The 72,089-nt window shown below is 36.1% G+C and overlaps 2 protein-coding genes and 1 non-coding gene across 3 annotated transcripts; 2 read left to right on the top strand and 1 right to left on the bottom strand.

Annotated features, from left to right (window-relative positions):
- The first annotated feature begins 24,318 nt into the window (after positions 1-24,318).
- On the top strand, positions 24,319-26,848 carry LOC107891216 (microfibrillar-associated protein 1). The gene is made up of 3 exons (XM_016815944.2): positions 24,319-24,455; positions 24,555-25,790; positions 26,570-26,848. The coding sequence occupies exons 2-3, from the start codon at positions 24,604-24,606 to the stop codon at positions 26,682-26,684; spliced, it is 1,302 nt and encodes a 433-aa protein (XP_016671433.2). The 5' UTR covers positions 24,319-24,455; positions 24,555-24,603; the 3' UTR covers positions 26,685-26,848.
- An 18,597-nt stretch (positions 26,849-45,445) lies between these two features.
- Positions 45,446-45,518, bottom strand: TRNAT-UGU (transfer RNA threonine (anticodon UGU)). Its single transcript has one exon. It is a non-coding gene; the product is annotated as a tRNA-Thr (tRNA).
- Positions 45,519-70,243: 24,725 nt separating this feature from the next.
- Positions 70,244-71,991, top strand: LOC107891229 (uncharacterized). Its single transcript, XM_016815961.2, has 4 exons — positions 70,244-70,394; positions 70,685-70,919; positions 71,021-71,076; positions 71,664-71,991. Exons 1-4 carry the CDS (start codon positions 70,353-70,355, stop codon positions 71,832-71,834), a joined length of 504 nt encoding a protein of 167 aa, XP_016671450.1. The 5' UTR covers positions 70,244-70,352; the 3' UTR covers positions 71,835-71,991.
- The last annotated feature ends 98 nt before the right edge of the window (positions 71,992-72,089 follow it).

The raw sequence follows: 72,089 nt of genomic DNA on the forward strand, positions 1-72,089 counted from the left end.
CAGATGCAAGAACAATTGGCCAAAATTCAACAAGACATGAGGGAACAAATGCAAGAATGCCAAAATAGTATGATAAGCCAATTGGCGCAGTTGTTGGCTATAGAACGTGAAAAAGGGAAGAGCATTGTGTTTAACTCAGGGAACAATAATGAAGACCCCATCTATCCCCCAAGTTTTACCTTAATAAGCACCTAGGCCTAACTAGATGCGCATCCAAAAGGGGCGCCCGTTACTATTAGACCTCAACAATATCAGACTTCGTACTAATGAACTACCTAACAAGCTCAGGTTCTAATTCGGGGGACAATCCAACTAATCCTGTAGTTCTTGATCTAGACGAAATGGTAGAAATAGAAAAAGCAAGGGTGGAACTACCACAACTCGAAGATCGGTAGGTGATTAGAAGAAAAACTCAAAGCAATGGAGAATTCTGATTACCATTGCGGGGTTGACACCAAGGATCTGAGTTTGGTCCTAGATCTAGTACCCCCGCCGTAATTCAAGACTCCAAAATTTGAAAAGTATAATGGGACTAGTTGTCCTGAAGCTCACATTACGATGTTCTGCCGAAGAATAACAGGATATGTTAAATAATGATCAACTGTTAATTCATTGCTTCCAAGATGGTCTGATTGGGGCGGCTGCCAAATGGTACAACCAACTGAGCCGTGCCAAAATCAATTCATGGAAAGACTTGGCACAGGCTTTTATGAAGTAATATAGTCATGTGACAGACATGACACCCAACAGAATCACATTGTAGAATATGGAAAAGAAACCAAGTCAGAGCTTCAGGCAATATGCCCAAAGATGGAGAGAGGTGGCAACGCAAGTCCAACCACATCTTCTAGAAAAAGAAACAATAATGCTTTTCATCAACACTCTAAAAGCCCCGTTCATTAATCATATATTGGGAAGTGCTACCATGAGCTTCTCATATATAGTAATGTCCAACGAGATAATTAAAAATGCAGTGAGAAGTGGGAAGATAGATATGGGGGGAAGCGCCAAAAGATCAACTCTGAAGAACAGGGAAAATGAAGTGAATAACATGAGCATGTACAATAAAGGGTATTCCAAATTGGTCACTATAGGCCAGTCGAGGGTCGTAACTACTAGCTATCAAGGCCTCTTCAGGCAAGAATCCAACTCGAGGCCAAACACAGAAAGACTCCAGTTCACACCTATACTGATGACATATAAAGAGCTGTACCAGGATCTGTTTAATACGAATGTGGTATCTCCGTTCTATTCAGAACCTGTGCAACCTCCATTCCCAAAATGGTATGATGCGAATGCTCAATGCGAGTATCATGCAGGAATAATGGGACACTCAATTGAGAATTACACCACTTTTAAAAAATTAATCGAAAGGTTCATCAAGATGGGTATCGTGAAATTCGACAATCCATTAGGACTTAATATGGCATGAAATCTGTTACCCAGTCATTCAGACCTAAGGGTAAACGCGATAATTGAGAGTGGAGGAAAGAGAATCAAAACCAATGTCACAGAAGTAAAGACCCCACTGAAATGGGTTTTGAAACAAATGATAGACATGGGATTAATCATTCAGAATTCGAAGAAGAGATCAAAAGGGATAAGGAGCTACTGTGAGTTCCACGTTGAAGAAGGTCATGAAATCCAAAAGTGCGCTGAATTCAAAGCTTTGGTACAGAGTCTAATGGATAATAAAGAGTTGGAATTCCTAGAAGAAGCCAAGGGCTCAGAACGAATATTGAGGAATCTGAACATTAACACCATGTCCAAAGAGGGAACAGGGGAAAAAAATTTTTCAAGTATTTACCCTTGCATACCTGAAAGTGTTTTAAACAATGAGACTGTGGAAGAGATCCCTATATTTTTTAGAGCTAATTTAGAGTAATGTTCAAAACACGCTTATTACTCTAAGCCTAGGAGCAATAAAAATCCTTTTGTGAAATAAGCTTATGTCCAACATCTTTATTTCAAATAAAATGCATCTTTTTGCCTCATTCTGAGCAAATTTTTTATTATTATTCATTTCATTCATAATTGTACCATATAAATAATTATTCTTAGACTCTTTTGTTCTTTAGATTTTCCTTCATCCCTATAACAGGGCTCTAAATATCAATGATATGAGCGACACTACTATTGACTCAAAACCTCCTTTTGAGCAAGATATGTGTCCAGAGAAACCTCAGGACTTTGAAGATGACCGGGACTGTAGCTCATCTCCTGGTTCATTAAGGATGGTAGAACAATATGAGAAACAGATCCTACCTTACAAAGAGTTAGTGGAATCTATGGTCTTCCTCTATGTAGGGCATGGATGTCATTGGGTCGATCTTGCCAAAAGCTTCTAGCGGGCATTGATTCATCTATGTAGTTGTCCATTACTTCACTAAGTAGGTGGAAGCTGCTTCATACGCTAATGTCATAAAGTCGGCATTCACAAAAAAATAATCATATGTCGATATGGAATGCCAGAAAAGATTGCATCTGACAATGTGCTGAACTTAAACCATAATACGATATCAAAAGTTTATAGTCAGTTCAAGATCAAACACCACAACTCGTCACTATATCACCCAAAAGTGAGCGGTGTAGTTGAGACAACCAATAAAAACATTAAGAAGACCGTGGGGAAAATGACTGAGACCTACAAAGATTGGCATGAGAAGTCGAATATCAGTTAAAACCTCTACCGAGGCAATGCTTTTCTCTTTGGTTTATAGAATTTTTTCCCATGGAACTTGAGATTCCTTTTCTCTGAGTTTTTGGATGAAGCAGAATGGATCCAACCCCATTTGAAGAGAAAGGTCAAAAGCTATCCGTCATGGTCAAATGTACCAAAAAAAAAACAAATGATGCGAGCTTACCAAAAAGGTTCACCCTAGAGAATTCCATGTTAGGGACCTAATCCTTCCCATACAAAAGGACTTCAAAAGAAAGTGGATGCCAAATTGGGAAGGATTTTGTGTGGTAAAGAAGGCTTTATATGGAAAAACATTGATTATTGACCAGGAAGGATAACAAGGACTTGCCTAATCCTATGAGTTCAAATCAAGAAATATTTCGTTAAAAAATATAAATTAAAAAAAGAGAAAAAAGAAGAAAAAGAAAAGGAGAGGTCAAGGCGAAAACCCGTAAAAGGGCGCCTTGTGACCAAAGGAGTTTTGAGTTGAAAACCTAGGAATGGGCAATTCAAGTTTTGATAAAAAAAATGGGGCATAAGGTAGCCTTGTCTTTTTTGAATTAACAAGAAGGAGGGATGCTACATCTTGGGGCATCAACGAAGTACTCTAGGGCACCTATTTTCATTTTATTCATTTAATATCTTAGCAAAATTTTCTATCTTGATTACTTTATTCATTTCAAGCTTTGCTCTCAGTAAAATTCCATCTTGTCCATTGTGATAATCTTTTCAAGCATTTTTCATTGAAACAACGATTATTGGATTGATAATATTGAAACAAAAGGAGTTCTGCATATTGCTTTGAAGAGTTTCTAAATAGTATGAGGACCTAAAATGGGACCACTAGTCAGAACTAACCAAATTCAAGGGTTGGAAACATTGGGGAAATAACCAAATTGTGATTATTCTTCGAGTTTTCTGTCAAAGATACCAGCTGAACAAGAAGGCAGGGTAATACGTCAGTGATAGAACCTTGATAAACAACGAGCAATGAAAACCCAAACATTAAAAAAGGATTATTCTCATGACATTCTGCATTCATCATACATATACATCTAGTTAGGAGCATTTGATCCATTTTGATCATAACATCCTAATCATTTGCCACAAAGATAGGCCCATAAAATGAATTTTACAGGTCATGTTACCCATAGAATGGTGTAATAGATTAATGAAGATACAAATCCCATACCCCTAAAGATGCAGTGGATGGATTGAAATCTAACATAGTGGATTTTATCTCCCTGAAGTTGTAGTGGAGCAGATCGAAGCCACTAACCTTATCTCCCTGAAGTTGCAGTGGAGCAGACTGAAGATGGCAAATCTTATTTCCCTAAAGTTGTAGTGGAACAGATTACAAATCTTATCTCCCTGAAGTTGCAGTGGAATAGGTCAGAGATAGCAAATCTTATCTCTCTGAAGTTGCAGTAGAGTAGATTAAAGCTATAAACCTTATCTCCCTAAAGTTACAGTGGAGCAGGTTGAAGTTACAACAAGTCTTATCTCCCTGAAGTTACAGTGGAGCAGACTAAAGATAGCGAATCTTATTTCCCTGAAGTTGCAGTGGAATAGATTAAAGCTACAAATTACAAATCTTATTTCCCTGAAGTTGCAGTGGAACAGATTAAGGCTACAAATTACAAATCTCATCTCTTTGAAGTTGCAGTGGAGCAGATTGAAGAAAGCAAGTCTTATCTTCCTGAAGTTGCAGTGGAGCAGACTAAAGATAGCAAATCTTATTTCCCTAAAGTTGCAGTGGATCAAATTAAGGTTACAAATTACAAATCTCATCTCCGTGAAGTTGCAGTGGAGCAGATTGAAGAAAGCAAGTCTTATCTCCCTGAAGTTGCAGTGGAACAAGTTGAAATTACAAGTCTTATTTTCCTGAAGTTGCAGTGGAACAGATTAGGGCTAAAAATTACAAATCTCATATCCCTGAGGTTGCAGTGGAGCAAGTTGAAATTACCAATTCTTATCTCCCTGAAGTTTTAGTGGAGTGGATTGAAACACTAATTCCTATACCCCTGAAGATGCAACGGGATGGAATCAGGCTATTAGAACAAAAAAAGCACCAAAAAGTCAAGATTCAGCATGACCAGGCAAAATTGTCCCTTTATGAAGTCTTTGCTCCATTCACGTTACAAGTCAACGAGCAAAGAGGGACAACTGTAATAGGCTAATTTTGGCCTGGGATAGAGATAAAATAAAACCTAAAATAAACATAATAAAATGTCCAACAAACAACAGTCCAATTTACACAGCCCAATTAAAACCCAATTACAAGCCAAAAAATTAAAACCCTAAAAGCCCAATTAGCCCAACACCTAAACAAAACACAAAAAAACCCTAGCCCCCTTTTGACTTCAACTGCCGCTCTACCCCACGCGCGTTGCACGTTAACAAGGCCTCCTCGCACGCCACCATCGCAGCATGCTTCTGATGTTCTCTGTCACCTGCAAAGCAAGGAGAACACGCAAGCAAAAGAGGACAAACAAAGAAAAACAAATAGCAATAGCAAACAATGAAGAAAAGAACAAAAAAAACAATGATAACGGCTTCAATTCGGCTATAAAAAAGCCACAATATCTCTTTGTATTTTTTTACGCACACTAGTAAATCAAAAGCAGAATAGAAGTTTCTAAAAGGTGTTGTTTTGATCTTTTTTTTTGTTTCTTTTCGTTTTCTTGTTTCTTTTTATTATATTTTTTTTACAAATCTATTTTAAATAAAAAAGAATAAAAAGAAAAAGGGAATAAAAGGCTCACCTGAATGCCCCGTGACCACATCGTCGGAGATTCTTTCTTCATCGCCGAAGTTGGGTTTAAAAAGGGGCAAGGGACCTTTTTTCGATCTTTTGGGTTGAAAAGGCTTGGCCTTACAACTCTTCTTAAAACGGGGGCTAGAAATGTTTTTTGTGCAATGCTGGCCACTAGCCTCGGCGGCAGTGCGACAGACGCCGGGGAAACCCATAGGCCAGACATTAGGGAGAGAAAATGAGAGAGTTGAGAGGTTTTTCAGATGTTTATTTAGGGTGAGGGCTGAAATATAAAAAATCAAAAAAAATTGGGCTTAAATAAGAGGCATGAAACAGTGCCGTTTCATTTGGCCCCTTGATGCCAAAATGGCGTTATTTTGAGGGAATTCGACCCGACCCGTTTCAGGGAGGGGGATCCACGTGTTCCCATTTTCTGGGTTATTTACGCGCATGGTCCCTCCGCTTTTGCGGCGTGCTTCAGTTTGGTCCTTTTTTTTAAAATTTTTTAAAATTTGACCACTGAATGTTTTTGCAAGTTTCAATTTGGTCCCTTGCTCACTGATCCTCTGGGGAAGGGACGCATGTCCAGGGATGGGTTTTTTTGCCCATTTGGTCCTCTGCCTTTTTGCACCCTTTCATGTTGGTCTTTCTTTGTTTATTTTATTATAATTTTTACTTCTAATTTCATTTTTGTCCTAATTTAGTCCGAAATCTGTTTGATTTCAATTTATTTTCGCAAATTTGTTATTTATTCATTTTGAACCTTTTTTTTCTCATATGTTATATATTTTAAATTGTCTCATTATTATTTATTTTAAGTTTTACACTTATTACGAATTTTAAACTATTATCCATTTTAAATTTTATATATTATTTATTTTAAACTATTATATATTATTTATTTTGAATTATATTTTTATATATATATGTCTTTTGTTTTTAAACCTTTTTGTATATTATTTATTTTAAATTTCTTTTTACATATTATTTATCTTGAACTCTTTTATATGCTATTTTAAAGTGTCTTATATATTATTTACTTTAAATTGCTTTGTATATTATTTATTTTAATTTGTTTTACATATTAATTATTTTAAATTGTTTTATATTATTTACTTTAAATTGTTTTATATATTATTTTGTTTCGTTTTCTTTGATCGTTAATATTGATATTAAAGTGACATGTGTTGTGTGATCATAGCCATTACGTGTATTACCATTCGTTAATTCGTATTTTCATTTTATTGTTATTCATTTGTGTAACATTTTATTCATAAATAATTCTTCCATGTTCTATATTACCATTCCATCATATTTCATTAAAATCACTTCAAAAGTCATGTTTAATTTTTTTTTAACAATGGATCATCTTATTTTATTTCAACAAAAATAAATGCACATCGATTAAGTTTTGTAATCGCTATTATTCAAAAAAGAAGATTTTAAAAATAAGGCAATGTTTCGTTTTTGGAAATTTGAGAAGTTGTACCCTAACTTGCGGGGTTTCTATCTTCTCATTAAATCTAAACAACTGAACATCCTTTTAATTCTAAAATACCTAAGTTTTAAATAAAAATTAAAGGCAAACTTGTCCTCGAGGGTTCAAGTGTCGCATCCTAACTTACGGGATGTGGCATATTGTTATCGCGGGACAAGTAGGCCTTTGATGCTCATTTCAATCTAATTCAAGCATTTTTTTTAAAAGTTAACGTTAACAAAAAAGGATCATATTTCTAATTCTTTCTGAATTTTCAATATTCGACATTAAGACATTAATTAATCAATTAGATACCAACTTTGGACGTTACGAGGGTACTAATCCTCCCTCGTACGTAACTGACTCCCGAACTCATTTTTCTCTAATTTCGTAGACCAAAATCGCTGTTTTAGTAGATCAAAATATTTTATTAAAACGACCAAATTACTAAGTGATTCGATCACACCTCAAAAAAATCGGTGGCGACTCCCATTTTCATTTTAAATAAAAAGTCGACCCCCTTTTCAAAAAAATGGTTTTGACTGTGTTGGCTTGTAATGGTAATTGATTCATTTTGTAAATAGTCATTTGGTATTGTCTAATATTGGTTAAGTGTATATACATATGATGATGCCTTTCATGGATGTGGTTATTGCTTGATTTGTGATGATAAATATGAGATGTTGTAGATGATAGAAAATAGCATGTAATTAATGTGTGGATGTTTTGGTTGTGGCTGAATTGGTTATGTGTGTATATACTTGGATTGGTAAGGTTTGATGTTGTGTAGGTTATTGCAAGTAAGGGTGGACAAAAAGCTTGGTAAATAGTCTTATTTTTGTCCACATGGGAAGACACACGAGCGTGTGTCTAGGCCATTTATGTCACATGGCTTGCCCTATGAGTTTGTGATTTGGTCGTGTGTCCCATGTTTTGTAAATTTTAGCCTCGAATTAGCCACACGTGCAAAGACACGGCCATGTGTTTCAGCCGTGTGAAAGACACGGCCCAGGGCGTGTGAAGTCTACATCTATTTTAGGAAAAATTATGAAAAATTAAATCACCCACACGGCTTAGCACATGGGCATGTGCCTTGGCCGTGTGACCCTATTTTGTTGATGATGTCATAAATAGAGAGTTACACAGGCTGAGGACATGGGCGTATCCCAAGCCACATGGGCGTGTGTCACCACATGGCCTACCCACACTAGCGTGTAACCCTCCAAAGCATGAAAATTATCTAGATGTTGTAAAAAATTTCAAAAGTTCTCAGTTTAGTCCCGAACCACTCCCAATGAATGTTTTGAGCCTCGTAGGCCTGTATAAGAGACAATATGGATATATATGAATGGTTTTAAATTGAGCGCATTTTTATGTCCCGATTTTGTATGATTGCTCATGTTTAAGTCAGGTAATGTGTTGTACCCTATTTCGACATTAAATACGGGTAAGGGGTGTTACATTTAGTGGTATCAGAGCTACAATTTAGTCGATTCTCAGACTAGCATAGCACGTGTAAGAGTCTAGCTATACATGCCATATATATTGTGATAGTGTGACGACTCCTGACAATTTTAAAAATGTGTTTTCATATAGTAAATGGATCCCGACCGAGCCATGGCAGATGATGTAAATAGTAATGTGCCAGCTCCTATTCAAGAGGCAGTGTTAATTGAAAGTAGACCCGTAAGTGTGAGTTAGGGAGGAGGAGAAGGGGATAGGGAAGTTTTTCTCCATATGATGAATGCATGGTATACGGAGTTCGTTCGAATGAACCCAAACGCTTAAGCCCCTCCACCCCCACCTAATCTTCAACTTGTCCCTATAGCCCCCAAGTTGTGGAAATGGTAAGAATGAATAAGCCTCTAGTTGATAGAATTCGTAAACAAGGAGTCGAAGAATTCCAAGCTAATATAAATGATGATCCGAAAAGAGCAGAGTTCTGGCTTGAGAACACCATCAGGGTATTCGATGAGTTGCCTTGCACACCTGAGGAATGTATGAAATGTGTTGTGTAACTTCTAAGAGACTCAGCTTATCAATGGTGGAACATCCTTGTGTCAGTTGTACCAAGGGAGAGAGTTAATTGGAAGTTTTTCCAATAAGAGTTCCGTAAGAAGTACATTAGCCAGAGGTTTATCGATCAAAAAAGAAAAGAATTTCTTGAGTTAAAACAGGGTCGAATGACAGTAACGGAGTACGAGCGTGAATTTGTGAAACTGAGCAAATACGCTCGAGAATGTGTTTTGACTGAAGCCATCATTTGTAAGAGATTTGAAGATGGGTTGAACCAAGACATTTGATTATTGGTTGGCATTCTTGAACTGAAAGAATTCGTTGTGCATGTAGAGAGAGCTTGTAAGGCAGATGAGTTGGCTAAGGAGAAAATAACGACCGAGATCGAAGCTAGAGACTCAAAGAATAGACCTATAAGTAAGTCGTTTTAGTCTCCATCAAAGAAGTCGAGGGATTTCTATTCTCATTTCAATGCTTCTGTTGGACTCTCAAACAGAAATTGGAATAAGCAGTATTTGGGTTTGAAAGCTCAAACCACTTCGATTGCCAGTGTTGGCAATGCTCGACCAAGTAGATCAAAATGTCCACATTGTGGTAGACGTCACCCCGGTGAGTGCTGGATGAATAACCGGGCATGTCTCAAGTGCGGTTCACATGATTACTTTATCAAAGATTGCCCTGATATGGTTGAGAAAGAAAAACTTCAGAGTGTGAAATTTGGTAATACTGCTGCTAGAGGGAGGCCATAGGGAAATCCAGAAAATGGAGCAAGTAGCATGAGTGCACCTAGAGATTCGAATGTGAGACCCGAGGGTAGAGCACCTGCGAGGATTTATGCCATTAGCGCTCGCGAAGAAGCTTCACTTCTGATGTGATTACGGGTATTTTTTCTTTCTATGATACTCATATTATTGCTTTGATTGATCCGGGATCAACCCATTCGTATGTTTGTATAAAATTGGCATCTAGTATGAATAAGTTTGTTAAGTTTATAGAATTTGTGATAAAAGTGTCGAACCCTCTAGGCAAACATGTGTTAGTTGACAAAGTATGTAAAAATTGTCCTTTGACGATTAGAGGTTACTATTTGCCAGCTAATCTTATGCTTTTTTCATTTCATGAATTTGATGTAATTCTTGGTATGGATTGGTTGACCATTCATGATGTGGTAGTAAATTGTGGAAGAACAATTATTGAATTAAAATGTGAAAGTGGTGATATTCTTCGAGTTGAATCAGAGGAATCAGATAGATTATCAGTTGTGATCTCTTCTATGACAGCTCAAAGGTACATGAGAAAAGGGTGTAATCTTATCTTGTCTTTGTGTTGAATACCAAAGTGTCTGAGTTAAAGATTGAGTCAGTCCCAGTAGTATGTGAGTATTCGGATGTGTTTCCGGAAGAGTTGTTCGTATTGCCTCCAGTTAAAGAAGTTGAATTTGGTATTGAGTTAGTTCCTAGCACTGCACCTATTTCGATTGCTCCGTACAGGATGGCTCTAACAGAATTAAAAGAGTTGAAAGTTCAGTTGCAAGAGTTGACGGATAAAAGTTTTGTGAGACCTAGTTTTTCTCTGTGGGGGGCATCAATATTATTTGTGAAAAAGAAATATGGTTCTATGAGACTTTGCATTGATTATCGACAACTCAATAAAGTGACCATAAATAATAAGTATCATTTTTTGAGAATAGATCATTTGTTCGACCAATTGAAAGGGGCCACATGGTTTTCAAAGATAGACTTGAGGTCCGGTTACTATCAGTTGAGAGTTAAAGACTCATATGTGCCGAGAACTGCATTTCGGACGAGGTATGGTCACTATGAATTTTTGGTTATGCCTTTTGGTTTAACGAATGCTTTTACTATTTTTAAAAACTTGATGAACCGAGTTTTCTGACCATATTTGGATAAGTTTGTAGTTGTTTTTATTGATGACATACTGATTTATTCCCAAGATGTCCGAACATACCGAGCACTTGAGAACTATTTTGCAAACTTTGAAAGACAAACAACTTTATGCTAAGTTTAGTAAAAGTGAGTTTTGGGTTAAAGAGGTCGAATTTTTAGGGCATATTGTTTTGGATGACAGTATTTGAGTTGACCCAAGTAAGATTTATTCTATTGTTGAATGGAAACCGTCGAGAAATGTATCCGAGGTTAGAAGCTTTTTGGGCTTAGCTGGTTACTTCTGACAGTTTGTTAAAGGATTTTCCATGATTGCTACTCTGATGACAAAGTTGCTACAAAAAGATATCAAGTTCGAATGGTCAAAAAGGTGTCAATAGAGTTTTAAGAAGTTGAAGGCATTGTTGATTGAGACACCGGTTTTAGTACAACCTGAGCCGAAAAAAGAATTTGTGATCTATAGTGATGCATCCTTGAATGGATTGGGTTGTGTGCTTATGCAAGAAGGTAAAGTGATAGCTTATGCCTCGAGGCAATTGAAACCGCATGAGAAAAATTATCCAACACATGATTTAGAGCTATCCGCCAGTGTGTTTGCATTGAAGATTTGGAGACATCATTTGTATGGTGAGAAATGTCATGTCTATACCGATCATGAAAGTTTAAAGTACTTAATGACTTAAAAGGATTTGAATTTACGGCAAAGGAGATGGTTGGAGTTGTTAAAAGAATATGAGTTAGTGATTGACTACCATTCGGGAAAGGCAAATGTGGTCATCGATGCTTTAAGTAGAAATTCGTTGTTTGCTTTGAAGGCTATGAACATCCAGTTGACTTTAACCGATGACAATTCAATTCTAGCTGAGTTGAGGCTAGACCGACATTTCTTCAGTAGATTTGTGAAGCTTAGAAATGTGACAATGATTTACAAGCTAAATGAGTCTAGTGTGAATTGGGTATTGAATCAGATTTCCTGATTGGTTCCGATGAGTGTTTGATGTTCCGAGATAGGATTTGCGTTCCCAAAGATACCGGGTTGATTCGGAAGATTTTGCATGAGGCACACAGTGGTTATTTGTTAGTTCACCTCGATAGTACGAAAATGTATAACGACTTGAAGAAATTGTATTGGTGGCCAGGTATGAACAGAGATATTTTTGAGTTTGTTTCGAGATGTCTAATTTGCCAGCAAGTAAAAGTTGAACACCAAGTACCTTCGGGTTTACTTCAGTCTGTGATGGTTCCCGAGTGGAAATGGGATAGAATCACTATGGAATTTGTGACGGGCTTGCCCTTGACACCGAAAAAGAAAGATACCATTTGGGTTGTGGTTGACAAGCTAACGAAGTCAGATCATTTTATTCCAGTACGTCTGATTACTCACTTGATAAGTTAGCTGGTTTATACATTGGTGAAATTGTTAGATTGCATGGAGTGTCTATCTCGATTATATCAGATAGAGATTTGAGCTTCATTTCGTGGTTTTGGAAAAAGTTGTAAGAAGCTTTGGGTACAAAGTTAAACTTTAGTACCGCTTACACCAGCAAACTAATGGTTAGTTTGAGCGAGTAATTCAAATTCTTGAGGATATGCTCCGATGTTCTGTTCTTGAATTCGAGGCTAGTTGGGAAAAATATCTACCTTTGGTAACATTTGCTTACAATAATAGTTTTCAGTCGAGTTTGAAAATGGCACCTTATGAGGCATTGTACAGTCTTAAGTGTCAGACATCGTTGTATTGGACTGAACTCAGAGAGAATCAGATCCATGGGGTCGATCTAGTCAGAAAAAGTGAAGAAAAAGTGAAGAAAATTCTTGATTGTTTGAAAGCAATTTCGAATAGACAGAAATCCTACGCAAATTTGAAACATAAAGAGATTGAGTTTTAGGTCGGTGATAAGGTATTCCTAAGAGTGTCTCTGTGGAAAAAAGTTCTTAGATTTGGCTGGAAGGGCAAGTTAAGTCCGCGTTTATTGGACCGTATGAGATTACTGAAAGGATAAGGCCGGTAGCATATCGGCTAGCTTTGCCATCTGAGTTGGAAAGGATTCATGATATGTTCCATGTGTCTCTGTTGCGCTGATACCGATCAGACCCTTCAAATGTGATTTCACCGATAGAGGTTGAGATTTGACCAGATATGACTTATGGCGAAGAGCTAGTTAAGTTTAGCTCAGGAAGTCAAACAATTGAGAAATAAAAGTATCGACCTTGTGAAAATTTTGTGGCAAATACATGGGGTTGAAGAGGCTACATGGGAACCTGAAGAGGCCATGAGAAAATAGTACCCAAACCTTTTTATCGATAAGATTTTCGGGGACAAAAATCCCTAAGGGGGGAGAGTTGTAACATCCTGATTTTAGGCCTAGTCAGAATAGTAGTTTCGAGACCACAAATCTGAAGTAGAAATAGTTATTTTATGAATGTGTTGAGGTCTATGAATTGTAAAATCCCTAAGGGGGCCATGAGAGTTGTAACATCCCGATTATGATCATATTTTTAATGCATTAATGTTATATGAATTGTATAATTGATTCAATGAAAACATTCGACAAGTTTCAATAAAAGAGAAAATCTCGTTTGAACCTTAGGAATAGAATAGGATACGAGTAACATGTCACTAGGATCCCATGTGATGTATATGATTATATGATCCGGGTGCTAGTCATGTACGTCCTACTGGTGGCTTGGTAGTTTGACATGTGTTGCGGATACCTGACAGCTTGTGTGAGCAGCCTGTGTAGCTACGTCTTGACCTTCAGCTTGTGTGAGCAGACCCGTGATTAGCTTGAGAGCGAGCCTTTATGTGATATGAAATATGAGGTAGCTTTGGCTACATATGTGGAACTTGTGTGCAAAGACCTTCTGTGTATCCGTTTAGTATTCTAAGTGTTCAACGGGTATGTCAAGAACAAGAAAGAGTATGTTAAGTCACGAGTTGGTACAGGTATGTTCAACGGGTATGTTAAGAACAAGAAAGAGTATGTTAAGTCACGAGTTGGTACATGTATGTACGAAAAACTCATAAGAATATGCTTGTAAGTGATGAGCTTTTGGTAAGATTAAAAATGATAAAGTTATGCTTATGAAACCATGATAATAAACATGTGATTTTGTTAAGTTGAATTGTATGATATTCATGCTAAATGTTGCTTAATATTGTTTATTATTGCATGTGAACTTACTAAGCTTTATGCTTACTCCCCTTCCTTTCCATTTTCTGATAGTATAGCCAAGCTAGCTCGGGAATCGAAGGATGTCGGAGTTCGATTCACACTATCATATTAATCCTTTGGGTATTTATGATTTCACATTTTGAGTATGGCATGTATAGGGTACTTGGTCTTTTTATTTACATGTCATATCAATGATTTGGCCAAATGTGTTGGCTTGTAATGGTAATTAATTTATTTTGTAAATGGCCATTTGGTATTGGCTAATATTGGTTAAGTATATATACATATGATGATGCCTTTGATGGATGTGGTTATTGCATGATTTGTGATGATAAGTATGAGATGTTGTAGATGATAGAAAATAGCATGTAATTGATGTGTGGATGTTTTGGTTGTGGCTGAATTGGTTATGTGTGTATATACTTGGATTGGTGAGGTTTGATGTTGTGTAAGTTGGTGCAAGTAAGGGTGGTAAAAAGGCTTGGTAAATAGCCTTATTTTTTTCCACACAGGTAGACACAAGGGCATTTGTCTAGGCCGTGTGTGACACACGGCTTGCCCTACGGGTGTGTGATCTGGCTGTATGTCCTCTGTTTTTTAAATTTTAGCTTTGAATTGGCCACACAAGTAGAGACACGGCCATGTATCTCATCCGTGTGAAAGACCTGACCTAGGGACATGGGTGTGTGCCCAAGGCGTGTAAAGTCTACACCTATTTTAGGAAAAATTATGAAAAATTAAATTGCACACACGGCCTAGCACACGGGCATGTGCATTGGCCGTGTGACCCTATTTTTTTGATGACATCATAAACAAATAGTTACACGGGCTGAGGACACGGGCGTATCCCAAGCCACACTGGCATGTGTGACCACACGGCCTACCTACATGGGTATGTAACCCTCCAAAGCATGAAAATTATCTAGATGTTGTAAAAAATTTCAAAAGTTCTCGGTTTAGTCCCGAACCACTCCCAATGAATGTTTTGGGCCTCATAGGCCCGTATAATGGATGATATGCATATATATGAATGGTTTTAAATTGAGCACATTTTCATGTCTCGATTTTGTATGATTGCTCGTGTTTAAGTCAGGTAATGCCTCGTACCCTGTTCTAGCATTGAATACGAGTAAAGGGTGTTACACAACAAACCAGCTTTCGATTCCTTATCTATTTGAACTCATACTTTTATTTACATCAAAGTCACTATAGCAAATGAAGCTTTTAAAGGCATTTTTAGTGGCGTTTGGATCAAAAACGCCTTAAAGGTTATACCATTACTGGCGCTAACCAAAAAACGCCGCAATAAGAAAAGCAATAACAATGTTTATGAGAAAAAAGTAGTAAAAGGAAAAGCAGTAGTGACGTTTTTGTTATAAAAGCTGCAAAAGGTAAAGCAATAGTAGCGTTTATGAAAAAACACCGTTAAAGGTAAAGTAATAGAGACGTTTTGCCCATAACCAACCCTGTTTTTGATAGCCTTAGTTTTATCCCCAAATTAGTTTCTCGAAATCCATTATTTTTTCCCCAAATAATTTTCCCCAAATCCCTTAGTTTTTCCCCAAACGTCTGTTGTATCGCTGTCGACAGTCCTCTGCTGCATTGCTATCGATAGTCATTTGCTGCATCACTGTGTAAGTTTTTTATGTTTTTCATTTTGTTTGTTTGTTAATTTATTTTCTCATCTTTCAAATCCTAACCCATTTCTTTTCTGTATAAACACTTCACCAGAAATATCTCTTCTGTATAAACACTTAACCAGAAACAGCAATGTAGAAAAAAAAAAGAGAGACAGGTGAGACAAACAACTCTACAAGGAGGGGAAAAAAAAGAAGAGAAAGCAGTAATATGGTAATTTTTCATTTCATTCTATATTTTTTTATATCTTTTTTTTTAAATTTCGTATAATGTTCTTAATTTGGTTGAATTTTATGAGTTGGGACTGTAATTTTTTAGGGTTCTTTTTGAAGTATAATTGATTATAAGAAGCTGAAATCTCTTTATTCTTTTATTATTTTGTTGATTTCTTTTTACAGAATTTCAATCATGCTCTTATCTTTGCACTCTTTTTTCTTTTCTTTTCTTTTCTTCTATCTTTTTAGAATTTAAATCTTTTAATTTGTTCATGCCTTGGTATATGACTGTTAGATAGAGGAACGAATTTGGTATATGGATTAATTTGTAGTAAACTATCATAGGAAGAGTTTAGTTTCTGTTTGTTTTATATAATCAATTGAAAAGTATATTGTTTTATACAACTTATTGTTTGTTTCATACAATCAATTGAAAAGCTTATTCATAGGAATGAATTATTGGCTAATTAGCAAAATAAATGCATACCTACCTATTTATGCATGGTTTTTGTCATTCTTTTTGCAAAGAACACAATATATGATTGGCCATGGTTTCTGTTTTTGACAGAAAAGTGTTGAAGTTTATAACCATACATGTACTATTAAAGGTTAGGCCTTTAAAAAGAGAAAGATTATATACATATACAGCATGAATTAATGTCAAAAGAAAAAAATGGTTGAAGTTGAGTAGGTGTAGACAATATTTCATTCTTTATTCATCTATCTTTCTTGCTCTCTAGTCCCCTTCTGTTTTTTATTATATACATATACATATACAACATGATATTTCTACTATGGCCTTATCGTTCAATGGTGATTTGATAACCTTCTTTTAGTTTTTTATTTAATTTTTATAGTTGTATTCATTTAAGAAGTGTTCATATTTAAGAGCCGTGAATTGAGCATGAAATCATTGTTTGTAGGTTAAAAATTTGTTATTAGTTCTGTGTAAGTTGTGAAATTAGTTCTTCTATTTTAATTTTATCAATTTTATTTATTACTCTTTTCAAATTGGTTAATTTTAGTTTTGTGTAGCAGATAAATTTTTAAACTTTCGAATTGGTTAAATTCTATTGATTCTTTTCTAAGTTTGCTAAAACTGAAATCCCTATATGACTCTTATTCTGATTTTTGAATGTCATGTTCTTTGATCTTTAGGTGCACTATCTATTGAAAGAACTTGTAAGCAAGTCGATTACTGAAACACAGGTAGATGATTCTTGCTGCAGTATTTTTTGTTTTGTACTGTCAGTGTTAAAGAACTTAATCCCACTGTCATTTATATATTTTTTGTCATATAATTTGAAGTCATAGCAAGCTGTTGAATTTACAAGAGATCTTGCATCTCGTTCACTTCATATTATAGCGGATTAGTGTAGGGTTATCATCCTAGGTTAAACAAAACATTTTATCTTAATGAACCCACAAGTAATTCTTCTAATTATGACATTTTTCTTGAGTTGAAAGAAATGAAGAGTATTATGGAATTCTTACGAACATTATTGAGTTGGATTACTATGGCAAACAGAAGGTTGTCTTATTTCAATGTGATTGGGCTGATGTTGATACTGCTCGCGGAATTTAAACAAAAAATCAATTTGATTTTTACAATGGTGAACTTCTCTCGATTAATAAAACAATTGATAGATGAGTCATATGTATTTTCTTCTCAAGTCAAATAATTTTTTTATTCGAAAGATCCAACTGATGAGTGTTGGTACGTTGTACTCCGTAACACCCCTAGAGGCTTATTTTACATGGGCAATGGAAGTAGAGATGACATCGACGCAAGATCAGAAACTTTGCTTTTTCCAGAACAAACCTTAAATGAAACTATCCTTAGTACTAGTACACAATTTCAATGGGTTCGTCAAGATGTGGATGAAGATATTTATGAATCATGATGTAGTAAGATTTTACGATTTTTAATTATATGTAATATTATAATTTAAATCTTGAACTTGTTAAATATTTCAAATATTTTATATGTACTATTATTGTTGTAATTAGTTACTAATATTTCAACTATTTTATGTGTATTGCAGATAATATGCCTAGAAGAAGATTACGAGATCTAACTATTATTCAAAATTCTCCAAATTTAGATTAAACAAATACTGATCAATAGACTGCTATTGGATCTTCGAATGTTCTGAATACAATTGACGAACCTGTATAAATTCAAAGTAATGTTAACTTTAATTTACATGCATGTTGACTTTTATTATTGATTTTTGTTTCAAATTCTTATATTATCATATACCATTTTTTAGCTGAAAGTAGTGGGAAGCGCAAAACTTGAGAATGTACGCTATTAAATGATTTATACAATCTAAATTCTGTGGAGCATGTCAAAGTATTTAGAAACAGTCATGGTCAGCCTATTGGTTCAGAAGCTCAACTTTTAGCAGGATATTTGGGCATGTAACGCCCCAATTTTCGGGAATCCTATGAATGTTGGCATAGGTTTAATTATGTTAGTGGGCCTCTAGAAAGCCTAAACTTAAGATAGAACCCGACAATTTTAGTTAATTTTTGTTCCATAACAAAAAGGGGGTGAAATTATGAAATAGAACCTATGTGAAAATGTTTGAAAATGCTATAGGCTAAATTGAAGTGGCCAAATAAATAGGAGTGCAAGATAGGAGGATTTGCATGACAAACCTCCCATTTTACATGAAGTGGCCAGCCATCATGTTGTTGTAGACAAAATGTACACTTGATATCCATAATTTATGGTACAAATTGATAATAGGTTAGGTAAATGTTCAATGATAATAGGTTAGGTAAATGTTCCAAGATAATGGGCTAGGTAAATGTTTCATGATAATGGGTTAGGTAAATGTTTCATGATAAGAATTTCATGTCTTTTGTATTAAAGAATTAAATGGATGAAATATGAAGTTTTATTAAAAGAAAAAGGGGTGAAAAGAACAAAGTTTTGTCCATCTTTGTTCATCATAGCTGAAAGTTAGAGAAGAGAAAGGAGAGGAGAAAGCTCTTGAGTATTCGGTCATTAGGAGGAGGAAAATTGAAGGTAAGTTCTTGGTTCCTTGCTTCTATTTTGAGGTTCATGAGTTCTTCTTGATTCTACCTTAACTCTTGAAGCATATTTTGGTTTTTAGTTGTGTTGTGAGCATTTAGTTATGAATTAAAATGAAGGAAATGGTTGTTGTTTCATGTTCTTTTGATGAAAAAAATGGAAGATAGGTGAAGTTGAGCCAAACAAATGAGCATGCATGTGCCTTAGATGTTAAAGGGAAAAATCAGCTAACATGTTGTGCTTTAAAATGATGAAATGGAGATTATTCTTAAGTAAAATCATAGATATGTGATGATTGATTGGTGATATACATGTTTAAATAACATGCATGCAAGGTATGTGTAAAAGAGTGATTTGGTAATAAATCTGCTTGGGACAGCAGCAGTAACGTGACTTTGGAAAATCACCATAAATTGTGGGAGATGAATTATAAGCTGAATAAATTATGTAATTAAATCTTATTGAGTCTAGTTTCTAATGAAATAAACAAGAACATATTTTGAATTCTGTACAATGAGAAATTTGATTCGTAATGAAGAGTGGTCAGATTAGTCAAACAGTGAAACATGGGAAACTTTAAGAAAAATCTGGTATTGATTGGCCATACCAAAAATTCTTAAAATTTTATGGATAAAAGATATATGAGTCTATTTTCAGGGAAAATTAACGGCACTTGATTTGGAGTTTCGTAGCTCCAGTTATAAATAATTTAGTGACTATTGCTCAGGAAGACAGCTTACAGTGAAATTATGATTTTGTGGTAAACATTGACAAAAATTTGTTAATGAGTTGCTTATTGATTTCTTATAAGCTTACTATGATCTGTAGGTGTGGTTGGCCGAATATTGTAAGGGGTTAATACGTAGTTTGTATTTGAATAGTTAGATTAACGTGTTAGTAATCCAATTGTAGGCGGTTCGTGTGTGGATCTCGTCAGCATATCGTCGCAAACAGGTGTGTAACTGACACCCTCTCATAGACTAGATTGGCAAAAGCCGAAAAGCCGAAATGCCGAAAAGTCAGTATTTTGGGAATTTGCGAGTGTGCGAATGCTCGTAAGATAGTTGGGTTTGTATATTTGGTAATCTAAAGTAATAAACCGCAGTACGCGCGATTTCATACATTTTGATAATTTGGGCTTAATGGGCCAAAGATCGGGTTCATGGGCCAACGGGCCCATTTCGGTAAGTATGCGCGGTAAGTGTTCTGATAGTACGTAAATAGTTAGGATATGCATGAAAACCCTAAAAGTAGCTAAATTACTATAATACCCCTATGTATGGAAAATTACTATTATACCCCTAGGTGCAAAATTACCGTTATACCCCTAGGGTTAATTTTGACTAAAAAGCATGACGATCTGATTCTGTATGATGTATGCCATGATTATATATCTGTTGCATGGGGACATGGGTTATATTATGGAGGAAGCGTTCTGGTGGCTATGCCACAAATATCTGATCTGGTGGCTCTGCCACAAATATTTGATCTGGTGGCTCTGCCACATATATCTGTTTTGGTGGCTTTGCCACGATTATCTGTATCTGGTGACTCTGTCACATTATCTGTTCTGGCAGCCATGCTGCAAATTCTGTGGTGTGTAGCGGTTGGGTAGGTCGAGTTGTCTCCCCACACGGTGTAAGGTTGGTACGGGGGTGTATACGGTTGGATATGGTTGGATTTCTGCATAAACATGTAATATCTGTTCTGTTCTGTTATGGGCCTATGGGCTTTATTTTGAATTCTGTTCTGGGCTAAGGCCAACTTATTCTATTTCTGTGGTTTAAGCTGATATAGGCTATGGTTGGGTTAATTTACACACTGAGTTTCCCCAAACTCACCCCTTTTATTTTCATCCACGCAGGAAATCCCCAACCATAGTGGGCTTGGAGCTGTGAGGGAATTCGGAGTGGCCACCTGTTCTGAAAGTTTGATTTACTTCTGGTGAACTGGACATCCTTTTATTTACGTTTGAAGTATTGGGTTTTTAAATGTAATAAGGCCGCTTATTTATTTTTGATGGTTTTTTTATATGTATTACTAAGATAGGTAATACTTATTTTAACTGTTGAAATTGGATAGCTTTAGGGTGCGTTTTCAAAAACAACAGTTGATTTCAAAATAACACGACAACAAGCAAAGCTTCCGCAATGAAAGTATTTTCCAAAATTAATCACTTTTCCTAAAAATGACTTAATCAAATCGGTTTCCTAGAAATATCCATGACGTTAAAGTGTGGCAATGGCGGTATGCATGTCTAGGATTGGATCCGAAGGGAGCTTGGTACTTAAGCAGTCCGATGGACTCACCACCTCTTTTCCGGTTTCCTACCTGGTGCACAGCTTCCATTCACTTTAACCTATAATGAAATCATCTTTTAAAACACTCAGTAAGTTTTCTTTCTGGATCGGAAATGTTTTGAATGCTTCGATGTGGCTTTTTTTTTACGTTTTTGATGTGGCATGCCGGATCCGGCCATAACTTCTGGGCCGGGTTTGGGGTGCTACAGGGCATTATAGCACGGAATGTCAATCTGTTGCCAATTAACTAAAAGTCATGGCATCATATGTCTAATAGTTACAAAAATCAAGTTCTTGATAATATTAAGGTAATAACATGAATGTAATTTATAATACTTTGGTTTAAGTTTCATTTATATTTACTTTCTAAACTTGTGTTATTTGCAGGAGAGATTTGCTTTAGAGGTCTCGGATAATTATGTGAAGGAAGCATTAGAAAAGAAATGGAGAGACCATAAAATTACTTTAAAGGAGGAATATTTTAAGAAAAATATAAGCCTCAAAGAGAAATTGCGAAATGTCCCGCTGCGAATGTTGAGGTACCAATGAAAAGATACAGTTAGATTTTGGAATTCAAAGAAAGGAGAGGTATTACGTACTTCCAAACTCTTATAATTATTTTGGTTTATACTATTTACTATATACGTAATAATAATTTCATAATGTAGGATCGTGAGCAAGTTGGAACTACAAGTACGTAAAAACAAAAATTCACACATACAGCTGGGTCAAAAAGTTTTGCTTGTGTAGCTGATGACAAGGTATTTTGAATTTATTAATTGTGCCAAATATTAGTTTCTTTCTACTAAATAATATTTTTCCTACTATATTGTAGGAACTGTCGTCTGATCACAAAGTAAGACGCTTTCAGTTTTTTGATATTACACATAGAAAGAAAGATAGATCTCCTATGACTACTAAAACTACAAAAATTATGGTATATTTACTTAAAAAAAATTGAATTATTCTAAATATTTATCATGTGTAATTATAATGGTTTAATTCGTCATTTGTAATGCAAATAATGCCAAGTTATGTTGCATTTGTTTGATTATATATTTCGTTTCTAACTTCTTGATTGATTTATTAGGAGAAACTAAAAGATAAAAAGGCGGAGTATGAAGCGATCGCTTCAAGTGATAGTTCTGTTAATCTAGACGACATTGATAACCAAATTATTACTAAAGTTTTGGGTCCTGAAAGGTATGGTCGGGTTCGATTTTAAGGATCTTGTGTTAACCCAACCCAATATTTTGGATCCAGCTCATAACAATACATACCTTCGGTGAATTAGGCTCAAGCTAAAGTTCAGAGGTTAAGAGACCAGATGGCTCAGATGCAAGCAAGTACAGTTGAGCAAATTGCTCAACTTAAAGCGAAGGCAGTATCGAGAGAAGCAGATCAAAGAAAATATGATGAACTCCAGCTACAACTTAAAGTGGAGGAAGCAGCGAGGGAAGCAGAGGCAATAAGAAAATATGACGAACTCCAACTACAGCTTCAAAATATGATGAAGATGTTTTAGTAGAATCAATCAAAGAATCCGCCATCTTAGGCTTTTGTTTTCTTATTGTGAGAATATCTTAACAATATAACTTTTGAATATAATATATTTTGTTACTTCATTTATTAATTTAGATCATATACATATTTCTTTCATGATAGTATCATTTAGATTTGAAGTTTTTGGTTGGATTTGATGTACATGTAAAAATGTTGAAAATTCTGGTTCTATATGAAATAAAATGGGTTGGTACAATCTACTAAAGCTAGTGATGTTTTCTCACAAACGCTGCCATAGAACATGATTTTTAGCCCTTTTTATATGAGAAATTCCGCTAAATACCATGTTCCATAGCGGCGTTTTCCCACATAAACACCGCAAGATTTAACGACGTTATCTATGGCGGCTAACTATTTTAGCAGTGTTTATAAGCGCCGCTATAGGGCCAAGAAAACGTCACTAAAAACCTATTTTGTTGTAGTGGGTATACGAGTATGCATATACAGTCTACCATCCACTCAAGATTAAGGTATGTCATGCTATGAAAGTCATAAGTGAATAGATCCATAAACAAATTCAGGATCTATTTTACTTGGTTCTTATCCGATGTACTGTTAGTCCAATTAGTCACATCTATGTCTCTATCTTCTGGAAGTAATCCGATTCGACGCTTAAGACAAAGTATCTCCCCAACTGGACTTGATAGATGACATATTAGTTTTTCAATCAGTTTGCTCATTTTCAATTAGACTAAGGAAATGTCTAGGTTCATCTACTAATACAAGCTATCTTTTCGTATTACGATCTGACCACGTAATACGACTTAGTATTAGTTAAACGTTAGATAACCATTGAGCTAATATTTGCTTTCATTTTACTTTGCATGCAAAAACCATTAAAGACAATGTACAAATGGTATTAATGTGATTCATAGATAATTTTATTAAACCAATTTGTTAGAAAAAATACAAGTATACGAACAAATATATTACACTTAGGGCACAAAATCAAACACATTTAATATCAACTCAAAGGATTGTAACTTCTTCATGAGTTGTTTAAGTGCAGTTTCTTGTTTCTAATTTCTAAGGTTATATGCAACCCTAAAGCTTGCAAAGTCTTTGGGCAAGCTTTTGAACACCACACCATTTCAATTTGTAGGTTCTAGTTCAGATTGGTCTCGTTATCCACGGTCTCGACAAAGTAGCCCATAAGAGTAATCATATGATCTTTGACAAGAGTTTTGAGTTTCTGACGGGCTTTCATCGAAATTTTATTTAGAAAGGAAAAGAAAAAAATATTAATTTTTGGAGGGGCAAAATTTAAATAAAAATAAATTGCATTATTAATTTTTTTGGAATGGTCAAAAATGAAAAAAAAATATTTAATTAAGAACTAAAAGGCTTAAATATGATTATTTAATGTTTCTAAAGGGCTCGAGGGTTAAAATTTTTGTAATTAGATAACCAAAATTGAAATGCTTTAAACGTTAGAGGCTTAAATAGAATTATTTAATTTTTTAAAAGGGCTTGAAGTTTAAAATTTTCTGCAATTGGATAACCAAAATTGAAATACTCTAAAAGTTAGAGGACCATTGGTGTAGTTTAGCCTAAAATCTCACTCTTTTTTGTTCTCCCAATCCTTATAGACTCTCGTCTCTGTAAAACTTACATATTATTTATAGCCAATAAAATTTCCCTTCTTTAACCATTTTTTTGCATTTCTTCTCCAGAAAAGCTCGCTTCAGGTATTTTGGTTTTAGGGTTTCAAATTTCAATAATTAGTTTGTGTCATAATTTCTTATTTTTTCTATTTCTTTTGTTTAATTACTTATTTTCATCTGTAGTTGTTGTTTATTCACTAAGAAAACGTAGGAAAACCAGAAAGGGGAAAAAATGTCGGTCACGGCAGGTGTTAGTGATACAGTAATAGCAATTCGGGATAAACTTAGAGGCAAAATTGGGCAAACTAAAGTTAAAAGATATTGGCCTGGGAAAGCTCCTGAGTGGGCTGATGATGCCGATGAAGATGGCGATATTAGGATGGCTAGGGCCGTTGCTTTAGAAAAAGCTTTTCCTACTCACGAAGATTCAGGTATTGTTATAAAAGATGATCCTAGGTTACGTCGTTTGGCTGAGAGTAGGGTTGACAATAGAGATGAAATTAGGGCTGATCATAGGCGTATAAGGCAAGCTGAGATTGTGTCGACAGAAGAGGAGGGAAACCGGAGGAATGAAGGGGCTGATGCCGAGGAAGAAGATGAGGATGCCTTGGAAGAGAGGAGGAGAAGGATTAGGGAGAAGATGCTTCAGAGAAAACAAGAGGAAACTCTACTCTTGGAAGAGGAAGAGGAGGAGGAAGTGGAGGAAGAAGAGGAGGAAGAGTCGGAGTATGAGACAGATTCGGAAGAGGAACATATGGGAATTGCAATGGCCAAGGCAGTTTTTGTGCCGAAATCCGAGAGAGAGACAATAGCTGAGCGTAAGCGATTGGAGGAGGAAGAACGGGCTATGGAGGAGGCTGTGAAGAGGAAGTTGGAACATAGGAAAATTGAGACAAGGCAAATTGTTGTCGAGAAGATTAGAGAGGATACTGAGATTCAGAAAAATATGGAATTGGAGGCAAACATAGAAGATGTGGATACTGATGACGAGCTTAATGAGGCTGAGGAATACGAAGCTTGGAAGGCAAGAGAGATTGCTAGAATTAAGAGAGATAGGGAGGAAAGGGAAGCAATGATTAAGGAGAGGGAGGAGATCGAGAAGGTTAGGAATATGACAGAGGAAGAGAGACGGGAATGGGAGAGGAAGAATCCGAAACCTGCTCCACCGCCTAAACAGAAATGGAGGTTTATGCAGAAATACTATCACAAGGGTGCTTTCTTCCAGACAGATGCTGATGATCCTGCTGCAACTGCTGGAGCCCAAAATATTTATCACCGCGATTTCTCTGCCCCGACGGGTGACGACAAGATGGACAAGACAATATTGCCCAAGGTCATGCAAGTCAAGCATTTTGGTCGTAGTGGCAGAACCAAATGGACTCATCTTGTCAACGAGGATACAACTGATTGGAACAATCCGTACGTTCTCTATAAGCTCATCTCTCTGAAATATGTTTTAGCTCTTAGATTTTAAGTTTGGAATTAGTTACCTTCTCTCTTTCTATATATCTATTGGATTTGCATAAGCATTTTATATCAACTAAGAAAACACTTAGCGTGAACAATGTCAATAAATATGACTTTTGACTTGAAGGGTGATGTGTTAAATTTTATCATCTAGAGCTTGTTTCTAATGAGGCAAAGCTGGGAAATTTTATGTGGAATTGGTTTGCATTTGCTGGTGTAGTCGATTCTAATTATTAATAACTGATACGGAGTTGTTTTGGGATTTATTGAGTGGAAGTGTAACAGAATATCCTGAGGCATATCTTGTTTTCAGTTGCATTAGTATAAGGATATTATTGTTTGATTTTTTCATACTTCATATTAATGGAACTTGCCTTAAATTGCACCATTCCATTTAATGATGGTGAGAACATGCTTGGAGTAAATTATCATAGTTTCTGTAATGGATCATCTGAATTGAAATTGAGCATGCTTTAAGTTGAATAATATAAATGAACAATTTTCAGATGCAGGTACTAGGTAGGTGATGAATGCGCTTTATTTTTCCGATTAGATCTTTTATTTGAAGAACATAATCTCTAAAATGGCCTTTTAAATTGTAGTTTAATTGGATGTATGGGATTTGAACCCTAAAGATAAGATCTCTGAATGTTTCTCTTTTGTATAACCACTAAATATAAAACACAAATAAGTTCCTGACCTTGAATTGTTGTTATTTGGGTTCTGTGCAGATGGACATACAACGATCCCCTTCGGGCAAAATACAATGCAAAAATGGCTGCTGTGAATGTACCGATAGCGAAACCTAAAGGAAGCAAGAAGTTGAAGGATTGGGAAATGAAATGAATACTGGTTTCAATCCATGATTTGATTGGAGAGGTTGGTGTATTTTGTTTTTTTTACTGATGACTGGCATGTTTCATTGCAAATGGTACTAGGGGTGATGCTTATGATGTAGGAGTTTAATGAATTATAAAAACTTTGATGAAATAGACATGTAAAATTAATTTCCTGAGAGAGCCCTGCCCTAGTGTTCCGCATTTACAAAAGGGGATTACTATAAATAGAATTATTGATGATGTCTACATTTACAAAAGGGGATTACTATAAAATAAATAGGTGTGATAATAATGGTAGAGGTGATTAAGATTAAGGGGCTCAATTTTTGGTTGCGCCATCCTATATGTTAAGAAACAGGTTTTCAGCTTTATGTATCACGGGGGCTTTAGCTTTTTGCTTTGCTCGTCTTTATTGGATTCATTCGCACTTGAAATACTGAACCTGGAATTGTTTAATGATAAATTTAGTCACTACATTTTGTTAAAATGACCCTAATTGTATTTTTAATTTTTTTTTTGTTGTCATTAACCTTTGTTTTTCTTTTTCAATTTGTTTTTTTTAATAAATTTAATGAAAGTGTGTTTTTCTTTATCAATTTGTTTTTTCTAATAAATTTAATGAAAGTATGGTTAAAAAAGTTAACGGGGATAATGTGGAATATTTTTATTGAGATACAATTTATTACTTAGATAGTTTAATAAAATAATTGCATGTGGAAAATAATAAAATAATTAATACATTAAATTAAAAAAATTCTTAATTTAAAGAAAATAAACGTAATTATATAAAAAATGAACTCAATAGAAAAATTTATTAGTAAACAAAAGATTGAAATCTTTTTAAAGAAAAGAAAATTTGAAACATGGAATTTATAAAATAGTTTGAAAAAAATAACAAAGGTTGATGGTAAAAGAATGTTAAAAAATATATTTATGTTATAAAATAAGGAGAGATGGGGAGAATAAATAACAAAAAAAATATGAAAGTAATATAGAATGTGCTTTATTGGTTAGAAAGGGTGATTTATAATACTTCATCAAAGTTTTTGTTTATAGGCATAAGAAGTATAAAAGAAGTAGAGATCTAATTTTAATTACTATTAGAATTTAAAGTACATTAAAACTTTATCTTGATTATGATGGATATCTACTTAATAAGATATTCATAACACTCTCCTTTAAATGTTCATTGGTAGATAACGTGCCTCGTTAAAACCTTATTAGGAAAAACCTTGTTGGATAAAAACTTAATAAAGAAAAGAATACACGATCTATAATATGCATAATTTGCTGCCTCATTAAAAACCTTACCAAGAAAATCCAATTAGACAAAACCTCGGTTAAGGGAAAAAGAGTACAACGCGTATTAACGCCCCCTCATGAAAACATCACATACTTTCTCATATTTTACGTATTCAATCTTGAATACTAATTTTTCAAATGACTATTTGAATGTATTGCTAACCATATATATCACCATTCTTTTAAAAGTCATGAGGGAAATTCGGGGAAATATATTTTTATCCCTTCAGGAGATCCAACAATAATCATAACAAACTTTAATAATGGTTCTTTTATAAAAACACAAATAGGTATTTTGGATAATTTTATAATCCTCCTTCAACTACTTTTTACTAAGTCAAATTTACCATATACATTCAAATTATTTCAATTCATATAAATTAACAATTCCTTGAGAATTTCAATATGGTTCTAGCATCCTAAATCCTTCAAGGATTTTAATATATTATATAGTGATTCATAAAAAGTTGTAATAATAATCATTAGACGCAAGTTAGATATGTTATGAATTGTCAATTTAATAATATATCTAAAGGTTATGCATCCACTACAAAAGAATATTATATTTTTTCATAATCAATGGCAATACTTAGTGAAATACTTCATATTTTTATTCCGCTTTTGCAAAACTATTTCAATTGCACCCTTACTGACTTTATACCTTTAGATATTTGGACTACTGATCTAAAAACTCCACGAATTTAATTGTACTTGAGTTGCGTCTTTCTATTTTGATCAATGTATTCTATATCTATATTTCTCAATAGATTTATTCAGGATCCTCCTTTTGTATCATTATTTCAATAATAATATTGCATGCAAAATCATTGTCAACCACTTTTATTATTCGGTTCCACATTTTCTCAAATTGACATAATTTATTGAGATATTTTATTTTTATTATTTTAAAATTTAGTTTTAGGTATCTGAATCTCTTCTGGAACTTTATTTATTAGTTATGTCTCGGGTCTCTTCTGGAGCAGCCGCCTCCACTATATGATCATCTAGAAGAATTTTTCATCTTTGAAATCAATCAATCTATATAACACTTGATTATTCTTATTAAAGTTGTAAATACATTTAATAGTTAACTTGTAATGAGTTATCCTTATTGAACTTCTAGTTCAAACTACTCTCCCTTAACTCATTAGAAGTTATTATTTCTCTTCCCCTAATGTCGGGAAAACTATCGAATCAAAATTGTAATAAGAAATAATGTCATAATTGAATCTCCAACGAATTCAAAACATCTAACAATGCAAAAAAAAATTGTAATTAATATATATTTTTAACTTTCTTTGAGGATTCACTCATCTTTATGTATTGTGGTGGAGCAATTTGAACATATACACACATACAAAAACTTAAAGATGAGAAATATTTAGTTCTCACAATTAATAATTTAACTATTAGTTGGAGGCATTTGATAAACAATTCAGCTAAATCATTTTGTGTGTGAACATGAGCTATAAGATGTTCAACTTTTATCCCAATTGACATGCAATAATCATTGAAAACTTGAGATGTAAACTCAACAACATTAGCAAGATAAATTGTTTTAATTGCATAATCTAAAATTAATCATTTAAACAAGCAATCTTGCAAACGGCAGGTTGCAAATTGATAACACATGTGATTATTTTGTAGATGCATATACCAAAATCATATAATATCAAAATTATCCACATGGTGGATGAATGGACCCATATTTGTTTCAGAAATGCAAGACATTAAATCTCAACTTTAGCTAGTGAGTTTCTAATAATAAATTTTCATTGAGAACATGCAACATACGAGAATTCTTTTAAATTAAAGAATCTTCATGTTCTTTAATGGATGTCCATATGAATTCTCAATTAATTTTCGCATCATATACTGTCCAGGATGATCTAACCGGTCACGCTAAGTAGTAAACGCATTTGTATGAGTAAACTTCTGGTTTATTTTAACATGTGTTTTAATTGTACTAAATTGCAACAAATTGATAATTTTATTATCATTCATTTTAATTTGTATCGACATATAATTACTATTGTGACATTTACTACTGGAAATGTGTAAATCAATGTGAAGTCTATAATACCACCAAGTTAATAAATATAATTTTCAAATAATTGTATGCAATATTCGCTTTAGGGAATATGATAAAATCTTCAAATGCAGAAAAATCTATATATAGCAAACTTTGAGAATGGATCTTATTTTCGAGGTGTACAACAGGTACATAACCAATGACTTTTCATACATAAGTTTTCTCTCTTATAAGTTCTCATCAGTAATATTTTACCATGTAATTTTAATTGAGAATTTATTCTAAATACTGTAGAGTTATACTCACAATTTTTTTTTAAACTTTAGATAGAATTATCATATTCTATTGCTCATAAGTAGATCTTTCACAGTCAAATATTTTACTTTCAACCCTTTAATAGGGATGATGACAAAAGAATATCACAAAAATTATAAAATAAATATAAATTAATAACTCAATCCCATTTTTTATTCATATGAATAATATTTTTCTCATTCACAATTTCAAAATGAGATCCATTACAAATAACTTTTAAAAGTAATGTATACAAATAACTTTTAAAAGTAATGTATTAACCATCACAAATTTTGTATTTTTTAGATAGTGATATATTAGCTCTTCTGGAGTTTTCGACTAATTTTATACTATCAAATATTGTAATAATATTTGTTTGTTTTAGTACCAAATATGATAAATATTTTCTATTTGTAATGACAGAATTCATTACTACATTTTCATATCTTCCTCAAAGAATATTAACAGAAATAAAATATTTGGGCATACGTCACATATGTGGCTAATAATCTTTTCATATCACATTGATAACAAAAGTTATATTTAACCTTTGAAAAGTTATCTTAAGAGCTCTCATTATTCTCTAATTTATTACTATGTTCTCACTTTTAGTGGTTCATGAGTATTTCTTTTATTTTCTTTATGTTTACATTTACGTTGGGAATGCAATAGATTTATTAGGACAAACTTATAAACATCCCAGTAGATTCTTTATTTCACAATCACCATTGCAAACATGTGTGGATTTTAAATCAAAATTTGAAGATTTTTAACATCCAATGTCATCACTAAATGGTATGAGATCGTTTGAAAATATTCTTGATTTTATATAGATAACGGTATCAAATCTTTCACCATCCTTAAAAACAAAAAGTAAAATAAGTTAATCAAAATAATGATAACATATAATGAAAGAAAAATGAAAAATAATAATCAGATATGAAATATTAAATAAAAGAAACTTTCTGTAAAAACTTTGCATCTTGCTGTCAAAGAAATTGAAAATCATAGAGGATAAATTTGATCGTCGATAAAAAGAACTATTACTTTAAGCAAGATCGTGCTGATAACGTATTATAAAATAAATAGAGATGGAGAGAATAAATAACAAAGAAAATATTAAAGCAATAGATAATATACTTTATTGATAAAAAAGAGTGATTTACAATACTTTATCAGAGTCTCTATTTATAGACATAAGAAGTATAAAAGAAGTAGAGATCTAATTCTAATAATTATTAGAATTTAAAGTAAATTAAAACTTTATCTTGATAATGATGAACATCCACTTAATAAAATATTCATAACAAATTAGAGTTATTTTGATAAAATATGCAAATGTTAGAAATTTATCATTAAATTAATTAGAAATTCATGGAAAGTTTTGGACCATGGATTCTATTCAACAATAAGAACTTTAAAATTAAAATAGAAATAAATTTTATTTAGACGAAATTTTCTTTTCGTCAAAGTTTTAAAATTGATTTTTTTTCTAATCACAAACTTCGAAATTTATATGGACCTTCAAAAATAAATTTAAACAACAAATACTTTTCATTCAAATTCCACTTTTCTATTTTTCAAAAAAAAATTCCACTTTCTATCGTAGCTTTTGAATTGATTTTGGAATATAATTTTGTCATGCGTGATTCTTATTACAAAAAAGTTATAAATATGGTGATGTGATTCCTGACCCATTTACGTAAAAAGCCTCATTTCCAAATAAAATTATGAAAATGGGCCAATTATTTACGAAAAAAGGCCCGTTTTGACAAAATGCACTTACGTGGCCGTGTTTTAGGGGAAAAAATCCAGCAAAGCGCGCCTTTAGGGGAGCGCTTTGCTGGCAGAAACGACTGTTTCTTTTTGAATTTTTTTTACTGTTGGGGGGTTCCAATGGTAAAAAAAAAACTATAAAACCTCCCTTCTTATATTTCACACTTAATTTCTTCAAAATTTAGCCAAAAATCTCTAAAAATTCTCTTTAAAGCTCTCAAATTTCTCATTAAATTTCTCAAAGCTCTTTATAATTAGTTATTTACTTTATTTTTTAAAATTAATATTATTTTTTTATAATTTCAAAAATATTTGATCGTGTTAGCAATGGCCGGGGAATTAATTCGTCTCGATCATAAACATATCTCCGTCGAACAAATGAAAATGGTAACGATTTATTTTAAATGCTGAATATTATTTAATATTTTTTTTTTCATTTATGTAATTTTAATTAATTTTAATTTTTGAATATTATTTAATATTTTTTTCATTTATGTAATTTTAATTAATTTGTATTTTATAATTTTTTATAACAATCTGTAGATAGGGTGTTACAATGTTATATTCATAATATGTCTAGTCCACCATCACCAACGATAGAAAATTACTTGAGGGAAGCGGGTTTTTGGCACGCGGCCACTATAGGCCGAGGGTGCAAGTTGGACCCGAAATTCATCATCGCGTTAATAGAGAGGTGGAGACTCGAGACACACACATTCCATCTTCCATGTGGAGAGTGTACTATCACTTTGGAGGACGTCCAGTTACAATTAGGATTGCCGGTGGATGGGTCCACACTTACTGGGTTCGTTCAATCTGCTGATTGGGGAGCCATATGTTACGATCTTTTGGGTGCGATTTCAGATAATATTTACGGAGGTCGGATTGAGATAGGTTGGTTACGAGATACATTCCCAGAGCCGAGGAATGGTTCGACTGAAGTTGAAAGAATACGATATGCTCGAGCACACATCCTTGAGATGATTGGAGATTATCTGATGCTGAACTTGTCACGAAACCTTGTACATTTAAGGTGGCTGCTGAAACTAGTTGATTTTAGAGAAGTTGGCGAACTTAGTTCGGAGTCTACCATGTTGGCAACATTGTATCGGGAGATGTGCGGGCGACGCGACCAAATAAAGCCAAAATCGGAGGTTGTCTATCACTACTACAATCATGGGCACGGTTTCGCTTTCCATTTTTATGTCGAATGAACCACCCATATACATTCCCACTCATAATGAGGTAAAATTTTCATTTGATGTTACAATTATTTCATAGATTTAAAATAAAATTGTATGCTGAAAATTTATTTAATTAGGTGGAACCATCCGGCGAGTTATATTGGAATACTTACTGCTCTTGAAGATATACGACTTTTATTAGACCAAAAGTCGAAAGTGCAAGTAAGTATTAAATAAAATATATATATACATAAAATAGTCGTTTCATATTTAGTACTTAGTATTTAATATTATGTATATAACTAATATTTTTATCCTATTCATATAGTTTCAATGGACACCATACGAGGATTCGGCAATACGGCAATAATTCCGAAAAAAATTCTTTCAAAATCCTAACATTTGGCATGTTAAGGTCTCATTGGTAAACTATTCTATTGTCGAGATGCACCAGACGGATAGAGTGTTGCGACAATTTGGATTCCGACAACCGATTCCTGAGGAACCTGAGGTGCTCGATGAGCAGTACAAAATCAACTTATGGCTAGCGAATACAAATTGGCCGTTATTGTGGTCGAAATTTGGGAAAACCGGTACGATCATATACCTGATCGCAAACCGATCATTGTCCCAGAGTTAGCGTGCACCCCGGATTACATACCATGATTTAGGATCCATGGCAAGCCATATTTGCTATCAGAAGAGCAGAGGTGTCGGCAAATCCGTGTGGAAAGTGAATGGCGGGGCCCTTTAAATCCAAGGAGTAGGGATGATGAGACGGGCCCCTCAACAGCACCCACACAATCACCGGGCCCATCAACAGTACCCATAGTATCACCGAGCCCAATGCCTCAATCAACGACACCCACATCACAGCCCCTTTAGATTATGCCAGGTGCATATTCTAGTCCTTATATGTATCCTAACTCTTATATGTTTCCTTTTCCCAGTCCTATGGTAGGTTGGAATGCATGGCCCAGTGCATCTCCTTTCCCGACTATTCTAACGACTCAACCGATGATATATAGGCCATCGTCGCCTGAGAGATCGCACGAGGCACGGTCGACGAACTCATCTCATTACCATTCCCTATCACCTTATGGGGTTAAAACACTTCTGCCGTGGGTGATGCAAACAACTCCATGTTCTTTATTCTACCAAAGTGGGTCATCCTCTTAACACCCACAACCTGAGCAACCACAACCCTCGCCGGAGCAACCAAGGAGGAATCTAGCACGTAACCATTGTCCACCCCCATGTAGCACTGATTCCGACCGACATATACATTGATTTTTTAATATATTTGTAGACGCTGTTTTTATATTGTTTCATTTAATAAAAAAGAATTTTTTAATATTTTAATTGTAAATTAATTTTTTATATTTTTAATAAAATATAAATTCTTTTGAATAAGGCGGAATAAAAATAATGCAACATCATTTCATTACAGTAATTATCAACTATTTCGGTTTGGACATGATCGAATTGTATGACCTGGGTTCCTACACCATCCACACAAATTTTGTTGGTTCATTCTTTCCCCGATATCCATATTATTACGTATTCTACTCGAACAAGGTCGACCTTTTGGTTTGCGATGTAATTCTCTACCTGGTAATAGCTTAAATGGAGCAAGCGATACAGACGACCACTTACGTTCAACTGGGACCGATGGGAATATGTAACACCCCTTACCTAAGTCCGAGGCCAGGACTGAGCACGAGGCATTACCTGACTTAAACGCATGCATACAATCATTTCTGAGTTATAAAAACTAGCTCAAATTTAAAACTTTTCACTATTAATCTAGAAATTTTTAATATGGGCCTGCAAGGTCCAAATCACACTTAGGAAACGATTTGGGATTAATCTGAACACTGTTAAAGACTTTGAAATATGTCACTTGAAATAGGGGCACACGCCCGTGTGGAAAGGCGACACGCCCATGTGGCCATTTTGACATGGCCATGCTGAAGGCCCGTGTAGTTCATACGGCCTAAGCATAAGGGGACATGCCCGTGTCCCAAACTTGTGTGAATTTAGTTCCAAACTCGAACCTACAGGGGTTTTCACATGGCTGGGCACACGCCCATGTCTATAGCCCATGTCCCTCACATGGCCATGACACGCCTGTGTGTAAAAAACTTAACATTCTGTTTCTGACCTCAGCAACCAATTAGGGGCACAAGGCCAAGGCACACGTCTGTGGCCAGAGGCCTTGTTCTCCACACAGCTGAGACACACGGCCGTGTCTCTGCCCATGTGTTTACTACCATGCATACTGACTTGTAAATTTAAGGTGCAGGAGACACACGGCCAGACCACACACCTATAGTGCAAACTGTGTGTCACATACGACCTAGACACACGCCCTTCTGTCTCCCCGTGTGGACAAAATAAAGCTATTTACCAAGCCCATTTGCCACCTTTACTTGCACCAAGCTATACTACACTAAGACAAACCAATTTCATACATAACCACATGGCTAAATCAGCACCCAACTGAACATTTCACACATTAAGGCCACTTTACTTATTCACAAACAAACCCAACAACATGCAAAATCATTCAATTTACTCATTCCCAAAAGAAGATCATCATTTGCATTTATCAGAATTAATATTAGCCACCATCCATGGCATTATACAAAATAAATCAATAGCAATGACAAGCCACTCGTTTGGCCCAAGACAATGTGACCATTACAAAAAGACTAGTTCCTATAGATGCCACAATCAAAATGATAAACTAGTTATACCAAATGCTTCAGGGATAGTGTGACTGGCTTCTCCAACGTAAGGCGATGATCCACAAGCTACTTTGGCGGCACTATTAGAAAATGGAAAGGAAAAGAGGTAAGTATAAAGCTTAGTAAGTCGCATGTAAATAATGAAATAACTACAAGTTACCATGAGGGATCATACTCCCAATATAACTCAATTTGTACACGCAAGTGAGGATTCATGAATATTATTTGTTCATATTTATCTCTCACCAAGCATACAACGTTGATTGAATTCACATTTTGTACTTCATGTAAAATACACGAGTGGTCATAAGCATAACTTACTCACTTTCCTTCCTTACTAAACATACAACCTAAATAAAGCTCGTATTTTGTAATTCTCATTTAGGTACATGTACCACTCACCACATGGTCATAAGTTCTCTCATTTTGATATATACCATAAATCTCCCGTTGAACCATTTGGAATACTACAGGATATTCAATATCCCCAAACATGGGATAAGATGCCAATGCCATGTCCCAGACATGGTCTTACACTGGCTAGCACATCAAAGTCAATGCCATGTCCCAGATAGGTCTTACACTGACTTTCATATATCAATGCCGACGCCATGTCCCAGATAGGTCTTACACTGGCTCTCATCTATCGGTGTTAATGCTATGTCCCAGACGGGTCTTACACTGACACACAACAAGCTGACGCCATTCCCAGATAGGTCTAACACTAGCTTGTATATCTCGAGGCTGATGTATGTCCCAGACATGTCTTACACTAGCTCTCGTGTCAATGTCGATGCATGTCCTAGACGTGTCTTACACTGACTCTTATAATGTAGCCGATGCATGTCCCAGACATGTCTTACACTGGCACACATATCACTAATGTCATGGCATGAATATCCAAATCTATTCCTAATGTTCAACCGGGAGTCTTTATTACATTAATTTCTCAACATACATACTCATATTCACAATCAAAACAATTTATGCAATATCAATTCAATCACACATCATAACAATATAATTACATTATTAACATACAACTTACCTTGGTTTACAAAATGTGAGCAACTAATCGGCCTAATCCAAGGCTTTCACCGGTCCAAGTTTAGTTTTCGTATTTCTTGATCTAAAATGTCAACATTTAGTTATTTAATCATCAATTAAATCTAAATGCTCAATAATTTATAAATTGGGAAAAATAACCATTTTGCCCCTAGACTTTCATAAAATGACCATTTTACCCCTAGGCCCGAAAATCGATTTTTATCGAATTTCCTTCTTAGCCAAGCTTAACCAACCATTTATTACTCTTTTGACAACCCAAAATTTCCATTATTTCACACAATTACGACCTATTTTATAACTTTTACAAAATAGTCCTTTTAGGGGTTTTCCATGAAAATCACTTTACAAAAGTTGTTTATTTCACAACCAAAACTCATATTCTTCAGTAAAATTTCAGTTAACAATGCATATGATTTCATGGCGAAACCCTAGACTCTCAACTATTTTGCAATATAGTCCCTTCATTAGCTAGATTAAGCTTTAGTGGTCCCGAAACCACTGTTCTGACTAGGCCCAAAATCGGGTTATTACAATTCTCCCCCCTTAGGTATTTTTGTCCCCGAAAATCTTACTTGTAAAGAAGTTCGGGTATTGATCTCTCATAGTCTCCTTTGGTTCCCATGTGGCTTCCTTGACTCCATGTCTATGCCACAAAACTTTCACAAATGCTATATTTTTATTCCTCAATTGCTTAACCTCCAGAGCCAAAATCTTAACCGGCTCTTCATCATAAGTCATATCCGACTGAATCCCAACCTTAGTTTACGTGATCACATGCAAAGGATTTGATCTATATTGACATAACATAGACACATGAAATACATCATGAATCTTTTCCAACTTTAAGGTTAAAGCCAATCGGTAGGCAACATGATCTATTCTCTCAGTAACCTCATAAGGTCTTATGAAATGAGGACTTAGCTTGCCTTTTCTACCGAATCTGAGGACTTTCCTCTACGGGGATACTTTCAAAAACACCCTATCACCAACTTGAAACTCAATTTCCTTTCGTTTCAAATCCGCGTAGGATTTCTGTCTATCTGAAGCGGCCTTCAACCAGTCGTGAATCACCTTAACTTTCTCTTCGATTTCTTTGACTAAGTCAACCCCGTGAATTTGATTTTCTTTTAGTTTGGTCCAATATAAGGGCATCCAACACTTGCGTCCATATAAAGCCTCATAAGGCGTCATTTTCAAACTTGACTGATAACTATTGTTGTAGGCGAATTCAACCAATGGTAAGTACTTTTCCCAATTACCTTGAAACTCGAGAACACAACACCGTAACATGTCTTCTAAGGTCTGAATCACTCTTTCTGATTGACTGTCAGTTTGCAGGTGAAATATAGTGCTAAAATTCAGTTTTGTTCCTAATGCCTCATGTAACTTATTACAAAACCGTGAGGTAAACCTCGGGTCTCTATCCGAAATAATCGATAAGGGTACTCCATGAAGTCTTACGATCTTAGACACATACATTTCAGCCAATTTCTCAAGGGAATAGTCGGTATGCACCGGTATAATATGTGCCGACTTGGTAAGCCTATCAACAACAACCCAAACAAAATCCTTTTTTTTAGCGTCAAAGATAACCCCGAAATAAAATCTATGGTTACACAGTCCCTTTTTCATTCGGGAACCATCACAGGTTGAAGTAAACCCAAAGGTACTTAGTGTTTGGCCTTCACTTGCTGATAAACTAGACACTTAGAAACAATCTCCGAAATGTCTCTTTTCATTCCCGACCACCAGTATATTTTCTTCAGGTTATTATACATTTTCACACTACCCGAATGGATAGACAAGCAACCACTATGTGCCTCTCGTAAAATCCTCTGAATGAGTTCATTGTTCTTGGGTACACAAACCCTATCTTTGAACATTATACACCCATCGGTACCAATTCGAAAGTCTGATTCACAATCTGTCTTGTTCTGAGTCATCTTGGCTTACAATTCCTCGTCACCCTTCTGAGCTCCACAAATCTCTTGAAGGAACATCGGTCTAGCTCTCAGTTCTGCTAGAACTGAACCATCATTGGCCACAAACAACTGAGTGTTCATGGCCTTCAAGGCGAATAATGACTTTCTACTCAGCGCGTCAGCACTACATTCTCTTTTCCTGGGTGGTAGTCGATTATCAACTCATAGTCTTTTATCAACTCCAACCATCTCTATTGTCGTAGGTTCAACTCCTTTTGAGTCATCAAATACTTGAGGCTTTTATGGTCAGTGAACACTCAGCATTTTTCTCCATACAAATTGTGTCTCCAAATTTTCAACGCGAACAAGATGGCGGCCAACTCTAAATCGTGCGTCAGGTATTTTTTCTCATGTGGCTTTAGCTATCTCGAAGCGTAAGCTATGACCTTACCTTCTTGCATAAGTACGCACCCCAATCCATTCAAGGAGGCGTCGCTATATACCATAAACTATTTTCCCGATTTCGGTTGCACTAAAACTGAGGCCTCATTCAACAAGGTCTTTAATGTCTCAAAGCTCTGTTGGCATTTATCCGTCCACTCGAACTTGACCTCTTTTTCTTGCAGTCTCGTCATCGGAGTAGCTATTATTGAGAACCCTTTAACAAATCATTTATAGTACCTTGCCAAGCCCAGGAAGCTTCTAATCTCTGACACATTTCTCGATGGTTTCCACTCTACAATAGCCAATATCTTACTTGGGTCAACTCTAATTCCATCACCCGACATGATGTGTCCTAAGAATCCAACCTCTCGAAGCGAAAAATCACTTTTACTAAACTTGGCATACAACTGCTTATCTCTCAAAGTCTGCAAAATAGTTCTCAAATGTTCCACATGTTCACTTGCCTCTCGAGAATAAATTAATGTATCATCGATAAAGACCACTACAAACTTATCCAAATACGGCCGAAAAATGCGGTTCATCAAATCCATAAACACTAGAGGGGCATTCGTTAAACCAAAGGGCATAACAAGGAACTCATAGTGCCCATACCTCATCCTACATACGGTTTTTGGTACATCTTGTTCCTTTACTCTAAGTCGGTAATAACCAAATCATCCTTTTCTTTACAATTGTATCTACTGTGATAAGAAAGCGCTCTTAGTTTCAAAACCTTCCATCCCCCATGCCGGATTTATAGGTTGGACCTTGCCAGTTAGTCCATAAGGGTCCGACACCCATATTCCAAGACCATACAATCCTGTTACATGAAATGCGCCAAAGCCAAAGCAAGCCGCTCCTGAGAGAAATAAATGAATTCCAAAAATCTTGGGCAAATCCAAAAAAGGTTTTCCTGTGCGCTCATCACAAAAAAATTCTAGATTCCAATATACCCAATGCCAGATAGCTGCCAAGAAGCACAAGCCAGAAAACACAATATGTGCTCCGGCCACACCTTCGTAACTCCAAATACCCAGATTTGTTATAGTCCCCCCTGTAATACTCCAACTGCCCCATGAATTGGTTATTCTTAAACGAGTCATGAAGGGTATAACGAACATACCTTGTCTCCACATTGGATCAAGAACGGCTACTCTAGGTTCTCACAAAAGAGAATCGTTTGTTTCAATATTCACCCATTGTTCGTTAATAACCCTAGTGATTGTATCTAGTATGCGTATTCTGATAGGAAATAAAATATTCAATTGATTTTTCATCGAATTACTATTCATCTACTGTACTTTCATGGAAATAGAGGCAAGAAAACTCTATGAAAAAATTATGGTTCAATTTGATCTTGTCTAAGGGAGAACTAGAATACAGATGTGGGCTAAGTAAATCAATGGATAGTCGCATTGGTCCTGTTGAAAATACTATCGAATTTATGAAGATTAATTCGTTGTCTGTTTCTGTAAAAAAAAATCCTACCTAATTTACTAATTCGTGGAAAGATAGTGAACCCTTGTAGTTGAAAAATGTTTCAGGAGGAATCTCTGAAGTAGATGGTGGTTGATAGAGCAATCCTTGATTATAATTTCCAGTACGAGTACTGCCGGCCCTCGAGTGCAAAGGTAGAAGGGAGCTTGACTGCAAGACCCAAGCAGGGACGAAAGTCGGCGTTAGTGATCCGACGGTGCCGAGTAGAAGGGACGTCGCTCAATGGATAAAAGTTACTCTACGGATAACAGGCTGATCTTCCCCAAGAGCACACATCGACGGGAAGGTTTGGCACCTCGATGTCGGCTCTTCGCCACCTGGGGCTGTAGTATGTTCCAAGGGTTGGGCTTACTACTTAGATGCTTTCAGTAGTTATCCGCTCCACACTTGGCTACCCAGCGTTTACCGTGGGCATGATAACTGGTACACCAGAGGTGCGTCCTTCCCGGTCCTCTCGTACTAGGGAAAGGTCCTCTCAATGCTCTAACGCCCACACCGGATATGGACCGAACTGTCTCACGACGTTCTGAACCCAGCTCACGTACCGCTTTAATGGGCAACAAAGTAAGATAATAAAGAAAGTGGATTATCTTATCATATACATCTATTTTATTTGATTTAAAAAGATGGGCAAGTCCTTTTATTTAATTCTACATTCCTTGCACTTATTAGATATCTATTAGATATATAGATTCGCTTAGATACACTTAGTATTTAGATATAATTAGTATAATATACGAATTATAATATAATCGTTATAAGATATATTTCTTGTAACACCCCAAACCCAGCCCAGACGTTATGGCCAGATCCGACGTGTCACATTGAAGTTTTTAAGAAAACCAATGCCTCTTTTAACGTCCTTCTTAGTGTTTTAAAAGATAGTCTTTGCTAAGTTAATAAAGTGAATGGAAGCTGTGCACCAGGTAGGTATCTGAAACAGAGGAGGTGAGCCATGAAGGCTGCTTAAGTACCAATGCTCTTGATTGGATCCAATCCTAGACATGCCCACAACCATTGCCACACTTTGGTGCTAGGTTAGTTTTGAAAAAACTGAGTTGCAATTCATTTAAGTCGATATTTTTGATAAACAGATTAATTGTATCGTTGCATTTATTTTGAAAACAATTATCATTTTGGAAATGCGCCCTAGGTCTAACTCATATTGTTATCAGAAAAATATAGGGTATAAAATAAAATAATCCCAAAAAAATAATTAAAATGGCCTTATTACAACCCAAAACCAAATAATAATAGTAATAAGATAAAACTTATAAAGAAATAAACCGGCTACTTATTGCAATTTAAAGAACCAGAAACAGTAGTGTGGCCATCTCCGAGTCCCTCGCAGCTTCAAACCATCTAAGCTTAGAGATTACCTACACAGTTAGAAACGGGGTGAGTTTACGAAAACTCAGTGTGTAATCCCAATAACAAACAAACAGTGAAAACACAGTATCAGTACAATCTGGCCAAAGCCCTATTTAGTCTTGGCATATACTGGGCCGAAGCCTTTTGTTTAACGGTTACTGGGCCGAAGCCTTATCATAAATTATATTACTGGGCCGAAGCCTTTTCATAAATCATATCATTGGGCCGAAGCCTTTACTGTAAACAGTATGGCCCTTAGGCCCATTTTAATATCACATGTAATGTCAATGGATGTATGAAAGCCCATTTGGGGAGACTACTCGACCCACCATCCGCTACTCTCCACCCGTACCAACCAACACACCATGTGGGGAATGATTCAACCCACCCAACCAACACACCACTGGAAGCATAGCTGCTTTATCATATATTTGGAGGCCTAGCCTCTTTTAATAACTGGGGCAAAGCCCTTTTGATAAACTGGGGAAAAGCCCTTTTCGGTAAACTAGGGCAAAGCCCTTTTCGGTAAACTGGGGCATAGCCCTTTTAGCACTTCCTCCATTTACAAAACCCAACCCATGCAACATGTTATGTATGCAGAATGTCATGCCCATATTTGAATCAAACAATCACAGTCAAGTCATTCATATCACCAACATATATTCACAATCAAATCCGTCAACCACACAGTCCAAGTCAGTCACTTGCCCACAAGGGCAAAACAGTCATTTTTCACATTATAAGGGTAATTTCGTAATTTTACCAAATATCAGGGTTTTCCATGTTCATCAACATTATCAATATTTTTGAGTGTTTAAACAATGATCTTTAACCCACTTTCTCAAACTCGGGCTTTTGGGCCCAAAACCTCTAATGGGCCTTACGAATGCCGATTTAGCCCATTAAGCCCACATAATCTAAATTTTACAAAAGTACTAACCGTGTTAACATGCAACTTTTCCAGATTCCATTTTCTATCAGTTTAACCCAAATGGGCCCGAAGCCCATTGGGCCCAATTTCAGCCCATTGAGGCCCAACTTACCATCGTGCACAAAATTGAGTTCTTACCTATTCCATTGATCCAAACACCGATCTTATCGTATTTATCGTATCTATACCCAAACGCAACAGTACAAGTTCCTAAAATACCGGTATTTTAGCATTTCGGCTTCTCAGCAAATATTAATCTAAGCTATTACGAGGGTTAGTACACACCTGTTATGGGTTGAAGTTGAAACGTTTCCAAAATCAATCGCCTACGATAACCACCACCTGTCACTCAAACTTAACTAATCCAATATCAATATATGTAAATCCTAAGCACATCAGTCATACGGAACATAAGGGCATATTCGTCATTTTACCATACAGGGGTATTATGGTCACTTTACCCTACAGGGGCTTTACAGTCTTTTTACCTAATAAGGGTATTTTAGTCATTTCACCCTACAAGGGTGTTTTGGTAAATCTACAAACCAAGGGTATTTCAGTAATTTTGTAAACCAATGGTATTTTTATAATTTTTAGAAAGTCAAGGGTATTTCTGTAATTTTGTAAATCAGGGGTATTTTGGTAATTTTACAAATTAAAGGTGTTTCGGTAATTTCACAAACCAGTGGTATTTTGGTAATTTTACAAACTAGGGGTATTTTGGTAATTTTACAAACCAGGGGTATTTTAGTAATTTTACAGACTGGGGTATTTTGGTAATTTTACTGATCGAGGGTATTTTGGTAATTTTGTAAACCAATGGTATTTTAGTAATTTTTTAAATCGAGGGTAAACAGTAATTCTGTAAATCAAGGGTAAAATAATAATTCTATAAATCGAGGGTAAAACGGTAATTCTGTAAATCGAGGGTAAAACGGTAATTCTATAAATCGAGGGTACTTTGGTAATTTTGCAAGTCGAGGGTATTTCAATAATTGGTAAACTAAAGTATTCTAAACATGGATAACAATACTAATGGCCCTAAAGCCCATTCTCGGCCCAAATGGGCCCACACGCTCGTGTGGCCCTTTTATCCCAAATCTAACCACAAATATTAGATTCACCTAGCCTAGCCCAATATTTACTACACAATCAAACAACTTATCAATTAGGCCCGTAGACCTATTAGGCCCACATGACCGCTTTCGGCCCATCGCGGCCCGAAGTAGCCATCCTATAGCTAGAGTAGTAAGAAATACATACCTGATAGGAGACTGGAGTTAATCCACGCTCCGAGCACTCTTAGCCGACGCCCAACCCAAACGAGCACGCCATACAACGAAAGGGATCAGCCAAGAAAGGTACCTCTACTCTCCTCATGGTTCTCTCTATTTAAAGCCAGCTTCGCATCCCCTCTTATGTTAGCTTCCCGATGTGGGATCCTTCCAGCATCAGAGTTTAAATTCAACACCAACTCTTGCCGCCTCCTGTTAGCAAAATAAATGCTCCTTGCTTACCATGGGATTCGAACCCATGCCTCCCCTCAAATGCTCCACACGCTACTTGCCACTAAGCCACAAGGCTTTTTGTGTCATATTTTATCCCCAATTAATTATAAGGTCTAAAGGCCAAAGTCTAGGTTCCCTTAAAAAAAAACCAAAATAAATTGCAAGAGCCAAGGCTTGAACCCAGGCTCCCATACAACCTTAATGACGCGACAACCACTAAACTACAAGCTTCCTTATGTCATTTATTTAACACAATAATTTAAAATCCCTCACATCCAAGCATCCAGGTTTTTTTTTCCCTCTTAATACCAAAATTTTTGCTAAAGCCCAAGTTTGAACCCAAGATTTCTCTAACACTTCTCAGGGCCATTAACCACCAAAGCGGACATTTAATTGTGTTATTTCATTGCACAATTAAATACCTATATACAACCTCCTTATGGACCTGCACTCAAGGCCCAATACTTCTAGGCCCAAATTCGGGGTGTTACATTTCTAACTAAACAATATAACAATAACAGGTACAAATATTAAATTGAGGTACCCATTTTATGAAGTAAACAGATTGTTGACCTTTGGAAAGAATTGAAAAGAAAAGGGGAAAAAGCTTTTTCACTGTTTGTTCTTTGATTTCAAAAAAAAAACATTCTAAATTATGTAAAAAAGGAAAAAAGCAAACAAATAGGGAAAGCCGGCTATCGGAATCGAACCGATGACCATCGCATTACAAATGCGATGCTCTAACCTCTGAGCTAAGCGGGCTCAAATAATAGAAATTTGGTATCCATAGGGATTCAGCAAACTATTAGATCTTATCTATTAACTATCTATTAGTTATTCATAATTAATATGAATTATTAATATGAATTATAGACTCGAATTTAGAAAAACTAGAATTTTTTATAATTTTTAATGCCATACTTAATATAAACTTAATATAAATATATAAATATAACATATTTAATATAATAATGGTAGATTCAATCTAATATTCAAGCTAATGTTGATAGAATCTAATAATTATAATAATTCGATTTAAATTAAAATTTTATATATATATTTATTATTTATCTTTATATTTAATATCTTTTTTTTATATCTTAGTTATATTTCTTTTATATTAATATAGTAATATAATATTACTAATATTACTGACTCCATTTTTATTTTCTAGTTTATTTTATATTTTAGTATATTTTACATCTAAATTATATAGAAATTTTTTTATATAGATTTCATTTAATCGATCGATTTAATAGATTTAATATAGATTAAATTTATTTTGAATGGATTTGATATAGATTAAATTTATTTCTATTTAGTTTAGAGTTCTAAATAGAGATAATTAGAGTCAAAATCTTTTTATGCATTTATATATTTTATGATTATAACGGTATTTTGTAAATACATAATTATCTTGAATATATTAACTATTTCTTTATTTTCCGATCGCCTGGAAGGGACAAAAGAAACATCTTGTTCTTTCTTCAACAATTTCTGATCTCTAGTGGACCTCTCAGTAGGGTTCGAACCCAGATGAAGTTCTGACCATCTATCAGAGAAAAAAGAACGAATGGATCTTGTAGGCATGAAGGAGTCAGATGCTTCTTCTATTCTTTTCCTTGGCGCAGCTGGGCCATCCTGGACTTGAACCAGAGACCTCGCTCGGGAAGTAAATCACCGCACCTACGATCCAACCAATTGGGAGAGAATCAATAGATTCCTTTTAGGGAGCGATTCATCCTTCAGACCTTAAGTCTATCTTGGAAAACACGATGGCTCCTTTTAATTGGTCAAATAGATCGTCTGTCCTTGGCAAGGGATACTTGTTCTTTACAGTCACCTTGTTAAGTTGTTTGTAGTCTATACATAGCCTCATCGACCCGTCTTTCTTTTTCACAAAAAGTATCGGAGCACCCTAGGAGAATAGCTCGGTCTCGCAAAACCTTTATCCATTAACTCTTGTAGCTAAACTTTCAACTCCTTTAACTCCGTCGGAGCCATCCTATATGGAGCAATCGAGATGGTGCCGTACCAGGGATTAACTCAATTTCAAATTCAACTTCCCTTACTAGAGGCAATCTGGGTAATTTCTCCAGAAACACATCTGTGAACTCACATACCACTGGTACTGACTCGATCTTCAATTCATATGCTTGAGTATTCAATACAAAAGAGAGATAAGCTTCATGCCCTTTTCTCAAATATCTCACTGTCGACACGGACGATATCACTACAAGCGAATTGTCTAATTCACCCGTTTCAACCCGAAGAAAATCCCCGCTCCCACATATCAACTCGATAACTTTTCGTCCACAGTCCATTACAAAACCATGAGAAGTTAACCAGTCCATCCCAAGGATTACATCAAATTCATTAAACGACAATAACATCAAGTTAGTCGGAAAACAATGACCTCTAATTGTCAAAGGACAATTTCTACATACTTGGTCAACTAACACATGTTTGCCTAACGGGTTGGACACTTTTACCACAAATTCAGTGGACTCGACTAGCATATTCATACGGGGTATCAATTTTATACAAATGTAAGAATGAGTAGACCCCAAGTCAATCAAAGCAATGACAGATATATCATGGATAGAAACGGTACCCGTAATCATATTGGGAGACTCTGCCTCTTCACGGGCACGTATAGCATAAGTCCTTGCAGGCGCTCTGCCCTCAAACCTCACAGTGGAATCTTTAGGTGTACCTCGACTGCTAGCCCCACTTCCGGGTTCTTCTGTGGTCTACCCCTCGAAGGAGTGTTATCTGATCTTACAGTTTGATCTCTATTTTTCTTACCCATCTTGGGACAACTACGGATAAAATGGTCAAGTGACCCACATTTGAAACAGCTCATTTCACTACCTAAGCATTCACCAAAATGATGTCTACCGCACAGAGGACACTCTAGTTGATCCGGACGAGCACTATCAACACTCGCGATAGAAGTGGTTTGGGCTTTTATCACCGCATGCTGCTTATTCTTACTCTTGCTCGAGAATCCCACTGATGCATTTGATCGAGTAGGAAACTCTCTTGATCTCTTAGATGAGGTCTGATGTGACTTCCCGATCCGTCTCTTTTTTGAGTCACAGGACTCAATGTTCGCTCTTCTCTTTTCCTTGGCCAATTCTTCGGTCTTGCAGGCTCTCTCAACAAGTACCACGAATTCTCTTAACTCTAAGATGCCAACCAATAGTCGAATGTCTTCGTTCAACCCATCTTCGAACCTCTTACACATTGTGGCTTCTATGGATACGCACTCCCGCGCCTATTTCCTAAGCCTCACAAATTCGTGCTTATACTCCATCACTGTCATACGACCTTGCTTTAGTTTGAGAAATTCCTTTCTCTTTTGATCGATAAACCATTGGCTAATGTACTTCTTCCGAAATTCTTCCTGGAAGAATCCCCAAGTTACCCTCTCTTTCGGAACAACAGACACAAGAGTATTCCACCACTGATAGGCTGAATCTCGCAGGAGTGACACGACACACTTCATCCACTCCTCGAGTGTGCATGATAGCTCATTAAATACCTTAATGGTTTTTTCCAACCAAAATTCTGCTCTCTTCAGGTCATCATCAATGTTCGCCCGAAATTCCTCGGCCCCATGGTTATGAATTCTATCTACTGGAGGTTTCTCTCTCCTAATCATGCCTGCTTCATAAGGAACCATAGGGGCATGCTAAGGAATTGGAGGAGGTGGGGGAGGTGGAGTGTTTGGATTTGCACGAACGAACTCCGAGTACCATGCATCCATCATGTGGAGGTAAGCTTCTCTAGCCTCTCTACCCTGACTCATTGTCACGGGCCCACTATCTACCGGCGCAGTCCCTTCAGCAGGAGCCAGTACATTACTTTTCACATCATCTGCCGTAGCCACGTCATGATCCATTTACTATATATAAAAATACATTTTATCTCGTCAGGAGTCGTCATACTACCAATATACAACTATGACATGTATAGCTAGACTTATACTCACGCTAGGTTAGTCCTAGAATCAACTAAACCATAGCTCTGATACCACTAAATGCAACACCCCTTACCTAAGTCCGAGGCCGAGACTGGGCACAAGGCATTACCTGACTTAAACGAATACAAACAATTATTTTCGAGTTATAAAACTTAGATCAAATTTAGAACTTTTCATTCTTGATCTAGAAATTTTTAATATAGGCCTGCAAGGTCCAAATCACACATAGGAGCGATCCGAGATTAATCTAAACACCGTTGAAAACTTTGAAATATGTCACTTGAAATAGGGGCACACGTCCGTGTGGAAAGGCGACATGCCCATGTGGCCATTTTAACATAGCCGTGCTGAAGGCCTATGCGGTTCACACGGCCAAAGCATAAGGAGACAAGTCGTGTCCCAAACCCATGTGAATTTAGTTTCAAACTCGAACCTACAGGGGTTTTCAAACGGTCGGGCACACGCCTGTGTCTATAACCTTTGTCTCTCACAAGCCATGACACACTAGTATCGCCCGTTTAGGGGCACACGGCCAAGGCACACGCCCGTGGCCAGAGGCCATGTTCTCTGCATGGTTGAGACACACGGTCATGTCTCTGCTCGTGTGTTTACTACCATGCATACTGACTTGCAAATTCAAGGTGTATGAGACACACAGCTGGTCCACACGCCCATGAGGCAGACCGTATGTCACACATAACCTATTTATACACCCGTGTGTCTACCCGTGTGGACAAAATAAAGCTATTTTCCAAGCCCATTTGCCACCTTTACTTGCACCAAGCTATACTACACCAAGACAAACCAATTTCATACACAACCACATGGCTAAATCAGCCCCCAACCAAATATTCCACACATTAGGGCCACTCTACATATTCATAAACAAACCCAACAACATGCAAAACCATTTAATTTACTCATTCCCAAAAGAAGATCATCATTTGCATTTATCAGTAATCAATATTAGCCACTATCCATGGCATTATACAAAATGACTCAATAGCAATGACAAGCCACTCGTTTGGCCCAAGTCAATGTGACCATTACAAAAAAACTAGTTCCTATACATGCCATAATCAAAATGATAAATCTTGTTATACCAAATGCTTCAAGGATAGTGTGACTAGCTAAGACGACTTAAGGCTATGATCCACGAGCTACTTTGGTGGCACTATAAGAAAATGGAAAGGAAAAGAGGTAAGTATAAAGCTTAGTAAGTCGCATGTAAATAATGAAATAACTACAAGTTACCATGAGGGATCATACTCCCAATATAACTCAATTTGTACACACAAGTGAGGATTCATGAATATTATTTGTTCATATTCGTCTCTGACCAAGCATACAAAGTTGATTGAATTCACATTTCGTATTTCATGTAAAATACACGAGTAGTCATAAGCATAACCTACTCACTTTCCTTCCTTACTGAACATACAACGTAAATGAAGCTCGTATTTCATAATTCTCATTTAGGTACCTGTACCACTCACCACATGGCCATAAGTTCTCTCATTTCGATATATACCATAAATCTCCTGTTAAACCATTTGGAATAATATAGGATATTCAATATCCCCAAACATGGGATAAGATGCAGACGCCATATCCTAGACATGGTCTTACACTGGCTAGCACATCAAAGTCGATGCCATGTCCCAGACATGGTCTTACACTGACTTTCATATATCGAGGTCCACCGTGTCCCAAACAGGTCTTACTCTAGCTTTAATCTATCAGTGTCGATGCTATGTCCCAAACAGGTCTTACACTGACACACAACAAGCTGACGCAATGTCCCAGATAGGTCTAACACTAGCTTGTATATCTTGAGGCCGATGTATGTCCCAGACATGTCTTACACTAGCTCTCGTCTCAATGCCAATGCATGTCCTAGAGATGTCTTACACTGGCTTGTATATCTTGAAGCCGATGCATGTCCCAAACATGTCTTACACTTACTCTCATAATGTGGTCGATGCATGTCCTTGACATGTCTTACACTAGCACACATATCACCAATGTCATGGCACGAATATCCAAATCTATTCCTAATGTTCAACTGGGAGTCTTTATTACATTAATTTTTCAACATGCATACTCATATTCACAATCAAAACAATTTATGCAATATCAATTCAATCACACATCATAACAATATAATTGCATTATTAACATACAACTTATATTGGTTTACAAAATGTGAGCAACTAATGGGCCTAATTCACAAGCTTGGCTTTTCCCCGGTCCAAGCTCGATTTTCGTATTTCTTGATCTAAAATGACAATATTTAGTCATTTAATCATTAATTAAATCTAAACGCTCAATAACTTATAAGTTGGGAAAATAACCATTTTGTCCCTAGAAGCTCGAAGAGCTTTCTTTGCATGCTTGAGCACATCTTTTCCCTTTATATGGAAGAACCAACCCTTAACTTAAAGGGCATATCCAACGGAAGGTTCTCACCCTGTCCCCGACATTGTTCTTCGACGATGGCCCCTAGGCGAAAGGGGCCACCATTCTCTTTCGTTCTTCAATCGTTATCAGCCCAAGACTAAGGCTGAGCAACTAGCTGCTGCAAGATTGGACGTCTATCTATCTCACCACGCCCCCTACTCTTATAATGGCCGGTGAAAGGAATGCTCTGCTCATCTTTCTTATGGCTCGTTACCGCAGCCCTCGTTTGCCCTTTCGGCTTTTTCAATTAAAAAAAAAGGGTAGTGTCTTTTTCCTGGTAAATAGCGTCCCATCTGTCCCAGAGCCTATGATTGCAAAGATGACCTAGTTTGATTAACTAACTTCAACCTATTTAAAAGCAAAATAGCTAATACGATCACACCAAGAAAGATATGGGAATTTTTAGCGTCAGATTCGTCTTCTTCTCTTACGATATTTCGAGTTGGATAAACAGATCGATCCTAAAAGCATCCGTGTGATCTTATGTACGATACCACCAGACGCGCCCCAGCTTCAAACGAGCTCACCCTATGGACCTTGCTGAACTAGATTCCCTGCTAGCGAGAGCGACTCCATTTTACCCCTAGACTCAAAAATCGATTTTTTATCAAATTTCCTTATTAGCCAAGCCTAACCGACCATTTATTACTCTTATGAAAATCCTAAATTTTCACTATTTCACACAATTACAACCTATTTTATAACTTTTACAAAATGGTCCTTTTAGGGGTTTTCCATGAAAATCACTTTACAAAAGTTATTTATTTCACAACCAAAACTCATATTCTTCCATAAAATCTCAGTTAAAACACATATGATTTCATGGAAAAACCTTAGACTCTTAAACATTTTGCAATATAGTTCCCCCATTATCTAGATTAAGCTTTAGAGGTTCCAAAAACATAAAAATTATCAAGAAAGATCACCAAGAAGAGTTACTTGCAAGAGTTTAAGGTTGCTGAAAAATTTAAGCTGCCATGCTGTTTTCTTGAGGAGAAGTCAGTGGAGAAAGAAGGAGAGAGATGAGAAAATGAGAACTTTTCCTATTTGTTTTATTTTATTCAATTTTATCACCTAATTTTACCAAATGTTGACTTTTCCATTTCTTTGTCTCCCATGGCTGGCCACGTCTCTCAAAAGGGTCTATTTGCCCTTTAAAGACCTCCACAATATGATTCATAGTCAATTTACACCTTTAGCTAATAAAACAGGACTTTTGCACTTTATGCGATTTAGTCCTTTTTCACAATTAAGCATGCAATCGCTAAAATTAATTCACCAAAATTTTCATCCACCTTCATAATCGTGCTATAACCATAAAATATCATTAAATAACTTCTCCAGCCTCAGATTTGTGGTTCCAAAACCACTATTCCTACTAGGCCCAAAATCGGGCTATTATAGAATACGTGTCTCCACATATTGTACATGTTTTCTATTTTGTACACTTCGTCGGCATATCTAATGGGATCCAAATGAAGATTTTGACAAGCTGTAATTGCATGAGCGTATGGATAGCGAAGTGCGTCAAATGTCTCATAGTCGCAAGTCCTATTTATCAAGTGTACACGATATTGCCCACCGGTAATACATTGGCTCGGTCTGTCAAACTCCGTCACACGAAACTATAGGTTGTCACGATCATGACACACTGTGTGCATGGTGTTGGCCCACGCCTTCGCCTTGTTAATTTCTTGCAATACCTTCCGGGACCATACATGGCCTCATTGCATTTGGCCTTTATACCTCGCTGCTTGCTTTGGAAATAGTTCCGCCAAACGAAAATATGTCTCTCGCACAACCGAGGTTATCGACAAATGACGCGTTCCTTTTAGGACAGAATTTATGCATTCAGCCAGGTTTGTGGTCATATAACCATATTATAGGCCGCCATCATATACTTGTGTCCATGATTTGAAAGGTATATTACAGAGGTAGTCTGCACTTTGACCGTTAATTGAACGCAAATTTCCCAACATCTCATGAAAACGGTCCTTATTGATCTCGTACCCTGCCAATATAAGTTAATAGCGAAAATTACATACCAATATTCTATTCAGAATAAATTGAATATTACAACCAAAAGTATATTAATAGAGATTAAATACCCATGTTGGTCACTTACTTTCGTTGAGTCGTAGATCAATATTGCCCGTAGTAGTTGGACGCAACTTGCCTTAAACAATACTGATGGTGTGTGCTATCCCATAAGCTTCCATGTCACTGAATTGTGACTAGTATTCTAGTGCCCCGGTTTGATATAATGTAGATATCAGGTTAGGGGCATACATGCCTCCTTAACCTAGAAGGAAAGAAATACCAGTCATCAGCTAACTCCCCCGGTGTTATTGCAAACGCAATTGGAAGGATTCTCCCATCGCCATCCTGTGCCACAGCTAGCAATAGTCAATAGGTATATCTACCATACATAAATGTACCATCAATTTGTACAAATGGGTTGCAGTACACAAATGCATCCCGACATTGCTTAAAGCTCCAAAATAAACATTTGAACACTTGGCATCCATGGAGCAATCGGTCGTTGTAGTACGTAGGGACCGTTTCAAGGCCTGTTATGCAACTTGAGACGTGCCTCTCTAGCACCTGACACTACTGCCAAGCCTTATTATATGAAGTGTCCCACTCACTATGCATCTTTTCCAACCTTTTGCTTAGCTATCTAAGCCTTGTGATAAGAGGGCGTGTACCTCAATTGGCTATGAATACTGACAATTATGCATGACATAGATGTCCTGGGATCCGTCTTCAATATCGGTAGTACTAAGGTAGCTATCATGCCTGAATCCATCTTAGGATGATCTTGTGAAACACCTTCAACGAAGTACGTTAAAAAAAGCAACATTAAGTAATAGCATTATTATTCAAAACCCTAAACAACTAGTGATACTCTACCAGCAACACAAGTATGTAGACCTTTGTATTTTTCTATCTCCCACAAGCCTATCATTTTCCTAAGAGAAGCCATGATTTTCCATGAACAGGTACCGTCTTGTACTGCACACTTGGCCTCGAACTTCTCAGATTTGGATTTAACCATGTTGTAGTTAACTCCATGTTTGATGCTATATTGTTTCAAAGCACCAAGAAAACTATCCTTACTGGAAAACTCTTTACCGACTTCCAAATTACCCGAAACGAATGAAAAACTTGTACGGTCACGAGTTCTGTGTGGTAGCTCTAGAAACTCCAACACATCATTTGCTGATATGTCGACATTATGCATGTGGGCTAGAGGTGAGTATGCCCTGAATCGTGGATCTTCTTCTTCTTTATCTAAACCCCCTTCAACGTCTTCAGGTTCGGATAGAATAGGCTCCGATTCAGAAAATAAAGCAACTTCTGTACCATCGGGGCTGAGCTCTCAAGGTGGATCCACATCAGACTCATCATCCAACCCACCATGGTCTGCAATGTACGAGGTCCCCTCGTCGGAGGACGTCGTAGGGAGTACAACGTCCCTTCTTGTGGATGTTTCATAATGTCCCCAATCAGATATGGATTGCCAACCACTAGAAGTTGATGTGATTCCTCAATACATATTTCCAGCATCGAACATCGACCTACCAATGTGCATGTCCCATCGACTAAAAAGTGTCGTGCAGGAGTTGTGTTTTTCATACTGCACCAAACACAGGCGCTTCCGTGTTCTACCTCTCACTAACGGAGTGTCGGCTAGGGGTCGTGTATTCCTCTCAAACAGCAGTTGATGTTGAAGTCGCAAATGTTTCATTTGGCGATGAAATTTGAACATATATATCAAGATAGGGTGATCCACTAGCGAGATAAGTCTACACCATGGCCTCAAAGATACGAACACCTTTGATATCAAATGCATCATATGTCACGGGATCAATCAAAGTACAAATTTGATACTTAACAGAAGAAACCCTACTTGGCGTCGTTCTAAATATTTTGCGCCTAATTCTTTTACGAAATTCTGTAAAATCCATACTCTGGTTAAAAACTATTCGCGTTGTGTTTTCCCATAAAAACACAACACCATTCTCAATGTCACAGACTTCACCATCATAGTAAATAACAGCACTAATACGTTCACTCATATTCAATTTCTACTATGCTTAGCCTCTCTAATTTTTCTTGCTATAACTTATGCAACCTGAGAATGATATTTGCCTCGTTTATAGCCTAAGGCCAAGCATGAATACTGTAGAAAAAAGAGCGTCTACGTGAGAGCTTTTTTCAGAAATTTTGCTGGCAGTGCATCCTATTTGAAGCGTTTCTGACACTATTTGTTCAGAAACATCTTCTCAAAATTATTATTTTAAGAACTACTGTAGAAAAAGAGTGTCCACGTGGGAGCTTTTTTCATAAATTTTGCTGATAGTGTATCTTGCTTTAAACCTTTTTGACACTATTTGTTCAGAAACGTCTTCTCAAAATTATTTTTTTAGGAACTACTGTAGAAAAAGAGCGTCTACGTGGGTGCTTTTTTCTGTAATTTTACTAACAGTGCATCCTTCTTGAAGCATTTTTGACACTATTTGTTCAGAAACGTCTTCTCAAAATTATTTTTTCAAGGTCAAAATAGTCAATTTTGTTAAAAAAATAAACACAATGTTATTTTAAAAAAAACTAAACCCTAATTTAATTAATTTTAATCGTAAACCCTAAACCTTAATTTTATTTATTTTAAAACCCTAGAACCCTAATTTACTTAATTCATTTAAAAATCATAAACCCTAATTCAAATAATTTTTATAAAACAACACTAAATCTTGATTTATTTTAAAAATCTACTAAAATTTTAAACCTAACTTTTTTTTAAATAACCACTAAACTCTAACTTATTTTAGCAAAACTCTAACACTAAAACCCCTAAAAAGCCTAGGGACTAAACATGAAAATATCCCTAAATATAAAAACATAGAGCAAAGTTCACCCATGGGGGAGCGCTTTGTGCCACGTCAGCAAAACGCATCCACGTAGGAGCGATTTGTTGACGTGGCACAATGCTTTGCTAGAAATTTCCCCCTGAAACGTGGCCTCGTAGGCGCATTTTGCCAAAACTGGCCCTTTTCCGTAAATAATGCTTTAATTGGCCCATTTTCGTAATTTTGTTTGGGAATGGGCCTTTTTCGATAAATCGATCGTGATTCCTATTACAAAAAGTTCAAAAAGTTAACGTTAAACAAAATGTTGCCTATTTTATCCTTGTTACCAGCTCTTTTGTACTTCAATTAATTTTTTTTTGGTTATATATTTTTAGGATCAAATTAAGTAAAAAAATAAATTATTTGAACTAATTAATAATATTTTCTTGACCTCAATAGTTAACATTACTAAATACTCCTATCCTAGTAGATGATACTTTAAAATTATTATTTTTAAATATTTTATTGAATGATGTTTTTTTACTGATGATTAGAATAATTAATATTAACTATTTCAACTATGTAATTATAAAAATAAGAACAAATAATGAGAATTCTAAATTTGAGTATTTTGAAAGAAACCAAAAACCAGCTTTAAAATACCATAATTTAAAATTCTTTAAAATGATAAAGTTTGCCATCTAGACCATGATATGAGTAGAACGAGGTGATTTTTCAAAATTTATTATAAAACTTCAATCATTTTAGTCTATATAAATCCACTAACATTAAATAAAAAAACTCAACATATAATATTGTTATATACTTATGATTTCCAACTTGAATATTATATAAGGTCCTGGTCGTCTATCCGCAACCTAATTAGACCCTACCAGATGGATGCGTGCAAGCCTTACAGTAAGAAGTCTGCAAGGGTAGCTCATAGTCTGAGCTCGCACATGCCAAGGGGTGCTCGCAAGGGATCTCACGATTTCAGCTCGCATATACCTAAGGAGTTACACGTGTCCAACATACATAGAGTCTACTAAGAACATCAATTCCATAAACAATAACCATGTATATAAATATTCGATTGTCCTTTTCAATGGGACATAACGAAAAAGTACTTAATAATTGGTGTGGTAAGCGTGGACAGATTTTCGACCAGTAGATTTTTTTCAGTTTGAGAAAAAACCTTTCATAGAAATTACAATGGCTCACCCAAATGACAACTTCCCCATCAATCTTTCATTTGGACAAGCTAGAGCCTCGAGTTCTAGCAGTCAAGCTAACGAAGCAGACTTGTTCGTCGACTAGTTCACCGATCGACCGGAGAACTTCGATAGTCCAACTTATCAGGGATTTTTTGGTCTATTAGACTTGAACATATCCTCTGTTCATGGGCTACCACTCCTTTCTATCCAGGAAACATCGCCACAATAGTTTCTTACTCTTCAAGAGCAGATGAGGTTAATAAAAGAATAGATGGCTGTATAGGATGCACAGTTCGAGTAGTAGTAGACTTTTCAACAGGAGTTACTAACGCAGAATGAAAAGTTACGAAGGAAGGTATATTCTAACAACTCTAATTTCCATGATAATATGAATGCGTAGGATGAAGGTCCAGGCATGCATGTCAGAGAATGACAGAGCGAGATGGATAAGTTGCAATGAGATGTGAGGGCATTGCACCCTGAGTCTCAATACATGGATTGGCTTTTCTATTCTAACAATCCATTAGCCTATAAAATAGTGGCAATGAACTTGCCACGTGATTTTAATGTCCTAAAGGACATGTTCGAAAGGAGGAGAGACCCACGAGCCCACCTGATATAATATAGTGATTATATGAATATGCTGGGAGCATCGAATTCTGCAAAGTGCAAGGCTTTTTCCACGACACGTAAAGCAAGTACGAAGGATTGGTACTTGTCCATTCCTTAGGGATCAGTTTGAAGTTTCTCCCAGTTGGGCGAGATGTTCTTAGGAAGATTTAGGGCCCACAAGGCAATCATGAGCACGTCTATGGGGTTGATGTCTGTGAAACAGAGAGAAGGTGAGTTACCCAAGATTATGTGAAGTGGTTTCATGCGATAAATTTGAACATAAAGAACTTAGAAGATTAGTGGGTTATCAATGATTTCATCATAGGGGTACAGAATGACCATGTGTAGTATTCCTTTCCTGATAATAGGCCCTAGAGTTGGGCAGACCTGTATGAGCGAGCCCACAAGTCTGTAGAACCATAGGAGATTAAAAAGGCATCACGTGACACCTTTCAAAGGGAAGACAAAAAGTTTAGGAATTGAAAGAGAGCTTGTAATAGGCAAGGCCCCCTAATCAGTCGTTATGAGCATAAGGTAATATGTAGCAGATAGCACAAATGTAAATTGATTCTTTTAAGGCTCCTTAGAGGTCTCAAGCAAAAAAAAACCAAGAAATACATTCCTTAGAGCAGGTTTGATGTTTAAACTCCTTTGAATGCTACCCATACTTACATTCTGAACCAAGTAAAGAGTCTTGGCATCCTACCCAAACCATCTCTAATGAGGCATAGCACAAGAAGGGCAAACTCAAAAGATAGATGTGCCTTCCGCAGTGATGTTGGAAAACAAGACTGAAGACTGTTTCACTTTAAGGGATGCTATCAAGCAGATAGTGAAAAATAGTGAACTCACTGAATTTATCGATCAAGGTGTTGCCCAACAGGGACAGAGTTTGCGTGATGATCCTAAGGGTAAGTTAAAGGTACCATCCATGTGGTTGTAGGTACAAATGAAGACTAGGTAGGTTTTAGTGAAAAGAGGAAAGCTCATATGAGAAGTGTGATGTCTGTCAGCGCCCTTAGTAGGTCATGTCAACTGGGAAGATGGAGTGTTGAATTTGGTAATGATGATGAATAGTTAGTCTAAAACAAAGAGGGTAACTATCTGATGGTTGTTTTTGCGACAATCGCATGTTCTGAGGTTAAAAGGATACTCGTAGACATTGGGAGTGTAATAGAGGTGCTATCTTGGGAAGTGTATCAAAAAATGGGGTTAAAAAAGCAAACTTTTTCCAAAGTAAGCCAGTTGTTTGGTTTTACGAACCATCCAGTCGAGGTAAAGGGCTCTATCATTTTGCCAGTTACCTTAGGGGTGGCGAGCACACGACTACAGAATATGTTCAGTTTTTTGTTGCAGACCATCCCATGGCATACAATGCTATTTTTGAGCACCCAATAATGAGGATGTAAAAAATGGTAGTTACAACATTTTGCATGAAGATCAAGTTCCCAACAAGGATAGGGGTCGGGTTATTGTGATTGAATCAATGAACTGTGAGGCAATGCCATATGTTATCTATTAAACAAGCGCAAGAGCTCGTATCTAGAAGACATATATGCTAGTGAAAAATATGCTAGGGGTAGACCCCTAGGTGATTGTCCACAAGTTGAATGTACTTCTAGAGGCAAAAATGGTTAAGCAGAAGAAGAGGAAGTTCACTTCGCAGGTAGTGGAAGCAATAAGGCTGGAGGTAGCTAAATTGTTATCAGCGAGTTTTATCAGGGAAGTCAAGTATCCAGATTAGGTCTCGAATGTGGTTAAGGTAAAGAAAGCAAATGAAAAATGAAGAATGTGTATTGATTTCACCAACCTCATTAAGACGTGCCCTAAGGATAGTTTCCCTTTACTTTCGGTTGAACCTTTGGTTGATGCCTTTGTAGGTCACATGTTCATGAGCTTCATGAGCACTTTTTTAGGTTATAACCTGATATTTTGGATCAATATGACCTGTAAAAAAATAGTTTTCATCATCGAGGAATGGTTTTTCTGCTATCAAGTCATGCCTTTTGGTCTCAAGAAAAAAATTAGGGTCTATGTGGATGACATGTTACTTAAAAGTGCATCTATAGAAGACCATGTACGAAACTTATCGGAAGCTTTCATTGTTTTGAGAGCCCACAACATAAAGTTGAATCCTGAAAAGTATGCTTTCAGTGTACGGGCTGGCAGATTCTTGGGCTTCATGATTTCGAGAAAGGGAATAGAGATGAACCCGGAGAAGATCTGTGCGATCTTGAAATGCCTCCTCCATGAATAATAAAAGATATTCAGTACCTCATAGGTAGAGTCATGGTACTCAACAGGTTCATCACAAAGATGTCAGATAAATGCCTCCATTTCTTCAAAGCTTTGAGAACCTCATTTTCATGGACCAAGGAATGTTAGGCAGCCTTTGAAGAGCTAAAGTTATACCTTACCTCCCCACCGCTTCAAAAGTCACAACGAGTGGAGAAACCCTCTATCTATATTTGGCTATCTCGGAGGAGAAAGTTGCCAAGTGTTAGTTAGAGCAGTGCATGTTCACCAATTTCCAATGTACTACATCAACAAGGTATTCTAGAACGACGAACTGAGGTACTCAAAAATAGAAAAGTGTATTTTTACTTTGATTGTTGTAGCTCACAAATTGCGTCCATACTTCCAGGCTCATCCAGTTGTTATTATGATTAATCAACCTATGAAGGAAGTAATATCCAAAGCCGACACCTCAGGAAGGGTAACAAAATGGAGTATCAAATTGGCTGAGTTTAGAGTGGAGTTTAGCTCGAGAATAACGATAAAGGGGCAAGTATTGGCTGACTTCATGGTGGATTGTTCTTTCTAGAAGCCTATTAGCCCAGTAGGTAACACACCTTATAACCTGAAATACTGGATAATGAACATTTTATGAAGTTAAATGTGTATGTTATTTACAATTTTATGTAAACATTGGTAAACATCAACAATTTAGATTGTTATTTCTATAATGATACATGATGAGTTCGTACTTTATTCTAAGATCTCTTTTCCACTTGTTATACACAACCTAGTAGTTAGCCCACCTTAGAAGGGTTCATATACAACTGATAGTTTGAAAAGTTGGATAGTTTGAAAAGTTGGTTAGTTTATGTTGACGGCATCGCAGCCAAGGCAGGGTCAGGAGCAAGAGTACTCATGATTGATCCTAGTGGCAATGAATAACATTATAGAAAATATTTTGGGTTTTAAACATCCAACAACACTGTAAAATATAAAGCTTTGATATCAAGACTGCAACTAGGACTCCAACTAAGAGTGAAAGATCTAGTCATCCACATAGATTCACAGTTGGTGGTGAAGCAAATGAACCGTGAGCACGAGGTAAGGAAGCAATGTCAAAAAAATATCATTTAGTTGCAACCTAATTGCTTGTAGGATTTGATAAAGTCGAAATAAAGCAACTTCCAAAGAGTGACAATAGGCGTGCAGATGCTTTATCCAAACTAGCATCATCTATTGTCATTGAGCAAAGAGGGAAAATCCTGCTCGAGTACAGAGATACCTTCAGTTATGATGCGCCACAAGTTATGTGCATAGATCAGGAGGAGACATGGATGATTCCCATAGTTTGCACACTTCAGGGCACATATGATAATCTAGACAATAAGGAGCTTGCAAAGCTACAACGCAAGGCTACGAGGTATGTCATTATCGCAAACTACAAATATCTAAAAAATTCCTAATAGATGAATTAGATATTTGAACATTGTGTAGATAGTTGTTGAATCGTTCAATTACATGATAAATTAAGATAATTTATTTTGTCCTACAATTACTAGGTATACCATTTTAGATAGTATACTATATAGAAAGGGGTTTTCGTATTCACTGTTGCGATGTTTATCATCATTTGAGGTTGAGAATGTGATGTGAGAAATTCATGAAGGTATCTTTGATGGTCATTTGAGAGGAAGGCTACTTGCCCATAAAAATTTCAAATAAGGGTATTATTGGCTTACAGTTCAAAAAGATGCACATCAGTTAGTTCACACATGTGACTCTTGCCAGAGATATACCAAGATACAACGACAGCCAACAGAGCCTCTCCAGGTTATGTCAAGCCTTTGGCCATTCGTGATCTGAGGAATTGATATCCATGGTCCGTTTCCAATAGCCATGACACAGAAGAAGTTTATAGTGATGGTTGTGAATCATTTCACCAAGTGGATTGAAGCTGAAGCTTTAACAACCATTACGGAGAAACAGATGGAATCTTTCCTCTAGAAGTCAATTGTCTATTGGTTTGGTATACCTCGTTTGATCATTAGAAATAATGGCATACAATTTCAGGGAAATTTCAAAAACTTCTGTATTGATCTTCAAATAACTTTGGCTCAGAGTTCAGTTAAAATGCCACAAGCGAATGGTCAAGTAGAAACGATGAACAAGAAAATTTTAACGGCCTTGAAAACAAAAGTTAGTCAAGCCAAAGGTGATTGGTTGGAAGAGCTACTAAGAATTTTATGGGCTCTGCGAACTTCGCGCTATGCGTGACAGGAGAAACAACTTTTTCCCTTGTTTATGGCATAGAGACAGCAATTCCCGCAGAGATTGGCATATGATCGTACAGAACCATACCTTTTGATGAAGGTGCCAACCAGGAGGCTATCAAGCTCATCCTTGATATGGTCGATGAATTCAGAGAAGCAAAGAAAATTAAGAATGCAGCATATGCTGAATAAGTAGCTAGCTACTACAATTCTAAGGTTAAGAATAAGCAGTTCTAAGTAGGCGATCTTGTCTTAAGAAATATTGGGGCTAGTTTTCCAGCTTCACAGTAAAAGAAAATGGCTCTGAGTTGGGAATGGCCATACAAGGTCATAGAAAAGATTGGCTATGAAACGTATAAGTTATCAAATATGGAAGGCATGGTTCTGCCACGAACATGGAATGCCTATCACCTCGAAAAGTACTATGTATAATTTCTTACTCTTTGAATAAAAGTATTTTCCTTATAAACACTTGTACTTAGTATTATATAAAGGTTTCTCGGTTTATGACCGCAACCTCCAAAACTAGCTAGTGGACCTACACTCCCAACCATTGTTCTAAGAGCTCGTAAAGTCAAGCTCGAAACTCCAACACAGCTAGCAGGCCTACTCTCCCAGCTAGTGTTATAAAGGTTTGCCAATTTATAATCGCAACCTCTAAAAATAACTAGTGGACTTATGCTCCCAGCTAGTATTCTAAGAGCTTGCAGAATAAAGCTCACAGCTCCAACATAGCTAACGGATCTATGCACCTAGCTAATGTTATAATGGTTTTCCAATTTATAATCGCAACCTTTAAAAACAATTAGTGGACCCACGCTCCTAGTTAGTATTTTAAGAGCTCGCAACTCCAACACAGCTAGCAGACCTACGCTTCTAGCTGATGTTATAAAGGTTTGCCGGTTTACAATTGCAACCTCCAAAAATAGCTAGCTGACCTATGCTCCCAGCTAGTATTCTAAAAGCTCGCAGAGTTAAGCTTGCAGCTCCAACACAGCTAACGAACCTACACTCCTAGCTGATGTTATAAAGGTTTTTCGGTTTATGATCGCAACCTCCAAAAATAGCTAGCGGACCTATGCTCCCAACTGGTATTCTAAGAGCTTGTAGAGTTAAGCTTGCAGCTCTTACATAGGTAGTGAACGTATGCTCCCAGCTTATGTTATAAAGGTTTTCCAGTTTATGATTGCAACCTCCAAAAACAGCTAGTAGACCTACGCTCCTAACTAATATTCTAAGAGCTCGAAGAGTTAAACTATCAGCTATAACACAAGTAGCAAACTTACGTTCCTAACTTACAGCATAAGGGGTAGTAAATTTAAGCCCGTACCTCTAATGTAGTTAATGGTTCAAATTGTACTAAGTCGCTTAATGATTTTTGGGAAGGAATTTTGAAATCCACCCAAGTTCAGAACTTGCTTAAGTTCAAAATATCCTTAAGTTCAAATTTTGCTTAAGCCCAAAATTTGTTGAAAGTTCAAAATTTGCTTAAGTTCAAGATTGGATTAAATTCAAAAATTGCTTGAGTTCGTAGAAAGATGAGATGCCATAACACTAATAAGTAAACTTGAAATTTTTTAATATTTAATTTTTTTTCATTCAAATAATAAGAAAGGTAATGCATGTTTACAACCGATTAAGGTATATTCTCTCCCCTTTCAAGATCGTTAGTGATATCATCTTCCCTCTCTCCTCTCTCTACAACTTTCATGTTTTTAGCAGGCACAACGATGGTATTGTTATTGTTATCAGTAGGTACAATGTTTAGCTTAGCAAAACCCTCGTTAGGGTAAAAATCTTTCGAGTTCTTCCATTTAGATGAGAACTCATCCCAAGTAGCTCCCAATGGGAGGCGAACATCAAAACAAAGTTTATTCATATCAACCTCGTAGAGGGGGTTGAAGTCAACTCTACGAGCATCAGAAAGGCCAACCATAACTTGAGTATGCAGAAGTATGTTTAACTTAAGTTCAATAGCGAGATTGCTCAGAGTTTCTAGGGTCTCCTTCTTGAATTTTTGTAAGGCTTCTACTTGTTTTTGGTTTGACCTCGCCATCATAGCCTCATGTTTTGTAAATATTTGGTTCACAGTTGCCTTGTGCTCTTTATTAGTTCTCCTCAGCATAGTGTCTAAGGCCTCATTTCTCTCCCTTTCATCCATGACCTCACAAGATAATTCATCATTTTTTACTTATGCAGCCTCCAATTTCCCAGCGAGCTCTTTATTTTACTTGTAGAGCGCATTTCATTTTCTTCCATCATCTTAAGATATTGCTTGTCAGGGCTCTCCAATATTCCTCCAAGCTACTTCTAATTAGCCTCTGCCCCACCAACACTTTCATCAAGGCCCAAACTCATCATGGTGACCTCATCCAGGTGAGCTTGCAGAGAGGAATTGAGTTTCAATAAAAGAGACTTTTGCAAACCATTAGATGACTCAGCGTCACGCATTCACCTTTTTGCAGTTTTTGGCATAGAAGCTTTCCACTTCTCAATCATACTGTACAATTCCCTCGTGCTCAAACACCCGTGACCTGGGAGTAGCTCGCCATCATCTCAATAGATGGCTCATTAATAGGAGATAAAGGGGGATGAGAAATAACAAGAGGAATAGAATGGGGAGAACTACCACAAACAATGATTGCCACAGACGGTGAGCTCGTCAAGGGAGAAGTAGAAGTAGTGGCCATCATAACATAGGGCCCAGCATAATTTGCCCTCCTTTTACAAAAATACTCTAGCCTTCTACTATTTACCTCATCTAAACTACTGATAACCACGTTAATAGCCCTCACATCTGTTTTGCGCTATTTGCACATTTCCCTTAGAGAAGCTCGTAGGTTCATAGCTTCGTTAATTTCTCAGGATACACTAGTAGTTTCCTTAAAGTCGCTTCTAGAACTGCGAACTATGCTTGGACCACCAACAATTTTAGTATCACAAGAGTAGTTATCAAATTAATATTAGTATCAGTTTCTTCCCGCGATGAGACCACCAAAATCTAGGGGCGAGGTTTCATCCTACAGTAACAATAAAAGAAGTTCTTGGGTTCCTCTTTGAATCTTGTCAAGATTAGTTGTTGACATCTTTGACTACGTAGGGCCATGTCCATTTTTCAGGGTCCGAACCTAATGCCTCAAAAACTTCACTATTGTCACCTTGCCTACACCCATTGGGGCTAAGGCTCTCTAAACAATATCGAAACAAGTTTCTTGTAACACTCCTAACCCGTATCCGTCGCCGAAATAGGGTTACAGAGTATTACCAAAGTTTACAAAATAATTACAGATAATTCGTGTTAAATACTGTTCATTTCCAAAACTAGTCATATTGTCCCTTGAATCCCTTGAGGCCCATTATAAACATTGGAATCAAGTCGGGACTAAATTGGGAACTTTGGAAATTTTTCACAAAATTTCACAATTTCTCTAATATAAAGGGGTCACACGCTCATGTGTATAGGCCATGTGGCTCACACGGTCAAGCGACACACTATATCCTTGGCGTGTGGAGTATGAAATAGATCATACGGTCGTGTCCTCAGCCTGTGTAACTCTCTGACTTGCAAAACATTAAGGTACAAGTTTCACACGGCTAAGACACATGTCCGTGTTCTAAGCCATGTAGCACATACAGCTGAGACACACGCCCGTGTCTCTGCCCTGTGCCAAATTCTGAGCATTCTGTTTCTAAATTTTAGGATGCAAGGGACATACGGCCAAACCACATGCCCATGTGCCAAGCTGTGTGTCACACACAATCAAGGCACACGCCTATGTGTCTACCCGTGTAGACAAAATAAAGCTATTTTCTAGCTTTATTTCTCACGCGAACTTTGCCAATGACCTATACCAAGACTTTCATTCATATACCAACCAATTCAAGCATCATAACCAAGTTAATTCTAAACATCTAACATGGTACAACATTACATGCATTCGTGTTTATAATCTTACCCTTTGTGAACATACATGTTAACATAATTTAATCAACCACACTAAGCACAAGGATATTCACCATGGTGTAACCTTATAATTTTACCAAAAAAAAAATCTTTACTAACCATTCCAATGGCTAGATTACAATTAGCCATTTATGTGCCAATATGGCCAAGTAACCTATACATGCCATTATAACCATAATTAATTTTCCGTATGTACCGAAATGGGCCGATGGATAGTGCGAGTGATCTCCGCCAAGCTTTCAATCCAATGAGCTTCCGATTTACTATAAAATAGGGAAATAAAACTAAATAAGCATATAATGCTTAGTAAGTTCGTATAACATGGTACTTAGCTTACCATTCATTCTATTTCAAGATAAACATGTAAAAGACATTCAATCAATTTGATCCCAAGTCCTACATATATCCTCATTGCCCTTGTTAGTCACATTCCGCAATATCATCAAGAAACATATATGGGATCTACAACAATCAGATTTCTAGACACGTATGCTTTCTACATCACATATTCATTTAACATGTATAAATCATATCTTTAAATTACAAGTATATTTTCATAATAATTCATCTCGAGTTCAGATTATTTCATGTTAGAACTTTACTCATATTATTTGAAATATCAATGTGACACAAGTAGTACACTCAAGGTGTACAAATCTATAATCAAGGATGAACATATTCATCAAATAAATTCCATGTACAAATATCATCATTTCATATTTCCATATATCAATTATCATGTATCATCATTTTCATGTATTTCAGGCAGATACGTGTAATAACTCATTTCTTATTCATATATTCTCTTGTCAGGATTTTTCTCATTGAATTTATTTGAAATATCGATGGATACACAGGTAGTACACTCGAGGTGTACAAATCAGGATCTGTCAACTCATATTCAGAGGTACCCTATTAGGGAAAATAACAAAGGAGCACACTCTCGAGCCACATATCAAGATAGTTAGATGAGCCATGTAACATGACACTTATCCAGGCTAAACAGGAAACTCATAAGAGTTTTACTGAGGAAGCTCATAGAGCTTATCAGATATCTCCGAAAAGATAGTATCAAGGAGCACCAGATAAGGTAACAGGAAGTTCAAGCGAGCCATGTTAGGAAGCTTATAAGAGCCTATATCAGGACGCTCACGTAGAGCTGCGTTTGTGTCCACATTATATGCTGGATCAGAATTGATTGAATTATGTAACAGGACGCTCACAAAGAGCTGCGGTAGTGTGCAACACATGCAAAACCACTACGAATCAAGATGCTCGCAAGAACTATTTATCAGTATGCTCGAGAGGGCTATATTAGGATTACTCGTCTGAGCTAAATCCCACTCGCAACATATGCAGGACCTTAATATTAATACAGGAAAATACTGTATCCATCAACTTTCATTTATTCAAATGGGATTTAACATTTTTCAGGCATTATTAGGCATGTGATTATTTCATACATTTATAATATTCATAGAATTCAAATAAACACATTTCAAATTCATTTCAAGCATAAAAATAACATTTTTATCATTCATCATTTATCGGGCATTATCATTTATTTCAGGCATTATCACTTATCGGGCTTTGTCAGATATATTTTCAATGTCATATATATGTGACATTTATACAATTCACAAAAACAACATTTAATTCAAGCATATAAATATACACAATTTAGTTACAAAAACTTACCTCGACAAATGTTTGTGTACGTAAAATCTACTAATCTGACCTTTTTCTCTTTTCTTCATTCTAACTCCGAATTTGGTCTATCTGGATCTAATTTGGCCAAGAAAGCTTGCTTTATCTTTCCTAGGGTTTCCATGCAAAATATTCGGGGAAGATGATGATAAATGATGATATTTTGTTATTTAATTAATTTATCATTTTTAATTATTTTGATTTCCAATTTAGTCATTAACCTTTTTCTAATTTTCCATGGATGAATCATCCAAAAATATCTACTAACTTTTAATTAATGGTCTAATTATCATATAAGGACCTCCACTTTAAAGTTCTATAGGCTATTTAATCCTTTTAGCTCTTAGAACTCAACTTGTGCACTTTGTGCAATTTGGTCCTTTATCAAATTAAACACGTAATCGATAAAATTTCTTTACAAAATTTTCATAAAATATTATTATCTACTATATATCATAAAATAGTATTAAAATAATTTTTTTCGGACTCGAATCTATGGTCCTGAAACCATTGTTCGAATTTTTATCAAAAATTGGCTGTACCATTCCTCACGGCTATAATATCTTCGATAACCAGCGAACTGCCAACGCGAAGCCTTTCTAGGTGGGCTAAACTACCATCTGTCCTAACGGTTCGCTTGACTGAGCACATGTCTCTATTCGGTGTAAACCACTTTATGGGAAAATCAAATCTGCCGGCAAGCTTACATCTCACCCTAATATATTTTCCTAAATTCATTCGAATATTAGGACATCGATTTGAAATTATAGTCTTGGTTTTATTACGAGGAGAAAAAAAATAGAAGCCTGACAAATTCCTCTGGTTTTGGGCCTTTAATAGATATAAGCTTTGGAAAACCGCGAGTTGTGGTACTTCATTACGTCGACAACAATCGATAAAATAAGCCACTGTGATCCACCAGGAGAACCCACAGAGTAGACAATGAGCAATCTGGTACTCTTGAAGGAGATGACAGAATAACGAATGTAAGGGCAAGTAGAACCCGACTTCTAGAGCATGGATGGGTAGCAAGAAGCTGTTGTCACTAGTATCAATAAGCCTGTGTAGCCCATCAGGAATGGAGAATTCATAAGCAAAATTAAGGTTTTGAATCCCCTGTGCGCCCAAAGCTCGACTCATTTCTTTTTCTTTTGTAGTGAAATGAAGAAGTTAGCTTTTACAAAGATTTTCAAAAGCACGCTTTCGTGGTGGGTAATGGGGAATTATTCGACCATTAGCCCCTTCATTCTCGACATATTTCTGATGTAGAAAAAGAAGAAAAAAAAGATAGAAGAAAGTTAAAATCTAAGACGAGGATGTTACCAAGATTTACCTTGAAGAAAGCTTCAATCGAGCCTGGTTGTAAAAAATGTTAAAATTGTAAGTTTAGGGTTTCAAAAACCCCTTTAAGGAAGTTTCTCTTCCCCGTATTTTGACGGTTCAAATAACCGAGGAGTGCTAACAGTTAGATACAAATAGGTGCGATTGACTCGTACAAGTGGCGAAGTTAACGTCATGTTCCAGTGGTCACTGCGTATTCTGCAAGCTGTATAAATCGAAGTGATGGCTCTAAGGAGTGTCACTTAATAGCCCTCCTTAAACCCAATAGGGGGGCTAGATTGTTATATACTTATGATCTCCAACCCGAAAACCAGATAAGGTCCGGGTTGCCTACCTGCGACTAGGCTAGGCCTTACCAGATTGATGCGTGCAAGCTTTAGAGTATGAAGTCAGCAAGGAGAGCTCGCGGTCTCAGCTCTCATATACCCAAGGAGTTACACATGTCCAACATGCATAGAGTTTACTAAAACCGTCAATTCTATGAACAGTAACCATGTATATAAATAATCGATTGTCCTCTTTAATGCGACACAACGAAAATAATACTCAACAAATATTTATTTGATTTAAAATTTAATATGTTTTATGTTATTAAATATATTTCTGTGCGTGTATCCACATTTTAATTGTCAATATCATTATTTCTTTTATTGTTAGTTTATGAAATTTCAATAACTTATTTTTTTTTTTAAAAATCCAAACAAAATAATTATAAATATTAGTATTTTTAAAGCATGCATTTTAAAAATTATAATTTAAAAAAATTAAAAATTTTAAAAATTTGATGCAAGGATTTGGATTTTTTTAGGAAGAAATGGATTTTTGGGCTAGATTTGAGATTCAATGGGCTTTCGTGAACACTACTATTATATTTTTCTTGATAAACTAATTTAAAATTGATGTCAACTCGTTCGCAGCTGTTTCTTCCCTGTTTCTCCGATCCCCATCCATGTCAGAAGCTGAACAAGCCAATTCCCCAAAGCCTCCTCCAGTAAACTATCTTTTTTCTCTTCATTTATCTTAAATTCTGTGTATTTTTCTTTTCCATGTATATATGTTTAAGTTCATGCATGTCGACAAATGCTGCCGCTGGTGGGGGGATGGCAATTATCTCCTATAACTGTGAAATTGATTCGAAAATTTGAATTTTGATGCTAGTTTATCAATGGGTTTTGTTAATACACTACATGTTCCATAAAAAACACGATTTTTTATGCTGATTTTACTTTCCGGAAGCAGTCAAATCGATTATCATTTATTTATTTGTGTTCGAATGTGTAGTATTTAGAGGTTTTATGCAAAAGTTCCGGCAAGAAAACCCGGTTTGCAGCCGGCACTAAGGCCGGATTTGCAGTGTCATTGATAAATAGAAAGTTGGGTATCGGAGCTCCGGTTGCCTTGCATATTGAATCCTTTAGAGAAGGGGAGGAACCCATTATTTTTGGCCCTGATGCTGTTCTTGTGAATTATGGCAATGGTTGGAATTTGCAAACTGTTAATGAAATGGATTTTCCTGGTACTTGACTTCTTATCAGATTAAAGTATAATTATGCTTTTGGGTGTTGGGATTGTGTAGGTTCTCATTTGCTTACATCCTTGTCCGTGTTTCCTGTTTAGGCATTGGAAAAGGCAAACATGTTCGGGGATTTCCGACACAGCTCCCTAATGGAAAGGTAATAACATCCTCTAGCATTTCCTTTAATGTATGTTGTCAAGCGGTTTTCAGATTGAACAATTGTCAGGATGATTTGATTAATGTTTTCATGACAAAGAAGAAATAAAATTTTGTAAGCATTACATGCCTCCGCTGAGCTGCTTTACGTCTTCAGTTGCATATCTGCAGTTCTAAGACTAGTTTGGAATTATAGTGGTTGTGTCATTACATGGATGAAGTGTTGTAAAAAGGGAATGCCAATTTGAAAACCTTCCTTTTTGAGGTGCTATTTCCTCATGATCTAGTTGCCGTTACTGGAAATTAGTAATGAGAAATCAATTTTGTTTCAAAGTTTTTAATATTTTCAAATAACCATACAAATTCATATAATTTTCAACAAATATATGCTTATTATAAACATCAAACTAGATTATATTTTTAACAATAAAAATCTGGATTTACGTAAGTCATTTTATTGTTTCAACTCTCTAGTACATGTTCATCTCATATTCTTGATTGATATATATTTTATTTGTTCACTTTAATAGAATTTTGATGTCTCTCTTGGCTAACATGTTTTATTATATTTTTTTTCATTCTTAACAGAACGTTGATCTCACTAATTCTCGCAAAATGGTTTCAAAACCAGGAATAAGTTTTCTTTACATTGCAAAAGTCTTGTTAGCTTTTGTTTTGATGTTTATGTTGGCGGGAGTTTTCATGTTGGCTCTTGACAATCTTCCTAAACTAATTTTACTCTTTAACTCTTCCATGTAACTATGTCAGATTTGAAAAAAGTTATATTTGATTTTTATTAAAAGCAATTAATGCTTGAGCATTTGTAAATTAGATATATGTAATTGCAAAAACTGTTAAAGAATTTACTTTTATACTGCTCTTAGTATAAAAAATAAAAAATCTCATGATTCAGTTATACTTTGGTTCAAATAATAGCATCTGGTTTGGTGATTTTAATTTGCTCTTATCATCTTTCTCTTAATTAATGGCTATTTATGTTATCATTTTCGTTGT

This window comes from Gossypium hirsutum, chromosome A11 (genome assembly GCF_007990345.1).
Source record: "Gossypium hirsutum isolate 1008001.06 chromosome A11, Gossypium_hirsutum_v2.1, whole genome shotgun sequence".
NCBI classification, from domain to species: Eukaryota; Viridiplantae; Streptophyta; class Magnoliopsida; order Malvales; family Malvaceae; genus Gossypium; species Gossypium hirsutum.

Coding starts and splice junctions, on each gene's coding strand:
- LOC107891216 (XM_016815944.2), top strand. CDS start 24,604: ATGTCGGTCACGGCAGGTGTTAGTGATACAGTAATAGCAATTCGGGAT. Junction 25,791..26,569: donor ACAACTGATTGGAACAATCC/GTACGTTCTCTA, acceptor GGTTCTGTGCAG/ATGGACATACAACGATCCCC.
- LOC107891229 (XM_016815961.2), top strand. CDS start 70,353: ATGTCAGAAGCTGAACAAGCCAATTCCCCAAAGCCTCCTCCA. Junction 70,395..70,684: donor ATTCCCCAAAGCCTCCTCCA/GTAAACTATCTT, acceptor TCGAATGTGTAG/TATTTAGAGGTTTTATGCAA. Junction 70,920..71,020: donor TAATGAAATGGATTTTCCTG/GTACTTGACTTC, acceptor TTTCCTGTTTAG/GCATTGGAAAAGGCAAACAT.